This window comes from Ruditapes philippinarum, unplaced genomic scaffold (assembly GCF_026571515.1).
Source record: "Ruditapes philippinarum isolate M1 unplaced genomic scaffold, ASM2657151v2 ctg3921_1_1_1_1, whole genome shotgun sequence".
NCBI classification, from domain to species: domain Eukaryota; kingdom Metazoa; phylum Mollusca; class Bivalvia; order Venerida; family Veneridae; genus Ruditapes; species Ruditapes philippinarum.
This window is the reverse complement of record NW_026855843.1, coordinates 3,881-74,723: the sequence shown is the minus strand read 5'-3', so window position 1 is coordinate 74,723 and position 70,843 is coordinate 3,881. Positions and strand designations below refer to the sequence as shown.

The following is a 70,843-nucleotide window of genomic DNA, read 5'->3' as shown; positions in this document are numbered from 1 at the left end:
GGGCCAGTAGTCATCTATTCTTTAGTGAACTCTATCGATTACTTGAGTCGCTTCGTTTTACCTTAATGATAATATTAAAATGATTTTTCAACAATTATTCTCTGCAATAGAGTTATTCCATAAATATACAACATGTAGTAATTTAAGGATTTTGTCTATATCAATTAATCAGTGTCCTTTGGTTTAAATCAGGTACGTGCAAATTGATTTGATTGACGTTAAGTAATAGAAAGAGCATCGAAACACGAGGCTATCTGATTTGTACCAGGGGACGTAGTACCCGAGTATTAAATTAGATTGTCGAGCTATTTCAGCTTACCAGAACCGCAGGTTCAGGGTAAGCTGTAAGTATCAAAGGGGGATGGTCCGGCGCCGTCGTCCGTCGTCATGCGTCAACAATCGTCTTCTTCTCTGAAACTGCTTGAAAGATTTGCCTCAAGTTTGGTCTGTAACATTCTTGTGACAGTCACACTTAAATTTGCTAATGTCATATCAGTTGGCCCCTCTTAGAGGTCAACAGAGTTAAAAATAGAAAAACCTTTAAACATCTTCTACTACAAAATTAAATGATGGATGATCACCAAACTTTGTCTGTAGAATTCTTCGGTAGCCTTTTGTCAAATTTGCACAAATTAGTTTGATTGGATCCTTTTAGGGGCCGCTAAAGCTAAAAATAAAATAACTTAAATCGTCTTCTCCTACTGAACTAATTGGAAGATGATCACCAAACTTTGTCTGTAGCATTCTAAGTTAGCCTTTTATCAAGTTTGCTCATATTAACTTGATTGGCCTCTTCTAGGGGCCGCTATAACTAAAAATAGAAAAACTTTAGAACATTTTGATGATCACCAAACTTTGTCTGTAGCATTCTTAAACAGTCTTTTATTAAATTTGTTCATATGAATTGGCCACGTGATTGTAGCTGTTGTGTTTCTTATTGCAGGAATTTTCTTACACACCACACCTACGGCGATTATTTTGTTCCGGGTCCTTTCTGTAAATGAGGTAATTAGGTACGATTCGTGGCCGCCAGACTGTATTTATGTCAGGTAATATACTTAAATGTATGAAGTAAACCATTAAGTCTTTGAACATGCTGTATGAAGAATTGCAATTTTAAAAAAAACAAATACTTGTAGGTCCAAAATGCAGGAAACAAAAGTGGTCCAGGCTCGTACTTAACATTGTTTGTGTCATTTATATTTTAACTAAAAGAGAGAGAGAGAGAGAAATCCTAAAGAAAGCCTAACATGTCAAAATAGACGTTATTGCAAGCTCGGTTTGATAGATCCTATTCTTGGAAGGTCTTGAAAACTACGTCCACGCCCCCTGGCACCGGCTTAAGCAGAATTCAACAATGGACACGAACTGGTAAATTTCAAATTTGGAAACATCAGATCAGTAGACGGTGCATATGGCAGTTATCATGGAACATTCTAAAAAAAAAGCAAAGCAGTACAATTCTAACAAGACTTTTCGTTGACATTGAATAAAGAATAAAGACAATAACAAATATGCCTGTAAATTGCAACTTTTTTCTGATACTTCAAAAGAATCTGCGGTACCTGTCCAGATAGCTAAAATGTAGGCAAAGTACCCACTGACGTTTAAAACATATGTCAAACTTTTAATGTAAGCATGATTTCAACGACCATTTAAGCATTTTATTGTAAAAAACAAATAAAGTCCGCTGGCCATACTATTTGCCATGCAATCTGGTAGTTTTAGGTTAGGTTTAGACTGGAACATGAGTGAAAATCAGTTCCTCAAATAGCTCAATAGTTAGAGCGTTGGTAAGATACTTTATGCTAACAATCAAACCATTTTTATATTTTTATGAAAAAAGACCACTATGGTGTAGTGTAAATTTCACATTATTTCATTAAAATGTTCTAATTTGTAAGATGGTAAAATACTTGTCAAGAATTACAAACAAAGGAAAATTTAGGAAAGTAAAGACTAAACAAATAATCACCCGTTTAATAAAAGTTTTAAAAAGTTTCCAAAATGTTTAGGCTGAAACTACATATCATTCAATGGAAATATAACCTCATAAAACTTATAACAAAACATATGAAGAGTAGCTTCCCGTTATCAGGATAATTAATCCTTTTTACCGAGACAATAACCGATGCTTATTTTTATCAATATGTTATATTTTTAAGGTGACACCACATAAATTAAATTCCAAATGTTTTTTGTTGTTTTTTTCTGGGATATATTAATAACTTATCTCGGGTCAAATAGTCAAACTCATATTTACAAAAGGCGTAATATTGCAAAAGTAGTTTCCTTTATCATTATAACTTTTTAATTTAATTTACTTAAACTTAAAATGTAACCTTGTTTTTTATGAATGTAGTGTTTTAAAAGTGAAAAAAAAAGCATTATATACAGAAGAAAGCAAAATTAATCATTTCAGATAGCAAAGGCGCGTGCAGTCCCCTTGAATAACAAAAATGGCAAAATATTTTAAATAGCCTCGGTAACTCCTTTGTTAACGGGATAGAAATATTTGTAATTGAATGATATTTTCAGCCAAATATATTAGATAAAAAACATGTTATGTGATATGAGTAAATGGGAAAATTTAATTTATATAATCAAAAGACCTCGCACGTCTCTTCTCAAAAATGCGAAACACTCAATGTACAACATGTTACATTGTACACTCAATAGCCAAAATGTTTACACTCTCTAGTTAAAATATGTATAACCCTTTAGTTATAATACCTCACATGTTCTTGTCAAAGTATGTAATTCACTCTTGTAAAATATGTTACTCTTTCCAGCCAAAATATATTACACCCATTAGTCAAAATATTTTACACGTCCTTGTCCAAATATGTTATTCATTCTTGTCAAAGTATGCCATACATTTTAGTCAACATATTTTACATGTTATTGTCAAAATATGTTCTACTCTCATGACAATATATGTTACTCCCGCCAGAAAACGTATGTTACTCTCTCTAGTCAAAATATGTAACATCTGTTAGTCAAAATATCTTACACGCTCATTTCAAAATATCTTACACTCTGGCCAGAAAATGTTACAATATCTAAACAAAAATGTTACACTCTATAAACAAAAATTGTTTCACTCTCTAAACAAAAAAGTTACACTCTCTAAAACAATAGTGTTACACTCTTTAAACAAAAATGTTAATCACTGTAATAAAAAAAATGTCACACTCTCTTTTGTCAAAGGATGTACACTACCAATGGATTAATCATGTCTTAAACTTTGAAGAAGGTCATTCCACAAAGTACAACCTCTTTATAAACCAGTTATTCTTTACCATATCCTTTGGTCCTCCGAAAACTGTAGCGGACTCTGGCATGTTATACTCTTTATTCAAATTGTATTACATACTCTTTATCAATTTAAGGTAGAACGCGACACTTTGCGAACTTTCGAGTAGTGTCTTGAAAATTGACATGCAAAAAATTGACCATATTTCTGATTGGATTTCGTTGATTTTATTTCAATAGTTTCAGCCAATTTTTGTACACATGACGTCAAAGCCCGTTTTTGAACATGACGTCGTTGCGTATCCTTGGCAACTGTTACGGGTATTTCAACGCCATTGGCGGACAAAATATCTTAAATCCTAACGCATTCGACGGAAATTATATTTTCCTTTAAGCAGATATAAAATTTATTGTTTTACGACGAAAATTGTTTGAGTAATGGAAAGAAAATTGTCAATTTTGTGTAAAATTTGACGTTCAGTTTAGCCGCAATTTTCGGCTCTAAAGCGGCTTATTAAAAAATTCCTGAAATAAATTTTTGATTTTTTTCTTTAAACGTCCTTTAAAATGTATACTTAGTCAAAATAACTAAAAAAATTAGGGGGTCATCGACTCATTTTTTTCGGTACACGTGATTTTATGACGTCAATACTTTAGTGGCACTGTCTAAGCAAACGGATATGTCGGTGAAACAACTTGAAATTTGGTTCCGGCGAAGATCTCAACGGAATATTCCGACAGATATTCAGAGATTTGCCGACAGTTCATGGAACCTTCTGATACGTGGTTCTGCTCTCTTGATTGGTCTAATAGCTCTATGGAATAAGCCTTGGTTTTCCGACACGAAATACACGTGGATTGATTGGCCTAAACATTTTGTTTCCATGGAGGTTTACTGTTTCTATATGATTGAAATGGCAAAATACTTACAACTCTCTGTCAGCATGCTGCTAACCAATAGAAAAAATGATTTTTGGGTATCATTCGTGCACCATTTGTGCACCACCCTCGTATTAATGTACTTTTGTTGGATTCTTAATTTTGTTAGGGTTGGAACACTAATTATGCTTGTCCATGACTCATCTGATCCGTGGCTAGACCTCACCAAATTGATGGTTTATTGTAAAAAGAAACGTCTGTCGGAACTTTTCTTTGTAATATTTGTTCTTTTATGGATTTTGTCAAAGGACTTTATTTATTCAGTCGTTCTTTTGTATAGCACTACATTTGAAGCACCCAAATACATCCCGGTGACAAATTTTACGTTAATTTCTTTCAACATTTTCCTGTACATTTTATTAGTAGTGCAAATTATTTGGACTTTTACATTACTTAAGGTGACAGTAAAGAAGATGAGCGAAGGTGAGTTGAAAGACGCAAGGAGTGATTCTGAAAGTGAATAAGACATTAGTAAATAAGGCATTGTTGCAACGTAAATAAAATGATTTAAATAACCATTAACATTTGTAAACTATTGAGGGATAATTCAATTCTCAAGACGCTGTGATCTCACTTTTCGGATCTTGTTGGGGCTTTTTTTCGGAATAAGACTCAATAGAAAGGATGCAGTTAAACGTTAAGCGTACGCTTTGAAAATAAAACGTGAAAAAATGAGTGCTCGGAATTTTTGAAACGCTTTCTTTTCATACACATGTATAGTGTCAACATCGACTAAATGATACAAATTGAATGAAAAGGTAAATTAAAGAGAAATGTGCATCTATTTCTTTGTTATTGTTTCTAACAATGCAAAGGGTTAGTGCTACTTTGAAATTAATTCTGAAAGTTGTTGAACTTTTAAACATTGTTTTTGTATGATCAATTGATACGTTTTATATAATTTTGATCCGTATTTTGAATACATTTTGCTTTAAGTTAGGATTCGAATGGTAAACAGTCTTATTTTGTTAACATCAAAGTCAGGTTGTAGACCTACTCTTAATCCTAAATAGTTAGTTGAATGTTTGTAATTTCTGCAAGAAAACCAAGAATAAAACCAAGAATGCAGAACGAGGAAAAGGCTGCAACGAAAAGGCGGCATTATATATCTTGAATGGAAAATGGTAACTTTGTAATCAGTACATGTATACCCGAAATCGTACAGAGCGGCACCTGAGGTCGTCCTCCAGCAGTAAAGCTTGAAAGTCGCCATGACCTATAATGTATTGATGCGACGTAAAACCAAATAAAAGATAAAAAATAAACAAACAAAAACTTGAAAGCAACGCGCAAATAATATGTCACAGACCTTAACGTCTTTTTCTGACACTTAACCACGGAATGGGACCCTACACCGGATATAATCAAGTACCTATCTTTCCATTAAAATTGTTAGGTGTCCTACATTTGATTAAACTATTCCCAGTACTTTGACAGACAAAGTGTAAGACACCATTACACAGGAAATCGGTTAAGAAGTCTTATTAAAAAGGCTTATTGGAATGTCCGGGATCCGAAACTTATTAAAACATCTATGTTTGCAGTTAAACAGTGTATAATTCCACTACTTCGTCGGCTCTGTTAACTGTTTTCACTACATATCTGTTTGTTTATTCAAAAGTAAACAGTACATGTGAAACTGTTTTAAGAGTAGACGACCATAATAGAAGCTTCCACAACTGTATGAATAATATGTTTGACTTTGATTGATGGAACCAAAAAGTGCTTTCGACTGAACAGGAGTCTCAGTAAGTCAAAATTTGATCTAAGCGGAGTTAAAGTACAGAGATAAAGAAGGAAATTTGACGGGACTATAAAAATTGTTCGACTAACACGGAATTTTGAGTAAGGCGATTTCGACTTATTGAGAGACAACTGTTTATAAATAAAAATACCAGCGGATCTGGTAAATGTGTTAAAGTTAAATGGGCTTTAAATGATGTTTTTTTGTTGTTGTTGTTGTTGTTGTTGTTTTTTCATCTTAAAGTGTAAGCATGTTAATGATGCCACTTCATAGCATGTCTTTGACAGTAGAATATTAAAGAAGGGACTGCATCTGACTTTTCTTCGCTAGTGGTGTAAACATGAACGTGGCATTGTCACGTGATCGAACAAATACACCAGAACAGTACTTTAATTTATTCGTTGATTTTTCTTTACTTGTAATGAATTTGCTATCGATTTTCAAATTCTGTCCAATTTTATAATTGTTAAAATCTGCAATAAAATATGCAAATGTCATATAAAGTCATCTACCCGTTTTATCTCGATGATTTAAATCAGTTTATACTTTTTTAGATTACATTTTTGTTTTTAAGATAAAGAATAGTTATGTCTATTACAGCAGATAAGAAAATCGCCCTAGTAATGTGGTTGGTTGCGGCCATTTCAAACCCTAAAAAAAATATCGCTTTTTTATAAAATGTCGCAGACAACTTGCAAACCAGCGATAGTTTCTGCCGAAATAGTACAAAATGTCCCTTGGAATGTATAAGCTCAATAATTTATAACAGTTTTTGGAAACAGCAAGGAACATTTTGACTCCAGAGGCTGGTAGCGTCCATGGTTATTTTATTACTCGTTTGTCTTTAAAAATTCGATGAACAGAAATTAATCAGCGACATTTTTTGCAAGTGTTTTGCTCGATTATTTACGAGGTATGTATCAAAACAAAATATCGCGGATTATACTACTGAAAGAAGAGATATGTTTAGGTGGCTTAGTCTATTATGTAGACAGAAAATGTTGCGGTTTCCTTCGTTAAACCCGACTTTTTACGGCTGAAGTGTGACAGAAAAACTCGAGAGTTTCTATAAGTCGCGACATATTATACAATGTCTACATATCTCGTGGATTTGAAAGATGCCCGCGGGATTTTATAAACTAAAGGTAAAATTTTTCGCGGCTTTATAATGGACGCTACCGGCCACCTTACCCTGGCTAAGAAATTAAAAATTTCCTGATTAACTCATTTTTTATTACAAATCAAACACAAAAAGTTTTCTATTTATGCGAACGATGCATTTTTATTTAATATACACTATACTAAAACTTCCGAGGGTTCTTCTAACAATGTCAAAAAACTGCCAACGTTCTGTCGTGTTTTCGTATGTTTAAATGTCTGCTTAAGATCTCGAAATAGTTTAAAATGCGCATCTTTTATCTTTATGTTTAAATAGTGACAGCTGGAACAGTAAAACTTGACACGGAATAAATTAGAATGAAATAAAAAAAAAGTTATGAACAACTGCAATATACTGTTTTATTGTACAGAATGAATTTCCATACGGCGATCTTTTCAATGTTAAGTGTACGGAGAGGTTAAACTTTTATATTAATGATGATGTTAAAATGGCGTTATTGATAATTATGACAAATGGTTTTATTAGTTTAATGCTGATAAATGTTCAAACGCCTCAAATGAGTATAAATGTGACATAAAATGATTATCATTTTCATATTTTATAATTTACTCGTATAACTTTCGTTTCCCTCTATGTTAGAAAATGTCTTTCTGGAACAATATATTATTACCACTCTCTATGCAGCTTTTTTAAACAACACACATAAGAAATTATGCTATTTAATGCAATTTAAGGGTTTTAAAAAATGAAATAATCCACGGCATTTACAATATTAATTTAAAGACTGAAATTGCTTAAAATACACGGACGTGAAAAGATAATGTTCTAATTTAAGTAGAAATAAGGAGTAAAAATAGTTAGATGAGACCAACTTAAAATGCCTAAAATTCGCAAATTTCTCATCATTTGGCGAGAAAAATTAATCTACGATAGAGTTAAGACACTTTACTGAGGTCAACGATCTTACAAAATATACAATGTGTAAATCTTAGATATATCATTTGATCACTAAAAAGCGAATGATCTTATAACATTTAAACACAAGTTATTTGTATGAAACTTCACAAATAATACAAAGAAATATCAAAAAAAAAATCTTCCGGTCATGTCACATAACCTAAGTGGAGTCCCCTTTCGGTATTTTTCGGTCAAATTCGGAATAATAATTGACACGTTATCTATCATAATTATACGGAGCCCCTAAAGTAATAAAATGCACATGTTCGATATCACGTGTTTTTTAACGACATAAAAATTCTTTCTTATAAAATAGCAAGTTAGTTTAAACGAAAATAAAGTCTTCAATGAAATTGAATCTCTTTTAACAAGTAAACGAAATAGTTATTTCTTTTAAACGAATTGTTTTTTCGTTTTATGTTTAAACTATGTATTAAAAGAAAAGACTAAGTGTATTCCATGCCACTTAAATGATTTCGCAATGACGTAAAGCCGTTCGGGTAGCTCAATAGGTAGAACGTTGGACTCAGACTGTGAATCGGGCGACCCGAGTTCGATTCCCGGAGGGCGCAGGTCACTTTCGTTGTGATTGATCATGAAATCTTTTCTACGATCATTTGCACTGTACCATTGCTCTGGCATGTACAGAAGCTTCAGTTCCTTGCGAAAATGAAGGCAATTATACTGGTAAACTGTTTGACAGCCTGCACAGGAACGATGCGGTGGCTGAATTGTGAACTGGTAAATTCAATGTGGCTTTCTACCGTGCACCGGAGTGAAAACTACCAACAGTGAAAACTCCTCTTCGCAATGGGCGTGTAAAATGAAAGAAAATATATTGCCCAATTTGGTGTGTCTGGTTTCCATTAAAACACAGATGTCATTGTCACATACCTTTCCTCATTCGAGAACGCATTGTTTCTATTGTTTCACATTGGTAAACCATTCATTTGCTCTTATTGATATACCGCTATTAATGACCATAAAAATCTCATAAAAACATCCCTCGTACTCGACTATCCGACAACAGCTACGATTGACTAATACTACTGTTACGAAATATGATATGAAGATGTCACGTAAATAAATATTTTATGCTAGGTCCAATAGTCATAAATAACGGTCTTTCCTTGTATATCTAACGACTGCCCTTGTTAAAAATAGTATTGACCATATATTGTATTTCTTAAGCTTTTCTTTTCAAACCATATTTACCTGAATTAACATTAAATTGAACTTCTGAAATCTTGTTACACTTAAAGATATACTATGCTCAAATGATGTCAGAAAAATACTGATAATTGCTACACAGTCTCTTTGTAAATATAAAATTAACAAGTTTCGACATCACATAAAGTAAATACGTTATGTTTAAAATCTTACACACTATATAGATGGTCACAATATGAAAATAACGTGTCATTAAAAACAGAAAAAAGTTTTTTGTTTTTTTTAATATTTAAATACCCACTTTATTTGACCTGTAATAAGGAACACAGCTTCCTATACACATTTATTCATTTTTTGTTTTGTTTAATAAGACATATTACATATAACAAGAAAGCTTTCAAAGATTTCTAAAAAAAAAACTCTGTGATTAAAATATCTTACTAAAAGATGAGCATAAAATATCCTTAAAGTTCCACTCTCAACCACCGGTTCATAATTTATACTGTGCATTCATTTCTTATTGTAAAATTTGACTTAAATTTTATAGAAAATATTTTTTTATTTTAAATTAGGTAATATCTTTATAAATACTTTTTGGAGCCTACAATATTGATAAATCTTAATTTGAGCATAATATTTACGATTTAAAACCATAAAATATTGTGTTACAGGATCTTTAAACTTTTATAGTTTGTTTCTTTCTTTTCTTTCTTTCTTTCTTTCTTTCTTTCTTTCTTTCTTTCTTTCTTGTTGTATGTAAGGAATAATGGTATTTATAGACTGCGAATATTTCCGTATAAGTATTAGGTACATATATATACAAAACACATTTTTTATAACGTATCAAGATGTAAGAATGATTCAACGTTAAAGATCTCTTTGCAATGTTAGGAATAATATTTAGCCCGGTGTACAGGGAGAGATGATATGGTAATTAACGAGTCTGTCTTTTAGCCAAGAATTTGTTGACATGAGCCCTCCTCGCGGGTCACATCACATTTCCTTACATGACATTAGTTCTTGATTAATTCCGGTAAACGGACTCAAAAGAGCTTGCATGACACACTACCAAGAATAGATACCTACAAACTAGGCAACAACGTGTAACAATTAAAAAGCATGTGTGGGAAAAGACGTATACTTATTTTAAAGTCTAAATATAATTTTCAGACGTTTAATTTCATAAAAACGGACGAAGAACCTGCATAAAAAACAACACGAGAATATAACGACATAATGTTTGGCGTTGTCTCAAGAAGCGCACGCTCCGTACTTCCTAACACGTAAAATCAACGGAGCGTATTACAAATAGCCTAACGTTCACGACGTCAAAAAACAAAACAAAAAAATAAGGGAGAGAAACAATATATGCTTGATAATTGTGGCCGTCATTGTGAAAGGTGGATGCTATACATCGTTATTAGTGATATAGTGTATTAAATATATATATATGAGATTAAAGTGTGACTAGGATTCTTGCAAATTCAAACAGAATGAAAGGGATTTATATTCTTTTCGTGCTTGTTGTAGTTGCAGGTTGGACTTACTTTTAAAATATTTAATTCTTTGTGATTTAAGTGAGAGGAAAGAATTGCGTGTATCAAATATTATTTATATATCTGTCAAAAAGATTTTGATTTCGATGCTTGTGATGGAAAAGGTCTTTTTCGCTAATCTGTCTTATATTTTAATTCATTAGCGGATATGTGATTGAAAATTTATTGATTCAATGATATTAAATGTATATTAAAGTATTTATGATTTTTTTTCTCGCTTTTTAAGTCAAAAGTGAAACTTTTTTTAAAGATTTTAACAAAAACAATGTTTCTGTTAATCTGTAAAATGGTTGAAATATTCTATATCGTGCAGAGAATATAAAGATTACATAAGGAAACAAATTTACTTTTTTAAACTCTTTTTATGTCGGAAAAAATGAAATAACATAGAATGCATAAAAAATAATAACAATTTGTATAATTTATATAATTTGTCAGTATACGTATTAAAAAACACGGAAATTCAAATGGTTAAGAAAAATATTTTGATATTAAGCATTGAAATATCAAAACTGTTGAATTATGGTTTTAAGATATTTACAAAATAACAAAACTTTAATCAATCATTGTCGGTGTCAGAAAATTAGTTTTCATTTTATTTTTAAGTAATGTTACATAATACGCCTAAGGGGACATTGCATCAAGTAAGATGTGAAACAAAAAGGAAAAAACCAAGCCAATCTCTTGTACCTATTTTTATCATAATTATTTAATTTTTCTTCAGAAACGTTTAAGAACCTCCATTTAGTGCGGTATTATGAGGTTTAAGTCGACTGATCTTTGTTTGATTTGATAACATATTTTAATATCAATCGGTTCATTATATTTACAAAGACTAGGCCATTATTTTGTCTTTCTTAGTCTTTTTTCTCAAAAATGCTTGAAGGCGAAAAGTCAAAAAGACAAATGTTTTACAAAAGACGAAAATATACCCTTTCGACTAGACAGCATATCGAGAATAGATTCGGCGAAATAAACGTGTGTTTTTATTATTATTATTATTATTATTATTATTATTAGATCTTTGTTAATGAAATAAACTGCTTTGTATTAAATCGAATAATAATTAGTCGACTCACACATCTTGTTATCTTTTATTGGAGGCTCTTTAACGTTTCCGTATTTCCTAATCAATACACTATGATTAATGTGAATAAAAAAAAAGAAAACAAAGAGGGCAATATTTGATATTTATTCACGACACGGGTCCCGTTTGTAATGTGTTTGTAATGTAATTAATGGAAAAAAACGCATATTAAATGTATTTGACAAAGGTAAATAGTATATTAAGATAATTTATATATGATTACTGTAAAGTTCTTTTTATGCGGCGGACTGAATAAAAAAATGTAGAGCATGTCTTGGTTTCTCATGACAAGCGTTCAAATTTATTGAATTATATGTTCTGCAGTACAAAATCTGGGATGCTTATTTTTCTCAAAATTTAGATACGGCGTATTTAACGTTCATGGAGTAAGACTACAATGACGTCATACAACTCGTATATATGTGTAACAATGTTTGAGACATGCATTCCGTAACAGAATTCATAGAATTTGAACATTTGATATGACGTTACTTTTCTGTTGCAAGAATGTTATTAGTGATCATTAATCTGTTAAAGTTGAAATATGTTTACTTGTATAAGCTGAAATAAACGAGTCTTGATGCTTGTGATCTGTCTATTAAGTAAAACCGTCAAATCAGATCTGCATAATTATGTAGGCTATATATAATCTAAACGGTTAAAAAAACTGATATTACAATTGCAAAATCGAATCTGGGAGAAAAAAGTAAGGTTTAATGGGGAAAAAAATACATTATGTCGACAATGTAATATGAATGCTACTGAAAATGAATTCCATTTAAAACTCATTTGTTCAATACATTAAAAACTCGGCCTACCCTTCATGAAATAATATAAGAAAGAAAAAAGAACCTAACAATCTGACAATATGTATATGTTTGTCATCAAAGGTTAGAAATGCTGATTAAATTACATTTTGTTAACACAAGTTTTCTTCTCTGCAATACATGATATAGTTTTTTAATGAATAATTGACTGTAAACATGTCTAACATCTTACCTAAATTATGAATTATTTATGGTGGCTCTTTTTTCAAAATTGCACATTTATTTTCTTACTCGCGTTCCCACGGGATACTTACTCTAGTGAGGTAGTTAACACTGTCTGAGTCGTGGGAAACAAGTCATAACTTGAATCTCTTTCATTCCCACGACATAGCTTGAGGTAAACTTGTATTATGAACACTTAAATTGATTTGGAACGAGATAGTTTTGTCCTGGAACGAGATAGTTTTGTCGTGGAACGAGATATAAAATCGTTTTAACCACATAGCTTACTCGTTTTTGTGAGTAATGAATAGCGTTTATACGAAAGATAAATCATAGGCCCTATACTTTGCTTTTTTTAACACGATTCTTTTTAATTATGCTTCTATGTTTTTAAAATGCAATAATATTTTTTTTTAGATTTGCACTTTTCTTATCTCGTTTCAACGACTTTCTACATGTACAATGTATCTTGTTACGACGTACTATATCGTTACCTCTGGCAATAATCTTGTTTGGACAATACCGAAAAGGAAGAAGTGCAAATAAAAATACAAGTGCATGCCACTCTTGTGCCACCGTTTCTGTGACACAGTATCTGTGTCACCGTATCAGTGTAACCGTGTATTTTTTGCCACCGTGTCTGTGTCATCGTATCTGTGCCATCGTACCTGTGTTACCGTGTCTTTGTTACAGTATATGTGTCACCGTATATGTGCCATCGTATCTGTGTTGCCGTATCTTTGTCACCGTATCTGTGTTACAGTATCTGTGTTATCGTGTCTGTGTCATCGTATCTGTGTTACCGTATCTGTGTTACGGTATCTGTGTAACTGTATCTGCATAACAGTATCTGTGCCACCGTATCTGTGCCACCGTACTTGTCACCGTATCTGTGTTACGGTATCGGTATTACCGTACCTGTTTTATAGTATATGTGCCTCCGTATCTGTGCCATCGTATCTGTATTACCGTATCTGTGTCACGGTATTTGTATTATCGTATCTGTATTATAGTATATGTGCCACAGTATCTGTGTAACAGTATCTTTGTCACCGTATATATGTCACCGTATCTGTGCCATTGTATCTGTGCCACTGTATCTGTGACATCGTATATGTGCTATCGTATCTGTGCCACCGTATCTGTGCCATCGTATCTTTGTCACCGTATCTATGCCACCGTATCTGTGTCACCGTATCTGTTCCATCGTATCTGTACAATCGCATCTGAACCAACATATCTGTGCCATCGTATCTGTGTCACCGTATATTTGCCATCGTATCTGTGCCACTGTACCTGTGCCATCGTATCTGTACCATCGCATCTGAGCCACCGTATCTGTGTCACCGTATCTGAGCCATCGTATCTGTGCCACTGTACCTGTGCCATCGTATCTGTACCATCGCATCTGAGCCACCGTATCTGTGTCACCGTATCTGTGTAATCGTATCTGTGCCATCGTATCTGTGCCATCGTATCTGTGTCACCGTATCTGTGTCACCGTATCTGTGTCATCGTATCTGTGTCATCGTATCTGTGCCATCGTATCTGTGTCACAGTTTCTTTGTCACAGTATTTGTGTTACCATATCTGTGTCACCGTATTTATTAACTGAATTTTGTGCATACTTTCATTGTTCCGTGGAATTAAATTGAATCGGATATGTAAATGTTATTTCTCTAATAAATCTTAATTCGGAGTTAAAAATGGAAATAATTAAAGTGATTTTATATTTAAATGGCATGTTTCATATGCAAAAAACCTTATTGTTGTTGATTGGCTAGTGAAATACACTCAACAAGGCCCTGATATTCAAACATACCTACATATTCAATGATTAAATTTGTATCAGCCGCGTGATCATTTTTGAATCTAAAAAGCAAAGAAGTTGTTAAATACATTTATGTTAAATAATAGTAATAGTTGATGTTTTCATTAAAGCATTTGAATAAACTCATTTAAATTATCTCATATGAATTTAATTGAGCATTTTCATTTATTTTAGAACAAATGGTCACTTATATGTTGGTATATGGTTGTGCATTTTCATTTATTTAAGTACAAATTGGTCATTTATTTGTTGGTATCTGACTGTGCATTTTCATTTATTTTAGTATAAATGGTCACTTATATGTTGGTATCTGGCTGCGTATTTTCATTTATTCTAATGTGCACTTAATTTGGTATCTTGTTGCGTTTTTTCATTCATTCATACACGTGCTAATGCTCACTTATAAATGTTGGTATACCGATGCGTATTTTCATTCATTCACGTACTAATATTCACTTATGTTAGTATTCAACTGCATATTTTAAGCCATTACTTATGTTACCTTTCATATGATAGTATCTAATTACTTAATTCATTCATACATGCACTATAATATTTACTTAGCTGATTATAAGTCAAATTCATCGTGAAGTTTTAGGCCTTGACAATGCATAATTAAGGCATAACCAAAGGATGTAAGATGACATTTTTTTTAAGGAATCCATCTTGCCGACACGAGTAATTTATAGTCATTATACGCTAGTATGACTTTAAAATCTTCATTTAGATAAATAAGGTTTTAAATATTTAAATATGTCTGTACAATCATGAGATGTAAATAATGTAATAATTCATCTTGCAAGGCACCAGAGTTTGATACATACGGAACTTTGCATAACTACAGTAGAGTTGCATCAAAAATCATTTATGTTCATTTTTTATGACAGCCACACTTTATCCTTGCATATTATGACTACTTCCTTAACAAAGACACTTAAAAACGAATTTTTAAAAAAAGTTGCCTCGACTGAGATTTGAACTCCAGACCTCTCACACTAGACTAGCGCGTTACCCCTGCACCACGGAGAAGTTATATAAACCTTGCCTAAATAAAATCTAGTTATTCTAAGTTTAGAACTTCCATTGCATTCCGGGTTTGTAATCCTTACTCATTTCGAGGTATTTTGTTCAGGATAAACCTGTTGTTTAAAATTGAAGTAAATAATTTAGCAAAAATCTTCTCGACGAAACAGTCCGACATGTAGAATCTATATATTCCACTACTCAGCAGTCAGATTTATTTGTGTAGTATTCGGTAATCGACATCGCTAAAAATAGCATTTTCATTGATTAAAATCAAATTCATCCGCGTAATTTGTGATTGTGCATTTATTGACAATTCTATAAGACAACGCTACTTTTAAACTTTGAATGCGTTGTAATTTGTTGGATACTTGTAACAAAATAAAAATATTTCTTTCTTTTAAATCGCTAGTTTTAAGCTGTTTTGAGAACTACTTGTTGTTAGGTTTGTCGTGAAATTCTGTGTCAGAGATTGAATGCCAGCTTTGTATTTACTGACCTTCGGTCAGAAAATACAAAAACACGAAAGTAGGCTTATTCATGTGGTAGGGCACAGTTTATGCAAGATGTTGAGCTCAGTGGAAAAGGACGTAATCTTTGTCTGTCGTATTTTGGATGTTTTGAATTTTCGTCACATGCTCATATGGAAATTGAGTATAAAGAATTGTACAATTCAATTCAAATTGATATTCATTTTTTTCTCATTCATTTATAGCAGCAAACCAACAGTTATACCAAACTAAAACTACTCTACACTTGTCATAAATGTCTTATATAGAAACTCATTTAAAAGGGATAGCCACTTATCTTCACCAAAATGTACGACTTTAACGAGGATTTCCTTGATATGAACTGTAGACATTTGCTTCCGTATGAGATCATTGTATTTCTTTGTTTATTCTTATAAATAGTAAAATATAAGTAGTCAACTGCAAATTCTATAATTCCCTTTAATTTGTACAATTCAAATTGTTTATTCTTTCAATTATTGTGTCTCGTAATATTTTAATCTTATATAATTTGAGATGTAAAGACACATATGTGCATGAAGCCAATATTATGATATCTCGCTCATAAGACGGGTGCGTTTTATTTAAAGAACCGATAATTCACTTTAATTAATACCTATACGTGAGTCAATATCGGTCTTTGTAAATCTTTTGGCTTTTTTTTTCTTTCCTGCAGATCCACTTCTGAATCATACTGGCTTAACAATTAATCTAATGGTACTATTATACCAAACACACTGCTGTCAAAGTTTGATTTTAAACCTATTTATACTAATACTATTAATACTCTTTTATAAATAACCCATATCAATCATATTGTCATGTGACTTGAAACTATCTTAAAAAATACCGATACTGATATCATTATCACCTTTGCAAAAATATTTGTACTAATTAAAACTATTTTTGGTACAGGTAAAGTAAACAACTAAAGGTCTATATAAGATAAACATATGTGCAAAATGCTATAGAAAAATGAAACGCCAAAATATGACAAGTTTTGACAAACGTAGACTGTAATATTTTCCCGCATGATGTGATGTTATGCATATAATGTATGACTTTTAGGGCCTAATTAATCCATGTTACTGATAACAATATATAATGTCTAAATAAAATAAATTAGTGTCTTGTAACCATGGTCCGTAGTTTAAACTTCGGTTGGTGAAATTCATCGTCATGAATTTACTTTATAGAGGATATAGAATGGTTGTAGGTTCAATACTTAATTTGACAAAAGTTCATCATTCGAATCGTCTGGTCTATATTTAACTCATAAACACCAATATTATCAATATATCTACTACGATTTTTACACTAACGTGTATTTTAAGATGATATTACAAATAGCTGATTTCTGTTTATACCAATAAACTCCTTAACAAATATTCGGAATGGTTCAAGTAAATATACAAATAGCTTTCGGTCAGATTTATTCTACATATAGCAGAACTTTGCAATATTCACTATGATTCAACGCAATGGATATAAATTTCATTAGCAATGGATTTCATTTTCTTTTCGAATTCACAGTAAACAGTTTAAATAACTAGAAATAAAAGAGGAAAATATATATATACATGTAGATTGCTAAAATCATTAATTAAAAAATAATTTACCTATCCTTTACGTTGCCTATAAAATGTTTTTCCGGCTTTTTCTAAACAGACTTGCTTATATTTTTAAATGTATTATTTCAGTAAACATAAATCCTGCAAGATCACAAGGTGGTAGACCAGTAGGACTCCCACAAGCTTCTACAAAGAAAGGCTTTCGGCCACGTGGCGCTCCACCAGTAACAAGATTTTCATATTCAGCCACTGGAAGCACAAATACACGCACAAAAACTAAAAAAGGTTCTCGGCCAAGATGGAATACAAACTTTGCAAATAACGCTTTTCAGGACAATGCTAGGCCTCGGCAACCTATCCCTAAACCACCGCCGTCGCCATCTATGAACAATGAAAATGCTTATCAATGGGGTAAATCAGTTTCGAACAACCCAATGCCAGATATGTATTTCAATCCGTCAAAACACCCACCGGTCTTAACACGTGATGGTGGGGTACCTGAGGGTCCTAAAGGAGGAAGAAACGCCCCAAGAAGTCGACCATTGAAACCAAAACCACGAAAACAAGTTGCTACACAACCGCCACCTACAAACCCCCCTACAACGCCTCTTCCAACACCGGCTCCAACACAACCCCCGACACACCCACCAACACAACCCCCGACACAGCCTCCAACACAACCCCCGACACAACCCCCGACACGGCCACCAACACAACCCCCGACACGGCCACCAACACAACCTCCGACACAGCCTCCAACACAACCACAAGCTCCAGTTGCATATAAACAACCAGTAGTGGCTCAAACACAACAGTACATTTCAAATCAAGGTCAGTCGAATTTTCAAATCCAACAGAAATCATTTGGAAACATAGCATCTGGGCGCCAACCTGCTCCGCCAAAGAAGCCATCCATTCCACCACCTCCACCTCCTGTCGATTATAATGTAAATGTAGGATCAAAATCAACGCAGTCGTCTTCAAAGAAGATGACAGTCAATGTATTTTCATCATTGGTGAATGCGCCAGGAGTAAGTAATTCGGAAAATAATGGAAATAAAAACAATGCAGGCGTTGGGCTGGTACCTGCAGTTCCTGAAAATAACAGAAACCAGCCTGGTAAAATGACTTCACAACAATCGTTTAAGCAAACCAAAGCGCCTACTGTATCCAGTGTGCCAACTGCTGCGAGTGAATTAGCAGCGGCTGAAGGTCTCATAGTAAGTGCTAATAATAAGGAAAATAGCCAGACATCATCACGTGCACAGAGCAAGATAGGGAAAATTGATAACTCTAATGGTAACTGGCAGTCAAGAGCTCGAGTTTTTGTAGGCAGCAGCAATACATTCCAAGCACCAAAAACTTCAACTAATAATAACAATAGAAATTACAATAGAAATAATAATAGAAATAACAATAGAAATAACAATAGGGCAGTTAATGTAATCCGACAAACTGATATTGGTTTACCTTCAGTTGGAAGTACATCAAGATCACAAAGCACATCTTTTACAAGCAGTATGTCAAGCTCTAGCACTAATGACGGTTCTTCGACACTAGGTCAAACAAAGAGATATCCTGAACCATTTAACCCGCCAAAATCTTCAGTATCTACACAGGAACAATTGTTTTCAAATAATCAACAAGGTTCCGTATCTAGAGCTGCTCAGGAATCTGCAAACACAGGTTTATCAACAGACACAAACAACCAAAACCAACGTGCCAGTTCAGGACTTTCCGCAGCAAAGCAATATACGGCTGCACTTTTCAGACAGCTTATGGCTATGACAAACAAAGCCAGAAATAATAATCAGCAAAACGCCATGCCAGTTGCTATGCGCCAAAAAGCAGAGCCACAAGTAACAGATGCTATTGCTCTTAACGCTTTAAAGAAACCTTCAAATACAAATTCAAGAGATATAAACCAATATTCCAATATAAACGACAACAAACACGCACTGGGTTCAATAGCACAGTCAAATAATAATGACAGGAACACTATGAATACACGAAACACAATAAAAGAACCAGTAAATCGATTGGATGCTGTAAATACACCAAAGAACACTAGAAATTCAAACCAAGAAACAACAATAAGAGGCAGTCTTGAACATTTTGAAACTGGATTTACAAACACCAATAAACAGCAATTCATGTCTCAAAATAGCGCGCAAAGTTCAAGACAGATTGGTTTAACGAGTGTCCAAAATAATAATGGACAATTTGAAAATGCAGCCAGAAAAAGAAATTCCAACCAGGAAACAGCAATAACAGGCAGTCGTGAACATTTTGAAAAAACTGGATTAACAAACACCAATGCACAACAATTGATGTCTCAAAATAGCGCGCAAAGTTCAAGACAGATTGGTTTAACGAGTGTCCCAAATAATAATGAACAATTTGGAAATGCAGCCACAACAAGAAATGCAAACCAGGAAACAACAAGAAGAGGCAGTCGTGAACATTTTGAAAAACAACTGGATTAACAAACACCAATACACAACAATTGATGTCTCAAAATAGCGCGCAAAGTTCAAGACAGATTGGTTTAACGAGTGTCCCAAATAATAATGAACAATTTGGAAATGCAGCCACAACAAGAAATACAAACCAGGAAACATCAAGAAGAGGCAGTCGTGAACATTTTGAAAAAACTGGATTAACAAATACCAATACACAGCAATTCATGTCTCAAAATGGCGCGCAAAGTTCAAGACAGATTGGTTTAACGAGTGTCCCAAATAATAATGAACAATTTGGAAATGCAGCCACAACAAGAAATACAAACCAGGAAACATCAAGAAGAGGCAGTCGTGAACATTTTGCAAAAACAACTGGATTAACAAACACCAATAAACAACAATCCATGTCTATAAATAGCGCGCAAAGTTCAAGACAGATTGGTTTAACGAATATCCAAAATAATAATGGACAATTTGGAAATGCAGCAAACCAGGATACATCAAGAAGAGGAAGTCGTGAACATTTTGAAAAAACTGGATTAACAAACACCAATACACAGCAATTCATGTCTCAAAATGGCGCGCAAAGTTCAAGACAGACTGGCTTAAAGAGTACTTCAAATAATAATGGCGGTAAGGATGGAGCGGGAGTCAACCCAGTACAACAGACTGGTCCCAGACAAACATTTAGCCCCTGGAACGCTGTGATTGAACCATCACAGAGTATTTCTGAGAAATCAAACCAATTTATGACATCCGGGCAAAATTTACAAAGTGAAAATAATAATCAAGCATTCGCTCAACCAAAATCTCAACAGTCAACCTCAAAATCAAATGTTGAATCAAATAATAATCAAATGGAGCAAAATGGTAATAGTCAACAACAAATGAGCGCTAAAGCAGCAACGAGACCATGGAATTTCGTTTCCGAACCAAAGCAAAACAATGCAGGAAACACAAATGTCGATGGAAGAGATTTTAATAATGTTGGATCAAATAATAATAATAATAACAACGCTCGTACTAAAGCACAAGAGTATTCTCAAAACAAAGCAATTAGTACATCTTCTTCACAACAGAATATGATCATGGCTAGTTCAAATAATAATGATAACCAAGCGAATCAAGCGTTTAACAGAAATCAGCAATTTACAGAGAACAATAGTGGTAATGGTCAAAACAATAATTATAGGCAAATGAACCAACAAAGCGGAAGTAATAATAATATTGGCAGCCAGCCAAGAAACGCTCAAAATTCTTTTAAACCTTTAAATGCAAATGATATTAACAACAAAAATAATTATGGTCAAACTTTCGACACAAATCAACAAAACGGAAGAGGTTCCGACAATTATGCTAATCAGCCTGGGCCTGAGCAGACTTCATACAATAACAACAATAACAAGAATACCGGCAGGTCCATCAGTAACAATCAACCTATCAACAATGGCCCTGATTTAGGTGGAAACAACATGCAGCAACACTACAACAATATTGCATTCAACAGTGGCAAACCTTCAGTCGGAAGCGGAAGTAGCATAAATAACAACAACAACTATAATACAAATTTTAATAAAGACCAAGGGTCTAACCAAAACCAGCAGTTTACTAGTAACCAAGGCATGAATTCTTTTAACGCTCAAAATTCCATGCAACGCAATCAAGCAGGAAATGACGTTGATGTGTCTTCCGTTGCACAACAGCAGTCGTCGGGCAATCAAATTAACAACGTCATGGAATCTCGCCAGGCCTACCAAACTACTACTTCTAACAATAACAATAACAATTACAATGATAATAACAATAACAATGATAACTATCAGAAAAGTAATTCTCAGAACGCTAATTACGGACAAGAAAGTCACGGAAACAACAATGGCGCTGATCAGAGTTATCAAGGCGGACAGCAAGCGTTTGAGTCCCAGTCTAATAATGCTGGTTTCTCTTCGACTTCTAGTTCGCAGCAGTCTCACGATACGGGCACACAGGAACCATCCCAAAATAACAACAACAACAATAATAATTACAATAATAATTACCAAGGTCAAGGTCAGAACCAAGGTGGTGTTAAGCCTACTCCATCCTTAGAATTATCATCGGGACCGATAAAGACGCCATGCTCTGTGTCACCAGTTTGCGGTACTGACGGATTTACGTACATGTCCGAATGCTTCATATGGTCGTAAGTAACATTTTTATACCTTAATGAATAATTAAGAAATAATTATTAGATAGAGTTTCATTCTCCTAATACTGCCATGGGACAAGTTATGACAATACATATTTCAAACCAGGTTTTTTCTTTGCTTTAGTACAATGTCATGCTTCGAGGATATGCTCCTTGGCCTTGAAAAATTGCATTAAAATAAACAGATGTCTTCGGTAAACAAATATTTCTTTTTAAGTCATAATAAGTCTTTTGCACCTTGTATATCTAATTTATTCGCTACTTTAAGAAATAACCAACATATTTTATTCGAATAAAGAGAAATACTCGTATGAATCAGCAAAGGTTCAGAATGGAAGTTAAGCTAAAATAGGATTGAATTTGGTTTGATGACTGACAAGTATTTTGACAAAATAGTTTATATACATAATCGATCACGAGTCACAATGAAACTGCCCGTCACTCATGATAAAAATATAATTGTTTATGCCCTACAAAGGTCATAAAGTTATTACCAAGTGTTTCTGTGTGAGCGTTTTCGGTACATAGCTAGCGCGTGTAAAATGTCAATCCAGTACCACACAAAACAAATAGGCCTACTTAAATACACGCAAATGTTTAGTTTCTGTAAATAACTGATGCATGTGTCAATGTATTAATTTACATGTAACACATATGAATCATACTAATTCAGTGAGATCACAGGAAAATATCTCAATAAACCATGAATAAACAACATTATTTAGAAAAGCATATATGATATTTGTCTTAAATGGGCAAATACCAGACTAAGTTCAATTAACTTAGTTTCACAGCATTTTAGAGTATGTTACACTAGTGTTTAAGCTGCAAGCTTCCAGATTTGATATATTTTGGCTATAATTTAGGAAGTGTTTTGTCAAGTTATCTGCGTTAGTCGAAGATAATTTATGTAGGTTAATAGCTTATCAAATATTTCCCTTATTTTGTTAGTAACAGGTGAGAGATGTATAGGTAAGGGAAGATAATTCAGTCAATTTAGGCTTCCAAAAGATTTTTAATATTTATATTTCACGGAACTTCATTGTTTTAAGTTTAACTCGCTGTGTTTCCCCATTTGGCAGCGATTGCAACAAAAAAGAGTATATAAAATAGATAAATAAATTAAAAAAATGAATTAAAAAAATAAATGAATAAAAAATGAATAAATAAATAAATGATCATCTACAAAATGTCATGTTTTCGCGATGCTGAATCAATGTAATTACATATTTATAACCGTAACAACTTTTTCTAATATTACCGATATGAATATGATTTTTATATAATACAACTTTAATAGTTGCCTATGACATGTTTCTCGGATACTGTGTTTGTTTCTGTTGGCAATTCAAATATGCTCGAATTATGTACTTAAAATTAAAAGTTATAAGAGTGATTTATACATGATGATGATGAGGGACTAAATTTTCTTTAAAGACCCATTATGCCCAGAAATGCTTTTATTTTTATTAGTATTTTCAATACTACTTTGTTTACATTTTGCTTCTTTTATGACAAATAATTTCATATTCAGGGCTTTTTTTTTCATTTTTCATTTGACATCTAACATGCTCTTAAACAGTTCATATTAAGGGCTATTAAACTCATGTATGATTCTTCTCAAGAATGAAAATTTATTCATTTTTGAGGCATAATGGGCCTTTAACATCTGCCAAACAACTCTACCATAATTCTTTCCAAACTTCTATATAACACAACTAGGAAAACGATGTTAATCAATGCATATTTTTGACAAATCGTCACATCATTACAAGCTTAATTCACATATAGCTATTTTGATCATAATTCTGTAATTCACTCACATAAAATGTGTCAGTGACTATCAAAAACCAAGTAGTAAAGCACGTCGTCACGTTATGTTTCTATTTGCGGTCAGTTTGTATGTCAATGTCGGTGTTGGAACACACAGTTCGAACGGTTGAAGGACACTCTCTACTATTTAACCCTTTAATATCTATAATTTAAACATTTACATTGTGATTAAAACAAAAGTTATTGATAAGCAATAATCAATTGCACCAGTTTTAAACTTTTTATATCATTTTCGGGACAATTTACGTTTTACTTATTTTTCATCGTAACGTCGAAGACCCTGCAAAACCTACGTTCATGCATGTGTAAAATTAGGGACTGCACATTGTTGGTTTAGGGGAATCTGAATATCAAAATAATATCCTGTCCAGTAAGACATTGATAGGGGCGTGCAAACTTGTTAGTCTTTTTCCTCTAATATTAAGAAGACCCGAATTTGAATATTTCTTTCTGTCAATATGACACATTTTCCTCATCAGATACAGTTATCTACACTCCTATCTGTTAAAATCTTTCTTTTTTTTTCTATTTTCCATTTAGGTTCTTTGTCATAGTTATTGCCTATCTTAAAATTAAATTAAGTAACATGTAGCATTTCTCACAAATGTCATATTTCCTATTGTCCTTAAAAGATACACTCCTTCTGGCTGTTTAAATCGTTATTTTGTTTTCTAATTTTCTCTATGACATTGTAGTTATTTATCTTCATTATTAATTTAACTAACATGTAGCATTTCTCACAAATGTCATTTTAACTTGATGATATAGAAATATACGTATCAGATTACTATCGGATGCGAGGATCAATCATTTAACAACAAATATATCCTAAACATTTAAACATAAAGAGACCAGAGAAAGAAACACATTTCGTTTTTATATCTATATGCGTAATTGTTTTGTTAAAAACAATTAATCTTTACTTTTATTAATTAAATAAAGTAATTGTAGTCAGTATCCATTTCACTATTGGTTTTTATCCTTTCTTTCTTTCTTTTTTTCTTTCTTTCTTTCTTTTTTTCTTTCTTTCTTTTTTCTGTCAACCATTCATTCATTCATTCATTCATTCTTTCTTTTTTCTTTTTTTCTTCTTTTTTTCTTTCTTTCTTTCATTCTTTCTTCTTTCTTTTTTTCTTTCTTCTTTCTTCTTTCTTTAATTTTTTTGTTTTGTTTCTATGTTGAACTGAATAGCTAAAGACTACTTATAAGTAACATGTACGTTTAAAATATATCAATACAATAAAATATCACTTTAATATACAGTCAGTAACTTTGAGGAGCCATGTGCTGCACGATATTTTTTCACCTATGTCACCTCACGCCCGTCCTGTACTTATAATAAACCTGTAGTTCTTAACTTGACAGCGTATGTGTCATATCAAACTTTAACAACAGTTGCATTACATAAAATATCAACGAAACATGAAATTGTTTCATTTTTCATGAATAGTAGCACACATTATTCGTGTCCCTCTCCATCAAGGAAACTGCCTGTCATATAAATTAAAACATAAATGTTGTCACCTTTTTATTTATGCTGTAACTTTTTCAAAAGATTTCGTCTGAAACACAGCTTGCATGAGGTTTAAATGGTTTATTTTCAAAGTGGAAAATTAATTAATTTTGTTATTTAAACGGTTTATATTATTTCATTGATAAATGAAAGAGAAATTTTACTTAAGACGTATGAAATGATTTATTTATAAAGTTTTCATGACGAAGATATATGTATTTAAACATTTGCTGGTGAAAACAAACAAGCGGTGACGTAATACGGTTTCTTATATTTTCCTCGACGATTGGGTTTGTTAGGTGATTGGCGAAAAAAGGAAAATATATATGAAATGCTGCCATGCCATATTTTTCGAATTCTAGCAAACGAAAAAAAAACCAACAAACAAAATAAACAACAGCAAAACAACAACAACAACAAAGTAAACTGCAAATATAACGCAGTAGATAATAATTATATATATATATTATATATATATACTATATATATATATATATAATATATATATATATATATATATATATATAATATATATATATATATATATATAATTATATATATATATATATATATATATATATATATATATATATATATATTACAATGTTTTCATTTTGACCTGTACAAAATTAAAGGACACAAAACTAAGTCATCATTAAAATTTTATGTCAATAAGAAGTATTAAAAATTTATAGTTAAAAATAACTGCGTAAAAACTAGGCATTGATTTATTGAATTTGCGTAATAGCTGATTGAGTTGTGGCCCGTTTTTTGTCAGTCTGTCAATCTATATAGAGAACCATATATTACAATATGACACGATAATAATTCGATTGACCCGTTAATTGCTTTATAATATAAGCAAGTTGTCGGCAGCTAAATAACGCTGATACCAGAAATATTTTGTTTTGAACTGCTTTTAACTTTCATAGAAAGTCCTAAGTGTATCCTAAGTCCTAGGATGTACGACTAATTTTAGGACTAGCTTTAGACCGTTTCAATAAACATTTTTTATTTTTTTATCTCAAGTCAAAGAGTTTAGACTTTGATTAAATTCAACTAAAAGAAAAACAAAGATGACTCGCGCCTTTAATCTGCTATATATTAAAGTGAATTGTTAAATGGACAATTTAGAATATTTTTATTTGACGAACAAAATAAATTTCCAAACTTTCTGATATTTCTTTTATTAATATTTTTAAAAAGTTTGATAAATTTAAATAACTGGTATAAAACAATTGTTTTATTAAATAATAATATTTTGTTGGTTTTTTGTCAGTCTGCATTTATCCGTGAAAATTATATTTATAATATGACACGATAAAATTATTGAAAATATAAGCAACTTTTCCCAAAATAAGGGAACTAACTTTTTGTTGGGATCTTTTAACTTTCATAAAATACCTAAATTTCCTTTTTTACTGACAATTTCTGTCAATAAAATTGGCCTGATTATTTTTTATGCTTCAAGACCTTATTCTTTTTTAATGAGAAATTCGGGATTTAAAGAGGTTTTCTCATTTTCGTTTTTACTTGTGTTTTAAGAACTATTAAAAAGTAAAAAGCAAATTTTTGTATATTATTAAAGTAATTTTATTTCATTTCCATGAGACTTTAAAAACAAAAAAATGTCTCCTTTGGTATCACTCTGAGAAATATTTTTTAAAGCCATACATATGAAATAAATTTTCTTACAACAAAAAAAAATATCCTCTATATCTGTCTGCTATACGTGATATCGGATCACGTATCTCATCATTCATATATAAATATTTCGTTGTTTGTTTTTTATATTTCATTTTAAATACTATTAGTATAAAAGTAATATTTTTTTTAATTACAAACTCCCTTTAAAGACCGATTCACTTTAATGTTCATATACATTTCTATTTAGAAATTAAAGGGTCATAACTAGGAGAATTACAATTTTCTTGTTGCGTTCAGACCTTTAGACTAATCTTGTCTATAAACGCATGAATGTAAACGTTTCTATCCTATTTTGACAATTGCCCTTATTTCACTATTTTCTGCACACAAAAGCGCCAAATCTAAACAGGAGTTGACCGGTCGCGATGATTTTCAGTTTAACGACGGTCAAAACAAACCACATGTAAACTTGTAGCAAACATGTTTTTGTCTTAATTGACTGGAATGCATAAATAAAGAATGCATATATAAAGTAATGTAAACAAGCTAAAACAATGCAAAACTATATCACAAAACACAGGTTAACTACGTGTTAAAATTATCCTTTAGCTAGCCTTGCATTTTGCGATGTTTTTCTACCAAACAAAAAGGACAATTTTGCAACTTAGCAAACACAAAGTAATAAACTGCAAATTGTTTGCAAATAAAAACATTTTGAGAGACTTTTGAAATGTCATTCCATTCAAAATTTAACTGAACGCATGTTATAACGCGACGTAAGTTTGCAGCTTTCATTTGAACTGCTAAAAATAGCACATTCCAGTAATTTTCAAATGAATGAATTGGGTACTAAAATTGTTCAAGTCTCTAGTATGTTTATATTTAGGAGTGTAGGAATATTTATTAAAATTTTATATCCTCTTGTCTCAGATGATATATTTATTACAATATTTTATTTTTTGAATACTAAGATGAGTATTTGATGAATGTGTCACCATTACTTGTTGATTGTCAAATTGGGAAACCTGTCAACGGGTTGACACGTATAAATATTCTTTCTACATATAAATCGTTGTAATTAAGCACTAAATTATTAAAAATTCAAAATAGTCTATGATCTTATACCATGTTTAATAACCACAAAGGAAAGATAATTTGTGATTTGTTATTTCTCACATTAAAGCCGGAAATAATAAAAGTTGCGGGTCCGACAGGTTGAACTTTAGAATGCGAGTTACATGACAATTGTCCTTGTTAAAAAAACTGAATTAAATGTCCGTTTTCCGATTATAAAAGTTACAAAAACACGAGCATTATCAATCAAACAATTGTCAAAAATACATAGCAGTCTCGTTAAATGTTTAGATTTGTCGCAAATATCAAATTAACAGCGAATCCATTATGTTTAAAATGAATAATGTCCATCAGTGAGCAACGGAAAAAAAAGGAAAAAAACCGTTTTGTACATCTCCAAATGCTTCCGTCAAATTAAGCCATTTAACTATTTCATTAACTTGATATTTTTGAAACCTTAAGTGAAATAGTGATGTCGGACAAATGTTTTACGTGTCCAAATCAAACGTTTGACGTGTCGGTACTTGTTTTTGTGTCATTAATGACAAATGTCTCATGCTGATTTCTATATTCACACCGTTTACAGCTCGTGATTTTTATAAACCTCGTACTCGTTCCCCGTACGCTCAATATACACATGTATACATAGGTTTCGGTACATGTAAATAAAAATGCATGTAGATACATGTACGACACGTGACATTATTGTTCACGGAATTATTATTCTAAAACGATCCCTATTTTGCACGTCAGTTCATTTTCCTAATCGCCCTCATATTGTTAGTGGTAGTCTCATTTGTTGTTTTACCATGTCATATTTTTTTAAAGTATGTAACTGTTATATCTTAATTGACAGATGCCCGTATGTGCCTTTACTCTTTCAATAACGTTGTGGGGCGTCCTTGGCCGAAAGGTTAAGGTCGTTGACTTCAAAACACTTTCCCCTCATCGCTGTGGGTATTAAACCCGACAAGGACTTGAGATTCTCCAATCAAACAAACAAACAATAACGTTGACACTATTTAATATTAGTTTAATACATATGTTCTACATTCTAGTATAATTATACCTGTATCACTTATAAAAATTTAACAAATTGACCAAAATTTAAAACATGTTTTGACAAGTAAAATTAAAAAAGAACTTTTATTGTTCAGACAAAGTAAATGATAAATTCATTAGACTCAATACCAGCGTCAAGTAAGCTATATCAATAAAACATTCATTCTTGATATATGTAGTAGGTTCGTCTACACTGTCAGTACGAATCTCAAGAAAATCATGATATTATATCATACATTAGCCTCATTTTATAGAAATTCAATCTACTATATTGTAATTTCGGATGATAAATGTATGTTTTCATGATTAACATCATACAAAAAGATGTATTCATGGTTCTTCTGATATATGTGTTTTTACAAAGGTACTGAGAATATATTAAAAGTGCTTAGTCATTCGTTATCTACACATTTGTAAAAAGGTATTTTTGAAGTATTACAATATTTAAGAGAATATCTGTTTCTGATATAATCAATCTCATTTGTATATTTTGAATGATAATTAATATCAATGTATTGGTTCAATTCAGGGGTGCAAAGAAAGAATGTGATGGGTTCTGTCCTTGCACAAAACCAACAACAAAACCAGCAAAGAAACCAGAACCTCCTCAAAATAATAACAACAAACAAGCTCCTCCCCAAACAAACATGCAAGGACCACCTCAAAATAACAATTACGGACAAGGACCGCCTCCAAATAACTGGCAAGGACCGCCTCCTCCAAGTAATAATAATAGGCAAGGACCGCCTCCAAATAACATTAACAGACAAGGACCACCTCCTTCAAATATGCAAGGACCACCACAAGCAAGCCGACAAGGACCACCTCAATCACATTTTGGTCAAGGACCTCCTAGTTCAAACATTCAAGGACCGCCTTCATTTAGTAGACAAGGACCACCTCAAATGGAGTTCCAACAGGGACCACCGCCACCGGGTTTCAGAAACGGACCACCACCGCCAGGTTTTAGACGAGGACCCCCACCATCAAATAGGGCGGGACTACCAGCTCCGCCCCGTCCGGCTCCTACAGTAGATCCTTTACCGGAGCCACAGGTTGCAGACGTACCTCCAGCTTGTAATTGTCCGGAAATATACCGACCGGTTTGCAGTATAGCCGGAAATACGTATGACAACGATTGTCTCCGGAGATGCAAGTAAGTGAAATAACTTAAATTTAATGGTAGGATATTACGTCATCGCGCACCTGCAAAATGCTCCCAATCGGACTGGTTTCATTTTCTTGAGAACTGAAGAAAGACAAAAAATCATACTTATAATTCACATAAATTACCAAAATGAGGTCAAAATATGCAAAAACTGCCTTTTGCGTAAGTAACGCAATAGATATATTGTTTTAAATTTTGCAAATTACATGTTACTTTTTTTTAATTTTTCTAAAATCTTAGTACATTTTTTTCAAGTTTAATTTTAATGGATTTAAATATTATGGTTTATCTGATTTTACAACTTTAACTTTGACAACATTCAAATGTAGAAAAAGAAATCACTGGTAATTCCAAAACGTTGTGTATGTATTTAAATGACTTGTAGATGCAATGTAAACGTTTGATTTTTGGCGGGAAAATCAAGATATCTGCTATAAAGTACACATTCATGCATTTTTTATTTGTCATACGTTATACATGTCACAATCAATTGAGTCAGAGTATTTGATTGCGTCTTCACGTATTTGACCCTGGAACGTTAACCTTAACAACGCTAAATATCTTAAATGGACATGTCTTTCTTCCACTTTGGACATAACCATTTACAATTTTTTAGGAAAAATTAAAAAAATCTAAAAATCTTGTACTGTCTAAATGCCTAAATAACAAACAGTGCAGACCATGATCAGACGGCACGGATGTACTGATTGATCTTGATCGGTACTGGTCGGTACTGGTCGAATATGTTAATGTCCACCGTAAAGTTATACAGAAAAGAACAACATCAACATAAACAACAAATAGACAAATAAAAAGCCAAACATTTTTTTTCTTAAAGCAACAATTTATTTAAGTATTTTGAGAGGTAAGTAATGCTTTGACCGTTCACTATCAAGTGTCTTTTGATGAAACGCAAGTCCATGATAAATTGAGCCGTGTCACGACAAAACCAACATAATGGGTTTGCGACCAGCATGGATCCAGACCAGCCTGCGCATCCGCGCAGTCTGATCAGGATCCATGCTGTTCGCTTACAGACCCTGTAACAAGTAAAGAAACTGATAGCGAACAGCATGGATCCTGATCAGACTGCGCGAATGCGCAGGCTGGTCTGGATCCGTGCTGGTCGCAAACCCATTATGTTGGTTTTGTCGTGACGCGGCTCAATTATCGTTTTCAAACTACAAAGAAATACTAGGAAATTAAAGATGCGTTTCAATATGTTTTCTATAAATGTAATACAAGACCACAAAGTTATAAAACAGTCGTATATAACCAGTCAAAACAATGTCGCGCACATCAAGAGTGTCATATATTAGCTACAGAGACTGCACGCGTTCCTAAAACCAACACTTGTCGTCAATAAAACATTTTATCTGGTATTCTTCTTGACCAGTAATGACCATGAATTTGACAGGATTCGACATTCTCCCCACATCAACTTCTGTGTCGGAGGTATAAAATACTTCAACATTGCTCCAGTGGTTGATGAATTATTTGTTTGTTTTATCAAAATATAACTTGCTGTATTTAATGAATTAATCTATTTCTGCATTAACGTCATTTTCAAAAATGTCCTTCAATTTGTATTTTGTAAAGTGCGTAAAGTGCACGTGCTCATTGTGTGCAGGTGAAAGCATAGGAGCATCAACTTCCGGTCACTGATAGTTTAATAAAAAATAGTCAAACAGTTGATGATCGATTAATTTGGGTTATGCCCCTTCTATTATTAGCTAATCTCCGCGTGTTCTCCGATTTCTATTAAGGGCCACAAACCCGTTATGGCAGCAAATAAAGCAAGCACATTAACGAAAAGAAGCTTCATATATTTTCAAATACTGATACATTGAATCAATGGAAAAATTTAAAAATTTTTAGTAAATACACATTCGGGCTTTACATAAAGAAAAGGTTGTATGTATGTTTACTTATCAAAACTGTTCTATTTGTTAAAAATGTTATTCTTGTATAAAAATTGCGCAAGCATATATGTATCATAGATTTACGTGACCACGCGCCATTGTTACAATTTTTAATATGCCTAACTGAGGGAGTCAAAGAGAACAGAGATAGCCATTTTAACTGATAGATTGTTACATGAACACGCTGGAACAGATACTGTTTGCAGTGCACTGTCTTGTATGAAATAGATAGAAAAAACGCGGAATAACCGATTAAGATATATATTTTTATGCAAGAATAGCTCTAAATATGTACCTTTCTTCGTGCATCAACATCTGCAGAAGCTCCCAGGCTTTTTAAATATCTCACCCTGTGGACTCGGGTTTTAAACAGATCTTTGTGCTTCTACAGACTGATGTAAAAACACGAAAAAATGTACATTTTCTCCTCTATTTATCCTCATTTATTAACAGAAATATTAAATGGCTTTATGTATTGGCATATATATTCTGAAAAATTATTTACGGAATAACCTTTAACCCGGAACTTATCCATACTAATTATCAATTAGCATATATTAACTGAAAACTTCATCATAATGCCACCATTTTAAATGTTTTCTTCCTTGACCTTTCTCTTTAATAAAAACTGATAAATTATACATGTTATATGCATATAAAACTGGTGTTTTCAGTTATGAAGGGTTTAAATGCCAAGGTCCATGCCCTTGTGGTAAGAACAGTATCAAATATCAGGCCAGCGACTTTGCTAGGCCTGATCTCGATCCTTACGCACCGATGCCAACCACTACAACAATGCTGCAACAAACAACAACAGCTCAGCAACAAGCAAACAACATTCAGCAGCAACAACGACAACAGCAGCAGCAACAGCAGCAGCATCAAGCCGAACAACAACAACAACAATTGCAGCAGCAAAATCAAAAACAAAGACAACATACTACAATAACGCTTCCGGGTAAAGCTCAAAGAAGCATGCAGACGACAACAAGGGGACTCGGAGCTAACGGTGCACCTGCTCAACCAAAGCCAACCGGCCTCCCGGCAGCACAAACCACCACCTTCGGAGGACCTAGAGTAACATCAACTTTAGCTCAGATTATGAAAAGCATTCTTATGCAATCAACTCAAATGGCAAAAAGTGCGGCTGCACAAAGTGGAGGACCAAACATGAATTCAAATACAGGGGGAAATAATGGCGCGTCTAACCCTGGACAATCTGCTACGCAGACGACAAGTGGTAGCCGACAAAATGTACAGAAATCAAAAACAGGTTCTTCCCAAACACAGGCTATGACAGATATCAGACAATCGGCGAAAAGTTCAAATAATAAAGCTAAAGCCAAGAAAACTCAAGCAAAGAAACCTAAACCGACACCTAAACCAAAACCTCAAATTGAACGGGAACCTGTAGAGAGGGAACCCGGTGAAGGACAAGGTCAAGGTTACGGACAAGGGTATGTTTCAAATGGAGCACCAGCTGCCGGAGGAGGAGCATCTGCATGCCACTGTAACAACATTTATGCCCCCGTTTGTGGGACAGATGGCATAACCTATACCAACCCATGTGATTTAACATGTTCGTAAGTTATCCCTGCTTTTTTCAGGGTTTTTTTTTTACCTAAATTCGAGTCATTCTACTTATGGCAGATCAAAGTTGAATATTAATATTTTAATATTTTTTTAAACATTTATGAGGACAATAAACTCATTAACAGCGTTCCATACCATTATTATGCACGCATTTAAGTATTTAACCTTTAAGAGCATAAAAACAATTTATTAGAGTCAGCAATTTGATAAGACATATTTTTTGCACTTGAGTGGCAGAAGGAAGAATGTTTCCTTAAAACTTTACATAATTTTAACGAAATTCCGACAAGCAGCGTGATCCAGATTTACTTTAAATAACTAACCATTAGGTTTTTGATTTATATCATAATAACAGCCATAAGCTTTTCACAATAAACTGTATATTTATTCACAACATTTATTTCATTAAGGTATCCCATCATTCAATAGCTCGTGTAAATTCGGCAAACTTCGCCACATACCGTATTCAATACATTTTAAAAAGCGCTTAGTTGACAAAAACCTGCATTATCCTTGTCATATAAATGCATTTTCATTTTTATCAGGAGATAGTAGTGTCGAAATATGCCGAATTTCCACCAGTCTATTGTGGATAACTCTAATTCACCATCTTTAACTATATAATATAGCCTTGCTGACATAAATATAACCTTCGACTAGCGTCTCAAGTCATTTTTATCTCATTCAGGCTATATTCTGCCATATAACAGCAAACTTGTACAGCTAATAATATAACGCTATATCATTATACGCTGATTGTATTCAGTATTAACACATATTATATTATAACCAATATTTAACCAACAGAGGTGGTGCGGGGACGGCATGTAACGGAGAATGCCCATGTGGCCTATTTACATTTATTGAGCCAGTGTACTTTTGCGAAGATTACTGTAGCCGGACCTACCAGCCGGTATGCTCCATGTGGGGACGTACCTATGATAACGATTGTTTGAGAAAATGCAGGTATAATACTCATTCTTTCATCATTATTATTATTATTATTATTATTATTATTATTATTATTATTATTATTATTATTATTCATTAAAACGGTTGTTTATGAAATTGAAGGAATAATCCTCATTATTCTAGTTTGATCATCAATCATCGTTATACGTAAAGTATAAAAAATATAAATTGTAGATATTATTTATAATAATATTATCCATGATATTTTTGTAAGGAAAAAAGAAGGCAGTTTATAAACTACATTTATTATTTAAAAAAAAACTTTAAAGCGGAAAAGTCATTTTTCGTCATGAAACGCAACAATTTTGACTGAAGAAAATGCTGTAAATTTGTACTCATTATTTATAATGTATTATTATTCCTCGTGTTTAATTATTCATAATGTATAATTATTCATCAAGTATTGTCATTTTTCATCACGAATCATTATTCATCAAGCATCATTATTCATAAACTATTAACATATTTTATCAGGAATCAGTTTTCATTATGAACCATTATTCATCATGAATCATTACTCATAAAGTATGATCATTTTTCATCATGAATCATTATTCATCATGTATCATTATTCGTCATGTTTCATTATTTATAATGTATAATTATTCATAAATTATTGTCATGTTTCATCATGAATCATTATTCACCACGTATCATTATTCATAAACTATTAACATATTTTATCATGAATCATTTTTCATCATGAACCATTATTCATCACGTATCATTATTCATAAACTATTATAATTTTTCATCATGAATTATTATTCATCATTTATCATCATTTATCATTTATTAATTATTATCATTTTTATCATGTAACATTATTCACCATGTGTGAAGAATTGAGTAAAACTTGCCACCATATTTATCTCCGTAACTTCATCTTTCGTAAATCACAAATAAGGGTTAATATTTAAATATCCATGTGTTTGCTTACTCCCTTGTGCATAGTAATCAGAGGCATGAATATATATTTTTACTTATATATCATTTAAAGGATACTAATTTCTTACCCAATACTATATATGACATCATTTTATACATCTGGTAAAAATATTATGCAGAATTGTATCTGCTTCAAGTAACCAATGTGAGAGTGCTACTAACGTGTGCCACTTCTATATACTGACATTAAAGTAATATTAAGTAAATTTTTATCAATTTTTTCCCAATCTGAATTATTAAAATATCTGCATTTATGGATTTTGCAATATTCCGGTATTATAACGTCAAGCAGCCAACAGCATAAAACCTGTTTGAAATTCACGGTTATATAAACCAGCCCGACATATACTGGATCTGTGCACACATGTGAAAACTTGCTTGCCGTACACACACGCGCGCACATGTAGGCTGATTTGACCTATATGAACTGTTTGTATAGCCACAGACGTACAGGCTGCCGTCATTTCTACCGGTTTAATAGACATAGAGGTACATGCTGCCAGGACCTAAACTAATTGCATGGACAAAGACGTGCACTGTGGCATAATCTGTACTGTTTGTATGGACATTAACGTACAGGTTGCCCGGGCATGAACTAATTGTATAGACACAGGCGTACAATACTGGCTGAATGGATCTGAACGCGCAAGCAGCCCTGATATACTTTTTATATGGATACGGATGTCAACGTTGTTCTGGCTTATTCTTACTAGGACACGGGCGTGTATACTAGCCTGGATGTATAAATAGGGACTTGCAGGCTGCCCTGCCATATACCAATTGATTTGATACATACAAGCAACTGTTCCGGTCCTTTGTACCGGTAGTTGATCGAAACCGCATAAAGGCTATTTGACAATAATAAGGACAATCAAATTTTGGGAAAGAAAATTTAATAATTACGCTACCTTTTCGAACAGTTTAGAGGCGCATGCTTAACATTCAAATAAATTTAAAATAATTTAAGGTAATGTATTGAACATAAATTAATGCATGTGAATAAAATACGTCAAGATGTGACAAGTTTAAAGGAATACCGCACACATACATTGCATCGCATTGACACATGAACATTAGGAACAATTAACAATTAATTATTCATTTATGGCGCAATAATTAATTTTCAATGATTAAGAATGCATCGTAGTAACTATTCACGGGGAAGAAATGTTAATAATTTCCCAATTACCGTCATGCATTAATTTAATCCTTTGCTGGTAGTATTGAATCTTAAGGTGGTAGACATGTATAAGGAAATATTATCTAGCTTTATGGGATTTGTTTTTCAGTAACGAAGACAAAGATTGTAATGGTGAGTGTCCGTGTCCTGCTGCAGGTCAAGCTGCGTATGATCCCCAGCCCAACCAGTATGCCCAGGAACCAGCCCCCTATGATCCACAGCCGCCGGCGTATAATAATCAAGCTGCGTCCTACGACCCAGCTCCATACGAACCACAACCGGCCCAACACGGTAATCAACATGCTGCATACGATCCACATCAAACACAGTACGCCTACGATCCCGCACCGGCACACTACGATCCTGCCCCGGCACACTACGATCCCGCCCCGGGACACTACGATCCGGCACCGGCACACTACGATCCGGCACCGTCACACTACGATCCAGCACCGGCGCAATACGGTACCCAAGCGGGCCATTATGATCCGGCACCTGCGCAATACGGTACCCAACCGGGACCTTACGATCCAGCACCGGCGCAATACGGTACCCAGCCAGGACCTTACGATCCAGCACCGGCCGCAAATAATAATCAACCACCCCCATATAACCCCCACCAATATGACCATCAGCCTGGGGTCAAACGTCGTTACAGAACTAATCCGAATAATTTTAATGCTGAACCTAGTAACCAGCCACCAAGCACGTGCGAATGTGTACGTACTGACGTAGATCCGGTATGTTCAGTACATGGCGAAACTCTTTGGTATGGCTGCGATGCAATTTGCAGGTATGTTTGTTTCACATTAAAGCAGAGGCGTTGTAGTACCAGTAATAACTTCGTGGTCGATATGTGATCTATTTTGATCGGAAGTGTCTGCCTTTCTGATTTTTATTGTATAATATTGCGCATATGACCTTCCATTGATTTAGCTTAACTATAAATTTTAAAAATTTCGCGTTCCTATTACACAAAGTTACTTCACATAGTGTCAAGACTATTTATTGAAACGTTTCAAGAGCGCGCTGTAACATTACAAAACATTCGTTCCGCAAATCGTACTTGTGTAGACGCTTTGCGTTGCATTTCGTACATGGGTAAGATTTGCGGCGAGTGTAACGTTTAGCTGCATATCTGTTTTCTTATTCTGTATAATTTTTATTCAAAGATTTCACGATACTGACATATATTTTTTTCTGGTCTTGATTATGAGTTTAAAAAAAAGAAATATGCTTGAATTTAAATTGTTAATAGACCTTAAACGGTAACAATTTCATCCAACACGCTTGTAAAAATTGTAAATTAACAGCAAAAAGTAGCATGTGTCAACGAAGTTGATGAAAAAATTTGTTCTGACTGACAGACGAACAGATGGACTAACGTACAGGTGGACTGGCACGATGTTGTGTAAAAGGAAGGACAAGTTTTATATACGGACGGATAGTATGTCTGAGTTGAAATTCGTTATCAATATCCCGACGTTTTGTAGTACGAAAGTTTTGAAGTGTTACAGTGCCTGATAAAATATAAAAATTTACATCCTTAATGGATGAAAAGTCATTCGACGTAGCAACTCTGTGTTACATGTGAAAACCATAATTTCAGTACCGAGAAAAAAAAATGAGTAGTTTGAATAGATGCCAAAATAACTTTGAAATGCTATAAACTATTTTATATGTTTAAACTCCCTTTGAATGAACCATTTAATTTTAATTCAAATTCAAATCTATTATTGGACTATATATAGCGCTGTGATTCCAAGACATTACATATTAAGAAGTGTTTATCTATTTGCAAAAAAAAAAAACAACACAACAACGAAAAAACGATCAGTATCTACTAACTGCCAGATTTAAATATTGACAAATCGGAAATGATGCACGTCAAATTGACGTGTAGACCTTCCGACAGTTTCATCAACATAAACGTCATGGATGATAATGACGTAAGAGTCCGTCTTCTGACCTAACCCGATATGTGACATATTCATCAACATTTTATATGTAATACATCCGTTATGAAATAGAGAATGATGAGCATTTTATGTTAAAATTATTTATGAACCGGTGATGAATTACGTTTCAAATCCTATTTTGGTCACTGGTCTTTAGTTAAACAGAGACTGCAAATAATAAATGAGTCTGCATTTTTGCTATGGAGCAAGACCCTAGGTGCCTCCCTTCCGTTTAAAAATATCTTTCCTAAGCTAGTTTCTTTAACAGCTTCTTTACGTAAACAATTATACGTTCTAAGCAAAATTTGTGTTATAAATATTCCTAGCTTGCACAAGGATCCAACTAGGTGTCGCTCTAGGCCATTCCTGACGCAATATATTCATTTTCGTAAGGACTATATAGTATGTATTACATGTAGTGGCTTTAGAAGCCCATTCTTTTTTTCATGTCATTATCAGAGATTTTTTCGACAAAATGTAGCTTGTTAGACTTATAAATACTCATGTGTTTCATTTTTTTTGTATTTTCTTTTACATTACAGAGGGGTCACCATTGCCTGTTCGTCCGAGTGTCCGTGCTAGACAAAGTGACGTGTATATCTACTGTACGGGAGATGGTTACCTGTTACATATCAGTGCTCAATATCTGGAATGGGATTAGTCACGAAAAAAGGGGGACTTTTCGAGTGGCAATAACATTTTTGATGTTTCATGTATCACTAATCACGTTGATTATTCTGCTGTCTGTTTTTATTGGATGTGCGATCGGATAGGCAACATTCGGATATTATTTATTTTACAAACAATATATTTTTATTGTATTTATCTGCTGTCGTCAAGGTTCAATGAAAGACAGATAAACAAAATCTAATAAATATAATTCTGAAATTTAATTTTTATTAATAAAAAGGAGTTTTTCATACTATTTGTATAAAATTTCTGACGACTTGTGTATATCCTTTGCACAATTTACATAAAACCTATATTGGACGAGACGATAGTCGAACTTATATAGGTTTTTCAACTGTGTACGAGTCCAATAGACTCAGTATTGTGCTCATTAATGTATAATGTCCTGTTTATATCAAATCATCAATTTCAAAGGGGCAAACTCGTGAGATTAAAGAAAACACAAAAATTAAGCAGTTTTTTTGTATTATGTAAAAACTATGTTTTTAAATTACACTGTACAATATGGATTTGATATGGAATGCTTGAACTTGAAAATGGAAAATATATATGGGGTTCAATATGGATAAGATATGGATTTTGTAGAGCCTGAAATAAAAAAGAAAGCTAAATCGATAAGATCAGATTCAATTTATATTTAAGATCACATTAAGCAAAAGTCGGAAGCTCAATGGTTATATTTGTGAGACTAAAAACTGTTGGAGCACCACACTAAATACCGTATTCCGTATATACCGAACAAGGCGCTTGAATGCTAAAAAAATGCTAAAATATCGACTTTTCAACCAACGGAATGAACTTTAAAACGTCTAATTCATCTTTTCACACCGATTTATATTCGCCAATGAATGGAAAGAAAATGTTTATACTGGTTGGGGGAAAAAGTGATATTTTTCTAGTTTGTGATCATGATTTCTGCAAACGTCTGCAGGTACAATGTACTCATCCAACACTGTAGCCAGTTAAATCCTACTTATATTAGGTTGAGAAATAATTGTAAATAGAACACACAGGTTATGACAATTATGCTGACTGCTCAAATCTTGTTAAAGATGCTTCTCGACTTTATTGTCATATTACTCGTCAATATCAAACAGTAATAATTACAATATAACATGGAAAATATCATTTACTTACTTATCTATTACTAGGAATAGATTACTCCGAGTAAAACATTCTTAAAAAGAGATCGCGTTAACTTCTTAATATTTGTTTTTAACATGCTTTAAATCTATTGAATTAATTGCCAAAAACTCTTATCATTATAAGACATGGAAAGAAAATTACGACAATGCCTGTTGTTATTCTATTCTTTACAATATAGTTATGCATGTTATAGGTGAATTGTTATATGCATATTTAGTAAATTATGTTCGATTGATACAATATTAAAACTGTCTACATTATAAAGACTGCCTCACTTTTTTAAAAAAAAATAGGCGTTTTCGTTACATTCTGAACGATATTTATAGACATTTCTGTTTGCCACGGAAGTTATTGATTATTTTCCAATAGTGAAATCAACTTTGAACACAATTGTGGCAAAATGTCAAATTATTTCTATTTTTACCTGTTCACTGAGCATTTACAATTTGATGGGCATGCTGTCACTTGAAGAGAGGTTATAGTTAAATCATATACTATATAATTTAAATATCAATGATCAATTATCGTCTGCGCTCTTATGTTATACTATTTCAGGAAAAAATACATGTATATGCATTCATTCAATATGGCTTTATGGCGATCTCCGTCAATAGATGGTACGAACAAGCGACAAAAAATTCGGGAATAAATACCTGCACGCATTCTTAAATTTGCAGTCGAACTGAAAATTAACAACAGCGATTTCAAGTTTTTGTTAAAAAAATCTACAATGTATTAAAAAATGAACGTAAAAAGACCCCTACACACAAAATAGAACCCAATACAGACTAAGTCTAAGCAAACAAGTGGACAACATATGTATTAGTGAAGTTGATATAGATTTTAACAAGCAATTGCATATCATTTTGACGCCATGTTTGGTTCCCGGATTACTATTCTTACAACTGCGAATCCCAGGAGGAAAAGTGAAAACAGTTGTGACACTTGAGTGACAAGTTAGAGTTTAACAAAACGGGAAGTCTATTTTTGTATCTGACTCATCAACATGCATTTAGCCCACTTATTGTTGTATGATTCATTCGTTATGTCACTTTATGCAACTTCAATTAACCTGGCACTTTTTGAATGGCATGTTGTTTAAAACAGATAACAACTCAAACACCACGACAATGCTTCTACTCTTTTACTAGTAAGTTTGATTTACAAAATGTGTAAAAGCGCAATGTACTTTTCGTTGGTAAGTTTGATTTACAAAATGTGTAAAAGCGCAATGTACTTTTCCTTGGTAAGTTTGCTTTACAAAATGTGTAAAAGCGCAATGTACTTTTCTTAATAAGTTTGATTTACAAAATGCTTAGTTTAAGCGCCATGTGCGCAATTACAGTTTGGTCAAATTTTATATAAGCTTTAATCGTTTTAAAATCTTGCAGTATGGGTCGATGTGTCTAACGCCGGTTTGGGTTTCTTCTAAAAATTATACTCTACGCCTGCTTTTGCCAGATCTTTCGTCCGAGAATTCCTACGAAACCTACAACTATTGCTCTGGTTATCCCAATTCCATCCCTAGAAAGTAAATAATGGAATGAAATTACATTTGTCAAGCATATAAAAGTATAATCATCATACGACATTTTGTAAACTAACTACACGGATTTTCTAGAAACAGCCGATTTTCCTGTGAGATTTGAAATCATTCTAAACTGGTGTACAGAGTTTATCATGAGTGAGACCAAAAAAAAGGTGTTGGAGCACCACACTAAATACCGTGTGGCATATACCGGCCAATACGCTTGAACTATTAAATGCCAAAATCACGCCTTTTCACCCGCGGAAATGCACTATAAGATGTCTAATTCATTTTCTACATCGATTTATATGTGGTATTGAATGAAAAATGAAAGAATCGTTGAAAAAAAAACAACAACAAGTTAACAACATAAAGACATATTTTTCGATTTTGTGATCACCATTTCTACAAGCGTCTAGAGCTACTGTTGCAACACTAATGAATTAAATCCGTTTATACATAACGAAGTAACGATTAAAACAAACTATTATTCCAAACCCGATCAAGCAAAATATGGACATGAGAATCGTAATGGTATTTTTTAACAAACAACCGGCTAACTTTTCGTACATGTAGTATCTTTTACCAAACAACCGGCCTACTTTTCGTACATGTAGTATCTTTTACCAAACAACCGGCCTACTTTTCGTACATTTAGTATCTTTTACCAAACAACCGGCCTACTTTTCGTACATGTAGTATTTTTTACCAAACAACCGGCCTACTTTTCGTGCATAATTATAAAAGTAAATATCAGGCATTTTATCATAAAAAAAAACATTGTTAAAATTGCATATTATAGAATGACAAAAATAACAAATAATTGTTGATATCATCAATCGGTACAACAGAAGAAATATAGATTGATATACATAGCAACCTCTCTAAAGCGACCCTCTGTTCAGCAATCACCTCTTTACAACAACAGTATCAATTTAACCACTCTAGAGCTATACCTCTCAGCAACGACCAAAGTCTGAGTCTCCAGCAGGGTATTGCTCTACAGAAGTTGTTTTACTGTACTTACATGTTCCATCCGTGTTCAAATGATGAGTCTTGTTTGTAACCCATTCCTCTCACAGCATTAATCTAGCAAAATTAGCAGAAAAAGAGCATATTTTATCAGTGAATTTTTTTAGAGATATAACGTAAAACATTGCGCATCGCTTGATTTTAAAGATGAGCAATCATTTTATTTTCTTCGTTTAAAATTCCGTAACGCTTAAAGTTTATCAATCAAAACGTAGAAATTACACTTCGTTCGTTTGGACACTTTGATTCAAAGAAACTGTCATAGCATTAAAATCTACTTCGTTAAAGGAAAACAACATTTGCATGAAAATTTCACTTCGTCGTCCGAAAAACTGATGTTTTATTGAAAGGGAAACAACCATTACTTGAAAATTTACTTCGCCATTGCTAAAGCCTAGATGTTATTGTAAAGTTGAAGACGTATAACGCTTAAATTTACTTCGTTGTTGCCGATGCTTGGTACTCTTTACCGACAATATACTTTTTCTTGGCATTTCTAAAATTAATATTTATAGATGAACTGTCATTATTAGCAAACATTCTTTAACTCCACCAAAAAATGATGTCTGAGCTGATATGTACCACTTTATTCACAGTGAGCACATTTATATTAAATTCTTGACATCACTCTTTTGGAATATGTACACATGAAATCTCTTTCATCTATCTTTTTATGCAAACTCTTTAAATCAGAAAGATTTTACTCACGTAAATCATTCTTATATTACAAACATAATGCATAATTCATGTAATTAAAGACGTAATTATGTGTCTCTAAATGCAATGAAGCCGGTACTAAATGGTAGACACTTGCACCCATATATATTGCGTAAATATTACACGTTTGAAACCCACTCCCTGCAAGGAAAGTTTAATATAATACCTTGCATTAAACATGTAATTTAAGCGTTATTGCATTTATGCCCGACATCACCATTTGTCAAATTTTGCAGGTTATATTAAAGCACTTACTTTAAAATACTCAAGTTTTAGATGAAGAGTCGGTTATTCTGTGCATTATAATCAAGATGGCGTTAAAATATAACATAAAAACAAAATGTAATAGACAAACATATTTAAAAACAAAATATAATATAAAATAATATCTTACTTTGCTCACCTCTCGATTGTTGTATGTGCGTATTTGTCTGTTGTTGTCCCTCATATAATTTTCACCGTCATACCGACGCACATCTCGCCTATCTCTTTTGTTGCTGATCAAGCGCCGAACATCGTCTAGTCTTGCAATCTGGGACATTTCACGACTGACAGCAGACTGTGCCTTAACTTTAGATCTCGCTGATATTTCTCTTTTTCTAACATATCTCATATTATCGACACTTCTGTCGCTTGGTTTGGTTCCCGCGTTTACAATTCTTCTGGATTCCCGCCGAACGACATCAATTTCACGATTTTCTCTTTCATTAGATAGTTCATGCCGCTCTCTGATAACTATTCTATCATCGTGACTTGATCGAAATTGATTACCTTGTTTAAGTTCTCGAGTGTGACGGATTCTTATGTCTGAAGATTCACGATTGTCTCTTCGATCACGTCTGTTATCAATATTTCTAAATGAACGCCTACTCTTGTCGTCTTGGCGAATTTCTCTGCTCTCTTGTCTCGAATTTCGTATGACGTTATTTGACTGTAAATCGTTTCGGTAAGTTTGGCCATTTCTTCTTTCAACATCGCGAACTTTCCTGGAAGTTGTAAGCGCGTCGCGGTTTTCCCGCCTTTCAAATAACTGGCTATTTCTCTGGTTAACACGTCTTGTATTCGACTGCATATTGTCAATGTTGTTTCGTCTTAGTTCTTCACTATTCCGGCTTTCACGATTTCCACATGTCAAGGTGCGACGCTCTCGCCGATTGCGGGCTTGAAGGTTCAAACGTCTTAGGGCCGTCTGTCTATCTATAGAACCAAGTCGTCTGCGACCTTCATTTCTGATATGTTCTCCACGCACTTCTCTTCTAGTTCTTATTTCTCTGTCGAGGTTGAAAGAATGTCTCCTGTTTAATGTATCGCGTCTGTTATCAGTTCTACGTATGTCTTGGAATTTGGCATACCGTCTGCTTGCATCTTGCACAATTCTTCTCTCGGAATGTCTACTAGAGGCAATGACAGTGTGTCTAGATGACGACGAAGGTGTTGTGTCTTTGTAGTATGACGCTTCTTCAACAATGTCATCCAAATCACTGCTTCGGACTTCTTTACCGTCACTGGCCTTTACAGGTAATGAATCTACAATGCATTCTACATTGTATTTCTCTAAATCTAATTTTAGATCATTGATATTTAATGTGCTGAGAGAAGAGTTATAATTTTCTTGTTTGACGCATTTGTCACCTTTGTCGCCTGCCTGATCTGAGCGTGTACCTTTCAGAAGAAGCATGCACAATGACGTCACCATGACGTAAAAATGGGTTGTGCGTCTCATTTTAAAGAGTTCTGAAAAGAGAAATAAATATAGAAACATAATTATATAAGAAGGAAAAAAAAGAAACGAAAGAAAAATAGATAAAAAGAAATTATCTAGAACGGAAATTTTTTAGGCACAAGAAAAAAACTGATTGATCAAGCTCGAAAAGCTATGTTTTCTGTGTTAACAAAGTCTCGGAAACTTTCTTTACCATTTGATATACAATTGAGTTTATTTGATGCAATGGTGGCTCCTATTATTTTATATGGATCCGAGGTCTGGGGAGTAGAAAATGTATAAATAATTGATCGTTTCCAATTGAAATATATTAAATTAGTTTTCGGACTGAAGCAATCTACCCCATCATGTATGGTTTAAGGCGAGCTAGGAATATTGCCTTTGTCTTTGCAAATTAAGTCAAGAGTTCTGAACTATTGGGGCAAATTGATTAATGATAAAAAGATAAAATTTGTTCTATGCTGTATTGCATGTCAAAGAAACTTTACTCTGATTTTGATGTGGATTTTCCTTGGTTGAAATTTGTGCATACTTCTTTAGATTCTCTCGGTCTGTCAAGTTATTGGATTTTTAAAACAGTTAGTTCTGTCCCACATTTTAAGAAAATTATTTCTGCTAGAATTAAGGATCAGTTTATTCAAGATTGGCAATCTTCTATTCATGAATCCAGTAAATGTTTGAATTATAGAATTTTTAAAACTCAATTTGGTTTTGAAAAATACTTTAACATTTTACCATCAGATTTAGCAATAGCGTTTTTCAAATTTAGATGTATGAACCACAAAATGCCTTCGAAACAGGTAGATTTTTTAATTTGGATAGAAGTCTAAGAGTGTGCTGTTTATGTTCTGATAATTTGTTAGGTGATGAATTTCATTATTTATTTCACTGTTCCTATTTTCAACACCTGAGAAAGACATATTTAGACAATTCATTTTTTCATAGACCTAACATTATTAATTTTTTTAAATTTAATGAATAGTGAAAGCAAAAATGTTTTATTCAATCTAGCTATATTCTGTAAGAAAATAATCTTTGTGCTTAATAATACATATTGATATAATTTTTTTTTTCATTTTGATCTCATTCTCCGATTCTAAATTGTTAAGTATAAATATGTTATATTTTTATTCTATTTTTTTTTTCTCTTTTTTATGTACATAATTATGTTCATAACATTGCCATTCCAATTATGTATCACTTTACTTTGTTTTGTAAACATTTGTTATATTGTTGTTTTCTCACATGCCCAGTTGGGCCTTGAGATATCAATAAAAACTTAAAACTTGAGAAAAAAAAGAACATTTCCAGAAAGGTTACATGTTCTTAGAACGACATCTTTATCTTATTTTTTTTTTAAACTGTATTAGCTTTTCATACAATAGACCGTCTTGTGAATTTTTGTTTGTTTGTTTTGTGAATTTTTGTTTGTTTGTTTTATTCCTTTAATTTGGAAAAGTTGTAGATTTTATCTATTCTTAACACTTTTTATCTATCTTGTAGAAAAAAGTAATACAATTATTTGGATTTTCTACAAAATATGATCACGATCAATTGGCTTATTTTTTAAATTTGTGACAAAGGAAATAGTTCTACCTTCAGAATAAGCTATATATATTAATTTCCGATCTGTTAATTGAAGTCAGTATTATAAATTATGCTAGCTATTTCATTATAACAAATTTATTTCATAATATAATAAAACATAGGTTGTAATTACTTATCAAGAACAAAAAATAACACAAAAAAATACAAAAAAATATGTAAAATAAAACTACATTCAGGCTATAATCAAAGAGCGAATGATTAAATGAATTATAAATATATCAAAACTTAAATTTATTAAAAAATATATCACCTTTTGTCTCAGTTATATAATAAATGTCACATATGTGCAAAATAACTTCTAGATTTAATAATAATCAAGATTACTGAACTTCTTACCTGTCGAAGGAACCAATTTAAGAGATATCCAGACACAACTGATTCTGTCGAAAAGAAACAAGGACCAGCTTTATATCCCGCAATTACAAATATCATTTTCACACTTGAGAAACAACAGGAATTGGATATTTTATTCGATTATTCTATCTCATTCGTTGTAATTGAATTCTTTCTTTTTGATGAATGAGACTTGAAGATAAAACCTTATTTTTCTATTATATTCTGATATAGTCCCCTATATCTGTTCTTATTTTCCATATACCATATTACGGGTAATTATTTGGATATTAACCAATCACCGCCGGGTATATATGCTATAACTTAAATATTCCATCAGTGTGACATATAAATGATTGCCATGTGAAATTAAGGAGCTGCAAAAAAAATAATTGAATTTATGCAACATTTTTCATCCGACGTTCATTTATTTCTTACGACGATTTTATCTTGACCAGAACGAATCGTTTTGAGTGCTGAATACACTACAACACAAACTCGCTATGTTAACTTTGGCAGCGAAACTTTTGTATTTTGCTTTTACATACACAATTGACTATTTAAATTGCACTGAAGTGTCCATAGATATATTAAATTTAATTTTAGTTCGTAAAAATGCTGTTAAAGGTTTTATCTTTTATGTTCATAATATGTTACATATATAAATATACACATCAAATTTTTATCAATAAATGATTTTCCATAACCACACATTGATTATAAATTCATTTGGGATTATATTCGTCCTCAATCTTGACTTTATTACAAAATCAACAAAAAAGAATCAAATAACTATTCTCCAACCATAAACCGTCTAATTTTCTTCCCTCTTTCAGTTTTAGGGACTTCCCCAGATATCCATGCGTATTTTGAAGCTGGTGGTTTCTTTCCATAGACCTCGGCCACCTCACGTATCAAACTAGGATAATTTCCACAGCATAGACCAATATATTGACTTCACACAAAGCATATAATTATGTTGATATGTTTTAAACTCTACACACTACAGGTTGTCACAATATGGATATATAGTGTCATTAAAAAAAAACTGGCATTTTTTTTTAAAGAAACGAACAAGACCATCCGTTGTATAGTCCGGAATATGTGCCGCCATTGTGATCACCGCCAGACAACCTGATCTCAAAAGGTAAATAAGAAGTAAATGTACTACAGTGTATGTCTTTTTTGCATATGTTTTTAATTAAAAGATCTTACTTTTGATCAGGAAAGTGATTTGCTGACTGTATTGTCGTCGTATTGAACTTGTCTAACGCTTCTTTTTGCATAGATTGATATCTAATGTGTTTTTTTCCAGGTGTTTTTATTGATGAATCATAAAGCATTAGGTAAATGTAATCCAGAATATTTTATTGCACCCAAAAAATTGATGATTGTGGTGTCCGGAACATGGCAGTAAGTTATACAGTTGATCAAGTTACATTTGATTAACCAGATCACACTTCAGCTACCGCCTCTTTCCTAGGCAGGTTGTTAACTTGTTTGTCAGTACTTGTTGCCTTCACATTCGCAAGGAACTGGTAACTTCTGTTCATGCCAGAGAAGAGGTATAGTGTGAATGACCGTAAAAGGATTCCATGATCAATGACAACGAAAGTGACATGCATTGTCTGGGAATCGAGTCTAGGTCGCCCGATTCACACTACAACGCTCTACCTGTAACATTACCATTTACAAATTCTCTTATAGCCCTCAGTTGGACAAATACAAGTTATACAAACACTTCTTAAAGGACTCTTGAGTTGATCTTACCTTTCCCGTATTCCTTTATAGCCCTCAAGGCGAGCTGTGCCTCACCGTAGGAATCAAATGACTCTCCAATTATATAATCTACCCCTCCTTCACTTGCTCCTGACATTTATAAAAGTGCATTTCCATAACTAAAATATCATTAAGCAAATATTTTCTTTTACGCAGAATATTTAGTCCGGGAAATGACGAAGTGGCTTGTCAGCATTCAGAGATGAGTTAGTCAAGTGGTTAAAATGTGTGTCTTCGTTTGAGATGCCATGATTGAATTTTCCTATTTGGAAGTGTTCCTTAATTTATTCCTGGAAACAAACGCGAGATTGGTACAATCTTCAAGCTTTCATTAAATTATACTTAAATAAATTTGTTTACTTATACTAACACAATTTTAGCACATCAAATGATGTTTTAAAGATCTATTTTCTTATCCAATCGTATTATATTCAAATTGCAAGTTTTTGTTAAAACGTCAATATATTTATATCACGTGATGAAAATGACGTCACCTTGAATATTTCATATATCGTTTGATGACTTTCCTTGTCGTCCTTAGAATACAAAGGTGTGTCAGACAGACCTCCTGCAATCAGTTTACCGTACTTGTCAGCAACTCGCCGTGCAATAGTAAGTGCATCCCTGTTAAGTTTTTCTGATTCGTCTTCACGTCCTTGCAGCTTCATAAATGCTCGGTGTCCAATATACTGTCAATTTATAGATAGTAATATAATTAATTAATATAATTATGTAAGGAAACGCATGGACGTACTGCCATAGGGACAGCATATGACGTCCCTATTATTTTCGGCGTATTTGCCATATGGACGGCTTTTGCCGTTTCTATAATAATAATAATAATAATAATAATAACAATCAATTATCATAGTATTGCAAGCAATCCATAAGTCCCCTACCGGTTAGAACCCCAGCAACATTCTGATGGGCCATTGGCCATTCAACCAGTGAATGAATGACATGAATGAACTTAAATCTTTTGAGTTCTAAGTTTGTCTATATCACAGTAATGTGTTAAGTTTCCATACCTAGTAAGGAAATTATGTTTATACAACCCAGTCATATTATTATGATGTGGGAATTTGAAGTAAATCCTATAAGGAATGAAGAAGTTGGAGTGAAAAATACCAATTTCTCGAAAAAAATCTAAGTTCAAGGGGGACATAATTCTGGAAATAGTCTTGCTAGAGTATTTAACCTTCTCAAAAATGTTGAGTGATAATAAGATACATATATATGAAGTTTGAAGTAGATACAGAAGTTGGAGTGAAAAATACCAATTTCTCGAAAAAAATCTAAGTTTAAGGGGGACATAATTCTGAAAATAGTCTTGCTAGAGTATTTAACCTTCTCAAAAATGTTGAGTGATAATAAGATACATATATATGAAGTTTGAAGTAGATACATTAGGAAATAAAGAAGTTATTTAAAAAAGACAACATTTTTTTTTCATAAAAATTCTAAGTTCAAGGGAGGTAATACTGATAATTTTTGTGCTAGAGTTGTAAACCTTGTCACATATGATGTGGGTGATGACCAGAAACTTATATTTAAAGTTTGAAGTAAACACCTTTAGAAATAAAGAACTTATAGTGAAAAAGCTGAAAAATTTAAATCAGAAATCTTGAAATTCAGGCTATTTGTTGCCATAGCAACCAGAATTTTCAACATAGGAAGAAAAGAAAAAGATGTGCATAATCTCCAGACTCCCATCTACCCATATTTCAAGTTTCATAAAAATATTTTCAGTACTTTTTGAGTTATCACTGGATCCAGTTTATGTGTTAAATTTGCCATATTTTTAGACTATTTGTTGCCATAGCAACCAGAATTTTCAACATAGGAAGAAGAAAAAAAAGACGTGCATAATCTCCATACTGCCATCTATCCATATATCAAGTTTCATAAAAATATTTTCAGTACTTTTCAAGTTATCGCGGGATCCAATTTTGTGGACGGACGGACTGACGGACTGACAGACATACGGACGGACGGACGGACGGACAGACGGACGGAGGGTAAACCTAAAGTCCCCTCCGAATAAACCGGTAGAGGACTAATTATAATAATTATAATAATGATAATAATAATAATAAATATATAGATAATTATACCATCGACAATAATTATCATATACTATCAGATTTGGAAACATATATAATTATTATAATACTAATAACAAATAATAATAATTATATTAATTGATAATATAGTAATTTCTTAGAAAACCTTCTGGCAAATAGGTGATCAATAAATAAATAACCCTCTGGCAGCAAAAGGGTTAAAATAGAAAAAACGGAATCCTAAAAGAACGGTCGATACGACAAAATTGAAAATGTTACAGGATCGGTTTGAGCCTGTTCATGGACGGTACCAGGAAGTGAAGGTTAAGGTTACCGTGCACGGCCTCGAGCAACAGCTTAATCAGAATTCAACACTTAGAAATGAAAATGGTGAAAGTTTCAAGTCATCCGGCGAATATTATTAATTATCTTTATAAGGGTATGATTTTTTTTATATATTACTGCTTAATAAAACAGTAGAAAATATGTATGCCGACACATGATTTAATCGTGTTAACTAAGCAAAATCTTCAGACTCCGTGTTATATGTGCTCCGTTTTGCATAAACATTACAAGTGTAATTTTGGGGTATCTCTTCAGGGGTATCAATATATACAAAATCTTCTCTTCAGGTTCGATCATATGCAGTTTATTGACAAACCAAATGTTTACATTATTTACAACAGCTCATCTGACATATTCACAAAGTATACCGGTACATCTTGTAAACCAAGTTACCAACCATCAGTCTACGTAATCATATAAGCATGTCAACAAGGTAGGCACTGAAATAGTAAATAGTAGCAATCCTTACCAAATGATTGGAGATTCTTATAAGTCATATAAAGAGTTATCCCTCTTTTATATCGTTCATAATAAATAAACATTTTACCTGGAGTAGGTAAATACCCAAACTAACTCATGGTTCAAATCCACAGATATTTATACATCTCCAATTATATCAATAACATAGTTCATAGCTAAGTTCATAGTTCTTAATCATAGCAGTCCATTACTCAATGAAACAGTGGTCCCTGTACTTACATTTAGTTGTAACAATGCAAAAGTTATTAGAATTCAATAATTCATCAAAGTACCTAATATATTTAAAACATTACTCTCATAGAAATAAAATATCAACTTACAGATCTGTAGGATCTTTAACCTTTTACACAAATAAGATATACGCCATCATCCACACAAATCCACACAAATGAATCTCACCGAGTGCTGCTGTGAAGAACAATGCATTAATTATTATATACATGCAAATTAGTTGAGATAAGTAAAGATAGAATAATTAGAATAAAAATATTTTTGCTTGTTGAGAGTAAGTACAGTTACTGTAATTTAGTGTTGTGTATAAAGTTAAAATATCACTTGTAGCTTTTATATAATTACCTTCATATCATTTATTTATATTACCATTAGAGTAACTCTACCAAGTTATTTGAAACTTGAATAATGCACCTTAAGACTATTTCAACATAATTAAGTGATTCAATTTCCATGTGATATGTCTGTGCTTGATAAACATTTAAGGGAAGATAATTGATTTATAAATTAATACTTCTGTATATACTGCAATTGTGTACCTTTTGTCACTGACAAAAACATTGAACAAAACAAAGTAGATATTAAGAACTATGAAAAAGGTAACATTTTTTAACAGAATGTTAAGATGGCGTGACCACCAGGTCATATTTATTGTCAACAATCATGCTTTGTAGCGAACTCTGTTAAAGCGGACTTCTGGTTATTGGGAACAACTTGTTTTGGTCCAAATCTTGCTGCTCTTCTTTATTTGATAAATAAAACATTATCATAGCGAACAATTTATAATGAATAAATGCTTATAAGGACCTCATATCTTAGCGAAAATTGAAGAAAATTACATATTTACAACTTCAAACAAAAGACAAGCTTTTCATAGATCTGATATTTTCTACTGACTGTATTTCATTGGCATGCATTAAAAGTGGTTGAATAAACTTAAAAGAACTTCTATACACACCGTTTAAATGAATATAAAAAAGCATTTAATCAATAAGTCAATGATATTTGCAGATTGTAGTCACCCCGTTCACAAAGACACCAATCAATGCATGAAAAAGATGTTTGTAGCTGTAAAAAACAAAACTAAACACCCACAACAAAAACCAATCAAAAAAGGTATAGAAAACATGGCATGAAGAATGACAGTTAAACATATCTGTTACTGACGACAGAAATCTGTATATGCAAATCATGCATGTTCAAGCATTACATACACGAGTAGTTACACGTAAAAGATTTTCCTCTTCATTTTATGTGGCTTTATTTTGAAAATAGATTTTGTTTGGTTGTCTAGAAACGCTTCTTATATAAAGAACAAGTTTCTGATTCGCATGCAAGGAATTCCTGATCATTATAAGGATACAGTTGGAAGATCCAAGCGAGTTTGTTATTAGCAGACATTGATTTTTATTCAAAATTTGTTTCTATAAAAAAGTAAAATACGAACAAATTCGTTTAGAGTACATGTTTATGTTAAGAAATGTACACAATTCAAGATATGCATAGCCCTGAAAATTTTCAGATTATTTCTAACAAGTTAAATATGCAGCTAAGTCGAGTAAAAAATATTGATATGTATGCTTTCAAAACTATTTCGTTTTTAAAACCAACTATTGTCCCTATTTAGATTCATTAAAATATCTTTAGACTTTACACTCATCAAAGTCAATTTTAAAACGATGTCTTCTATACATTATATTGACAAATACGTTGTTGTATTTCATAGGGATTTTAGGAGGAAAATAAGAAGAACAAGATGTATAATCCTTACGTATATGAGGAGAGAGTTTTGGATTCATAACAAACACTTTATCTTAAACTGTATCGCCTGACTATCATAGTTTTTCTATTGAAAATGTGTCAGAGTTACAACGTATACCCTTGGATGTGCAAGTGTCATACAAAATATGTAACATGTGATGAAAATATTTAGCAACAATTTGACGCCTTTAGTCAAGCGATCTTGAACAGTGACAATAATTAACGATTTATTTTTACTAAGAAATACATTTAACAGTTCTCTGTATCTCAGACATTCTAGTCAGTTTTATATTGTGTGATCTAAGAATTCACAATGACAATATGCGTATATCTCGTATAAGAAAATGGCTGGAAATTAAAAGTGTATCCTTACAAAGGTGATACTTTTAAAAGGTAAAGCAATACGTTGGAGCGTGGGCCGCATTGTGTTACCTATAAGTCGTATAATTTGTTATCTATAATCAAATTACATGATACCATGCTGGTTATTTAACATGTTTGTTCAGCAATGGCGTATTAATTACCAGGAAAATATTTCGGAGTCCATGAAGTATTCTATATTTAAACACTGTTGTCCATGACTTACTGGGACAACCCTCGATATTACGAAAAAGAAGAAATAGAGGATATTTGTTTGTTTGTGTGTAAGATGAAATTTTATTTCATCGAGTGGGCTTTAAAAACAGTATTCTCACGAGTGGCGTAGCCACGAGTGAGAATACTGTTTTTAAAGTTCACGAGATGAAATAAAATTACATCTTACACAACAAACAGACAAATTTTCTTTTTATTTTATGCTTAAAAACAAGTTAAAACGAAATTTCCATAACTTTAACGTTAATATTAAAACTATATCCCCCATTGAGAGCCCCATTTAGTCTGAATTTCTCTTTAAAAACAAGAAGTCTTGAGCTGAAAAATAAGTCCGCCAATCAACATTAAATGACGGTGATTTTTATTCATTTTATTAAAAAAATATGAATGATCACTTGTTTTAAATAATAAAGACAAACAATTCTTGTAGGGGAAAAAGTCCAACCATCCATCCATATTTCTGTTACTTACTGCGAATTTATATTAGACCCGGCTTTGTAAATTTTAAGCGGCAGCCATTTTTTAAAGTTGTGTATTTCATGGGATGAAAATAATTGTGTAAGATTCAGAGGGATATAATTTGGATTTGTTAGTCGTACACCTTTTTAAAAGAAAGAAAACTTATTTGAGGATTGTAACAGACAAAAAATAAGTGTTGACAGATGTGAAAACATTCAGAAAAGGAGCTAGGAAAATGGAAAACTTGGAAGCTTGCTCAAGAACGCTGGGTTGTTTTACTTATTTTTCGAGTGATGGCTGTCAATGCTTTTCAATTTTTCATAAAGCATACGGCAGTTATTGCTCGTAGGATACTTTAATATGCCCAAATGTCATCAAGAGCAGTTTTGCATGGGGAAGGAATGTATTTTTCAGACTAAAAATGAAACAAAAAAATTTAGAGACGAAATTTTGTGATTGGAATTTGAATGAATAGATCTAGAAGTAAGTTTTCTTCTTTTTATTACTTTTGACATTAAGTTATTTATCAATTTCAGCTTTGCTTTTTCTTTAAACAGCCTGACATTGTCAGAATTGTCAGCAAAAATAAAATTGAGGTACCACATGGGAAAAGTCTTAAAAAAGTAGTTTCGTCATTAAAAAGAGTGAAATTATATTTTGATAATTTTCACTGTGAAATTACCAAATATAATTTTCACGGATAAATCAGTAATCCACTGAAAAGCATAAAATAAATGGCATTTATTAATTGATTTTATCAATAAAAAATTTGAAACTGATCAATTGTAGTTTGTGCAACCTATGCCAAATCTAGAGGAAATGTCGGTGCAGCTATATTAAATTGATTTTAGTTTCTCTCGTCATTTTTATGTTAATATTATATATTTTCAGACTGGAATTGAAATAATAATTTCGACATCTTAGGATTTGTTTTTAAATATTTAATTCTTATAATTTCTTGTTTTAGGTCTGGTAGAATCGTTAACGTCTACTCATTCCTGTAATTATAGAGCACCAGAGCACCTCAAACAAAGCAGGACAGTCATCTTCAGCTGATATTGCGGTACATCTTTACAAAACATCAAAGCGCTAAGATTTAATGTTTCCTTTAAGAACACTACAAAGTAAACAATAGAAAGTTACACATTTTGTTTTGGCTCGTAACCAACTAACATAAATTTAAACGATACGGCTCCAGTACTGTTTTTTGTACAATAACATGTCGCTGATAAACTTTTCTTCAAATTTAATCATTCGTAGATTATATTTCGGTAAGTAATCTAAATGATTTATGATATCAATAAAAAATATATATTGGACGATGTTTAAAAATATTTAATTATCACTTACAATATCTTTTTTGTTTTGATTTTTTTTTCTTTTTTTTTTATTTTCTTATTTTTGTTGTGTTTCTTTCATAGAATATCGGCATCCCTGGAAGCAGTTTATCTAAAAGGGATAAGAATGGAAATATAATATATACTTTGATCCCGAAGCTGAAAAAAAACACTGATAAAATGTGTACATTATCAGATTCTGAGTTGGTGGACAAACAGCCAAACCTGGTTGATGCAGACGAACATATAATTAATATAGGCCATATAAGCAAAATCTGTATTCATGGCAATTAAAACATTTCGCATTTTTACCACATTGTTATAGTATTCGAAACGGAATATTGGTGGTTGAAAAGAATTCCAAAGGCATCACCATTCAACAAAATAAACATCACTGGGCTGTTCGTAGTAATTATAGACGCAAAGCCAGGTATGAATGTACTCTAACTTATAAAAGAGGACAAAGGAAAAAAGACAACGAAAGAACTAAAAGAATAGCTTTACTAAGACAATTAACTAATAACAAAAAGTATGATTTTATCTCCAACAACTGAAAACATTTTGCGAAAGCTGTCTTTGACCATGTGGCCGTAACAGAATATTTGTAATATGCCCTTTGTTAATGTGTGCATCTTTATGTCTATATTGCTATGTAAACATAGTAATCATATTTCAATATTTACTGTCATATGAGGAAACAAACATCGCATTAAATCAATAAATTGGAAACATCATTTGTATAAAAAAATCAAAATCAGAAGACCATGGATTGACTTTGCAAAGTTATATGGGGAAAGGTTAATCCGCTCCATTTTTACCAATTTTGTTTTAATTATAAACTTTTCGAAGCAAATGACGTTTTAGAAAATGGCAATTACAATTCTATTGATGGTCATTTTAATTCTTTCTAGTGTCAGTGAAACTTGATTGTCCATTTGAATTCCGATGCAAAATATACTTAAAAATATTGTCCTAACTCCAATGAATTCGACGACTGCCATTTACAATGTAATGATTGGTGCAAAAATCGAGGAAAACTGTTTCAATCACTTTAGAATAAATTATACATGTAGTAAGAGAAATAGTGAAGGAGCTAAATATATTACGGTTGATTTGTATAAGAGTATCATCGCTCATTTCTGAGCACTGGCAGTATTGTGCAGTATTTGACATTCAACCTTTCATTGTTTAAATAAATCTTTCCAAGATCAAATACGAATATTTCAAAACAGATTATTTAAAAAACAAAGCGTGACATTAGAAGATATATAAAAAACTAGCTTTATTTGCAGTGAAGAAACTCATTTCATTACATCATTAAACTCTGACAGTCAGAATCATATCTGTCGAAAATGCTTTAAAATTATTAGCAGTACTTATTATGCATTTAAACTGATTTTGTATTTCTGACAGGCTGTGTGTTCCGAATTTCGAAGTAATGTGACAACAGTAAAGTGTGTTTAATGCTTGCATAGATTGGAGCCAATGGCAGCAGTAACAAAATATCAGGATACCAGTCGAATAGATATGTTGTGCTTGTGAAGTTTTTTTCAGTTATAAATTGTTTTATAAACATAATCTGCCACTATGTATAAAAGGATTCATTTGAGGTATGTGTATCTACGGGCATATTTCGACTAACTTAACAGTTGACATATGAGCTCAAATTGCTAGCATAACTTTATAACGATTACTCATGGACGGAACAGAAACAATGAAACGTTCATCAGTAGGTTTTTTCTTATCCCTGTTTTGAAAGTAATAAATTAAAATGCCATCAAGTAGATGAAAATAATCTGTTTCGTTCTACGTTTTGGATCATGTATTTTGTTTTCAGCTAAACATTCATAAATGTAGTTTAAGTCCAAGCACTGCTTTTAAAGTTTAATTAGATCAAACAAAGGCTCCCCAGCTGTATTGTCTGATTGTTGCTGTGAAGAATCGACTTCAGCCAACAGACATTTGCTCCTCCGTCATATTCAATATTTGCTTCAAGTCATTCGCTATGTTCAGTCTAAACAAAGTACGATGATGGAGTTTCTTCCACCAAACTTACCCCTCTCAAACTTTTTAATTAGCCTGGACAATGCTAGCATGAGAACTTGTATGTTTCGGTTTAGGAAGATAACGTTTCACGTTTCAAAGTGTTTTAAAAGGTGTTCATTTTTCTGAAGAACTGTTGTCTTACAAAGCCATAAAAGAGTGTTTACTGTTTACCAGTCCTTCATAGCCAGTGTCTGTCTCTCCTGATCTTTTAGAGGTTTCGGTTTCATGGGTGTAACGAGATAATGCATCTGCATTATAGTTCTCCCCTTTGCGATAAACGAATTCATATCTGTTACAGCCAAAGCAAAATATATCATCTCGAAATCCTACCATTCATAAAGTTATTCAAAGAATTAAGCGTTTTTAATGCTATATGGTAAGTTACAAAAGTGAATTACATAACAGTTGTTGACAAATATGCTTTATACGCCTTAATTCCCTCAACAATAGCCAAATATTCCTATTATTTGTATGATTTTTTTTCAGCTGCCTGTAAAGCTCTACTATTCTATACAATTATCCTTTAATCAAAAACCTTAACCGGACCTAGAAGCATCGCATGTCACTGTAAAAGGTTTCTCCATGTCAGGCAAAGCAAGTAATGGTGCTGTTGTAAGTGCAATCTTAGTGCTTGTAAGGCTTCGTACAGTCTTCATCTTCAGACGAAGTAAAGGGTTTTTAATAATTAAAAAACAAACAAATTTATTTACCTAAAATGAATTTTTATACTGCATTTAATTTGTCAGACCATGTTAGCTTACAACACCTTTTTGAGTAATATGGGTGCAATTAAATTTTGTTGTTTTTTTTTTCAAATTTTCTAGAGCCTGCTTCTATGCCAGCGTAACTGATAACAAGACCTAAATAATGCAATTTCTCTTGAGTTAATAAGCATTTATTTGGTGAAAGTTTCAGACCAGCTTTTGTAAGGCATTTAAGCATTTCTGCAATATGGTCTAAGTTCTCTTGAATAAATACTGAGGATTGTCACCAGGGAGTAAATGAATGATTAACTAATACAAGACACTTAATCACCCGTGTCAGATGATGTGATTGACAGAAACAACAACATTATTTCTTAGTATCACCACAGAAAAATTGGCTTTAACTTAAGCTTCTTTAGCTTTATTTGGCTTTAACTTCAGTGTTATCGGTATTGTTTATAGCGAAATATTTCCTTCTGTTATTCTTTGAAGCACGATTACATCAAAGTCAATTTATAACATTGCGCCCATCTACTAGTTTGATAGACTCACACCTGCAGATAGGCGCAAAACCGTAACAGAAATTTACCTGATTATTATTGCGACCAGTCTTACATTAATATTTGAAGTGATTTTTAGACCACCTAAATTACAAGTTTTATAAATGCTACATATTGCTCTTAAATATAAATAAGAAGTGCAAATACCTCCAAAACGTGAACATGCTTCCCTTTCCTAAATGAACTGAGGTTGTTGTACTGTTGGTGATGTGCATGATGAGAACTGTAATTCCTACAAAGGATGTTGCTGTTGTTGTTTTGTCATAACAGTTGTTAATTGTGCAACTGATTTTGTTGAAATGTACACTGAATTTGTAAAGGAATTACTTGAAGAAGCTACTGGTGCTGTGTGTCTTACATTTGTTAATTGATTCGCAAGATTGTTAACTTCTGACAAAAACTTTGGTCTATGAGTTAAAATCGCAGAACTTACACTATGATGTAGACCATTAAATGCCATCTGGACTTGTAGGTCTTCAGTTATTTCAGTTTTGAAAGTTTCTGCCTCTAATCGCGATAGAAATTTTCAAAATTTCCAGCTTCATACTGAAAATGTTTAGATACACAGGGTTTCTTTTGAATAGTTTCAATTCATAAAGTGTTGTTGAAGACGGTGACTGGTTTTCAATATAGAGTCTAGCAATTTTTTTCAAAATATAAAGCAGGTTCAGAAAAAGCTTGTCACTCCCCTAAAATTCGTACACGCACAGTACTGGTCGAAACGTCTAAGAAAATCTGTATCTTTACCACATTCTCCCTTGAATGGTACTAAACGAAGGGTTCCAGCCATGTTGGTGAAGTGAGTGATATTTTCAGTATCAGCACTGATTAATGTAGAAGCGTTTACCGTAATTAGACTTGATGGAATGTTGGCTTCAATCTGGATGTCTTGCAAACAAGAAAATGAACTTTGTGTCTGGTTCTTTTTGTAAGATTGAGTTTGTTCACTGAAGATAGTTTTGTCGTTAGCACTTTTCCATCTCGTTTGTAATTATTTGTAAGGTTAGGAAAGATCCATATCCACCAGTACCATCTTTTGTGAGAGCATCAACAACCCAAAGTCCAGAAAGTTATTTTCTGGAAATTTGGCATGAGGCTAGAACATTTCATACTGACATTTACCATTCCTTCCATGATTTTAGTTACTTTTTCAATAATCGAAAAATGTACAATGAAAAAGCAGATGTACACAAATTATAACCAATTACTACCAATGGAAAAACATGCACTCATTTTCCTTTTATTTACATAACTCATCATTGTGTACAAACTACTAAAAGAGAAGTGCTCAACAGAAAAAATTATGTATTCAAGTTAGAGGATTATGTAACCCATGTATTACGTTCTCTTGTGCTGATTTTAAGATAAAGAATATCCTGAATGAGCAGGTTTTTCACCTTTCCCACAACATAAAAGTGAATTGTCCGAAATACAAAAATTAGAGAACTATTCTGAAAACTACAGATTCAGTGCATCTTTTTGTTAAAGATCAAAATCTGTTGATACCACAGTTTTAATTATATTATTGAAAACCTATTGCTTTGCAATTTTACAGCATTGCAACTTTGAGTAGAGTACACAATGTACTATATTATTAATAATTGTGCGTTAATATGATATACATGTATACTTTTATACTGTGTTTAACATTCTTCAATATGTGACTTCTTTTCATAAAATTTCAAATTTGTAAACATTTTATGAAAGATCAGTAATATGTATATTATGAGAAACTCATCGCTGCGTTAAATGTTATCTGTAAATATGATTGTTTTTTTTTTTTGTTTTTATTGTGTGTGTTAACATTTATATAAGCAAATGTATAACGTATATGCTTATGCGATTTACAGGATTATTTCCATTGAATATGTATTGCTTACCACATTATAAATATTTCAATTAATTCTTTATAGGGATAATTTACAGGAGGGGAAATTGTTATGCGATATAATACCCAACATTTTTGTCTGTGAAATAACCTTTGTAAAATTTGTATGCGATGTAAATTCGCAAATCTTTGTCGACGAAGTAATCTTTGTAATTTTCATACTTTATACTTGTGTAAAATGTTTGTATAATACAAACCATTCAGTAACCATTCAGTAACATATTTTGTTAATAATCTAAAAAATCGTTTGGCTGCCACAGACTTAAGCTGTCATACATTTCACAATTCAATTTTCAGCAGTGTTGCATCTCTTGATTAGCAATCTGTTTTACAAATATTGGTTTTAATTAATATATGACAAACAAAAGGTTTTAGCACCGTTTTCGGCACACGTCGTCTGATATGGTCGAGGATGTATTAGTATATTATTTGTGATTGTTTTTTTTTTCTTTACATCACTGTTTATTGGTTCGAAGCCTTTTTGGTCTGTCCTAAAAATGTGTTTTTCCTTATTAAAGTCACCTTATATTGGACTTTACATGTCGTTAGATCTTAAAAAAATTGTTTAAGCTTAACTTTCTCAGACTGTTGTTAATGAGATTTTCTTAAGATTTGAAAATATGACTATGTCTATATAATAGTTAAACCTTTTTATTATATTTTTTGTTTGGTAAAGGACCATGTGTAATTTGAGATTCAATTTCGTAATAATTATGCTGATTTATATATCCTTTTCCTTGATTAACATCTCATCTCTTTTGGCTAGACCTATATTGTAATGGCGAAAGCAAAAAAGTTTTCTCTTTTTTTTTACTTTTAAAATATGATAAACAAGATCAACAAGGGAAAGCGGCGTTCAATGAACGTAGCACCCACACGACATCAAGAACCAGTGGCAAGGAGCCCAGACGGACCCCAAACAAAAACGGACAGGGCATTGCTCAACACCTGAGCAATAATGCATAAGGTAAATATGCTCTGAATTGTTAAACTGTATGTATATAATTTCCGTCAAGTGAAACACATTGACAACGTTAAAATTCATGCTTTTGATTATCACTCACTCACTATCCGCGTGAAAAACGTTTAATTTAGCATTTATTTATTGGGATTAACTTGTGTAACTTTTCTTTTTTTGAACACTTTATAATTAAAGAAATCTAGGGTTTATGGCACAAGTAGATTACACAGCAAATCACAAAACCTGCAGTCAGACCGTTCTCACGAAAAAATATTCATGTATGTTTTAGTAAAGAAAAAGAAGGAAGGTTTTCTTCTCTCATAAAGAGACATTTCACTTGCACTCCGATGTTGAATTGCTTCCTTAGATTTAAACCGAATGTCATATACTATTAGATTGACAAAATGATTAAAAAAAACAATTACGTTTTGTAAAAAAAAATATAATATAAAATATAATAAACACCAACATGATGCACCGGTGCAAAAAAATCTAATGTACACAAATAAATTAACTACAAGCCTAGGATAACGTTTTTTTGGAAAAGAGTTTAATTGCATTAATGATTTCAGAAAATGATATAGAAAGTATAAACTTATCAAAGTATTTGTCAATACCGGTATTTTTGTTATTGTTTCAGGTAAGTATACCCTTATTGATAGGATGGTATCTGTTTTTAGTATTAATTTACAGATAATATTATGATATTTCGAGATATTTTTTATTTATTGTGTCCTTAAGTGTTAGTATTCATAATTAATCAAGGGATGTACCAGAACAGGTTATATGCAGGTTAGATTGTGACCTAAGCTTTTGCCTGGACCCAAATAAAATTGACTCGGTTTTTCCCAAGTGCAATGACAACTTATTGTCCACTAACCATTGGCTGACCAATTCCATATCATCTGTCAATGCCTTTTCATCAACAGATAAACTTTTTACCAGATACAAGAGATACCAATCATCAGCAAATACAAAAGCAATTTATTTTTGACCACAGTGACATGTCATTTACATAAATTAAAAGAGAAGGGGTCCAAGGATTGAGCCCTGAGAACCACACATCAGTTATTTTGGAATTGGAAGAAAACGTACCAGAGACATCTACAAGCTGCTGTCTATCTGATAAATATGATTTGAACCAATTTAGTTTGTCAATACTAAGACCTGATGCTTGCAGTTTCATTAAAAGAATGGAATGGTCGACTGTGTCAAACGCTTTCTGCAAATCCAGCAGCACCATACCAACAACATTACCTTTATCGTTTTCATACCTGATAAAGTCTGTAAGGTGAAGAAGCGAAACCACTCCTGAAACCTGATTGATATTTATACAGCATATCTTTATCCTTAAAATAAGCTTCAACCTGGTCATAAAACACCTTTTCAAGGATTTTAGATACAACATTAAAATGGACACTGGCCGGTAATTACCAACAGACAATTTGTCGTTCTTTTAAAGAGGGGAACAACTCTTGCAGATTTAAGATCATCAGGGACTTGACCTTGGATAAGGGATAAACTCATGATATGAGCTAATGGACTAGCAATAACTGGGGATCCATCTCTGATAAAACGTGAACACGGTGCATATCCATATTCGGGTACCCTCTCTTGCGAAAATCTGCTGAAACCTGGTACCCCCTATTTGCACAATGCACAGGTCATTCTCTGCTAAAAAACAAACCAGCGATGTGATTAAACAATCCAGTAAAAATTCCATTTAATAAGGAAAGGAGGTCTATGACACTTAGAAAACATGTATACCACGGACACTAGAATGTTTTTAATTTATGTGGCCCTCTGATTTGTATTTGCCCGTTTTTTCATGTACTTGCAACTTTCACAATAAGCTACACAAATATCAACATGTCTTGCCTCGTCCATCACCCACGAACATACTTTTCAGGCTTGCCAATGAACCTGTGGCTTTATTATAGATGCATCATACATGATTTAATTATGTTTATTTACATATCATCTTCGGACAAATGGCCAGTATATTGTCAAACAATAAAATAAAAATTCATAAATAAACACCCTACTTTCATCATGTTTTGTAGCGGCACGGGCTACCCTCTCTTCATTTGAATTTTTATATCACAGGTACCCTCTCATTTTTTAACACATAGGTACCCTCAAGGCACGACATATGCTTTTATTTGCGTTAATCGTTAAATATGTAATATTTCTTACTTTTATGTAAATATCACATACTTAACCATTAAAATCTCCTAAAATTATAGATTCACATTGTAAAAAGTCACTACTTGACGAGCATAAAGAGTCTAAAATTGTATAAAAGTTTAGTTGCACAGGAGGTCTATAAATAACACCACATAAGATAGGTTTTGATTTTGGTAAAAGTATAATCAATCCTTGTAGCTTCTAATTCTTCATGCCTTGAGATCCTCGTCGTGTGTTGTAATAAATCCTTCCTGATATAAATACCAAAAGCGCCACCCCCTTGTTTGTTTCGATCCCTTGCTGAATACAATAGTTGTCGAGGTTAACTTCAGAATCCTGGAACTGATCATCTAACCAGGTTTCGGAAAAACACAAATGGCATGCGGCTCTAGATCTACGGGGACCTACAGAATTAATTTCATGTAAGTTTTCGGTTAATAGACTTCTAGTGTTGACATGAATAAAATGAAGACCACGTTATTGAAAACTTATTAAAATCACTTGTGGTGGAACTAGAAGTGTCAGCCCTGAGGGTCTGGCGGCACGGATGGGATATCTCCACAACAACAACAAGCATATAGGAAGTAAATCGTTTCTGCTCTCTATAGTACGAGAAATTTCTAGGGGACACTTGAATAATTAATTAAAGGTGTTAAATACAACTAGTTGTCCAAATTGATCTGGTAAAATGTTAATTACTTGTCCGAAATATAATTGTCCGGATACTGTTTCTACTTGGAAATCATGAGAATCCTTCTCCTCCATAAAACGACATAAAGATAAGTGTTAAAATGAAAGTTATCTGCACTGGGTTCATTATTGGACAGTATAGATGTGTGAGGGTACATGGAATCCAAAATGAATAATAATTATCGCGTATGGTTTTGGAACTTTTTTTCCTTTGTTCTTACTAGCCCATTATTCTCAGTACACTTCAATGAGCATTCTTGAAAAACTGTATTGATAATATAACAGTACAGTTTTTTCATTGATTTTCATACAGGGAAAAATTCGACTGTTGTTTTTATCGGTTGAGTTTTTTTTCCGCACCTTGTATATATCAATTAAATTGTATTTTTCATAGAGAGGCTCCAATGCGGCAGTGGTAACGACCACTTCCCCCAGTAGCAAAAAAAAAATGGAATCAGTAAAAATAAAATAAAATAAATTATAGTAAATTAACAATGAAAAAAATTATTAACAAAGATAATTAATGAAATGAAATTTACTCTCATTTAATCAAAACGAGGTACATCCGCTGAATTATTTCCACTGAAAAAAACAGGCCCTTTTACTTTTTAATCAATATTGGTAACAGTTTACAAATCCGCCCTCTAACATTGGATGTATTTTGTATATTTTTTTTGCGGCAGCGAAAGACAACTTCAAAAAAACTGCCTTATCATAAAATCTGCTAATGTCAGCTAACGATTGTATCTATTTATTTTATTCTATTTGTTTCTAAGTACAAAAAAAGAAAAACATTATGTCATGTGCGATAAAACAGTTATAGTATATGAAAACTCCGTTCATTTAAAGGGGGGGTTATAACACTGCTGGGGCGACATCTCAGGCATGTTTTCTGCAAAAGAAATAATTTAGCAGAAAACACACCCCTTGATGTCGCCGCCAGCCAGTGTTATATCCTTCGTAAACTAAAACTCGTTGATGTTACTATAACCTATAACAATAACTCAGTCTCGTCCATTTTTCGACATACCCTGGAAAACCTGTTTTATCATGTATTTGCACGTATGGCTGTGTGTTTCTTAACCTTGGAAAAACTAGCAAAGCCCCAACTTGCCTGAGTAACAACCAAAATTTTGAGTCCCCTTTTTTTAAAAAAGTCATTTTTCACTTTTGTGAAAACTTTTTAAAATCGAAAAAAATTAAAAAAAGTAAACAAAAGGGCCCCTCTAGGTCATATACCACCCAAAACAATTATGATGCATTCGAAAATAAACTCTCGATATCACGTGATGAAAAGAAAAAGCCCAAATTTTTCGTTTAGTAACACCCCTATATTTCATCTTTTTTTTTAAAAATTTTGCCTTTTTAGACCCGCATTTTTGGGAAACAATAAAAGCTGAAAAAAACAATTTTTTCCCCCTTACCCGGGCCCGAGCATTTTGTTGAAAAATGGCCGTTTTTTATCGAAAAGTTTTCCCGTTTTCAAAAATTCAATGCTATTTAAAAAATTAAAAATGTTCAATTAAAACAAAACCCAAACTTTGGGACAAATAAATTTCCTCCACAATTGCTTTTTTGACAAAAAAGCCCCAGTCGTACATTTCCTATTATGCTGGCAACGAGGGGGAATTTTGAAAATTTTCCAAAAATTTTATTATTTTGCTGTTTTTTTTTTAATTTTAAAAAATGAATTTTTAAAGGGGCTGCCCAAATTATAAATTGATTGAGATATTTGTCAGGATACTACCCGTGTTTTTTATTACACCCCTACCCTAAAAAAAAACCTTTTGATCTTTTTTAGCCCCTCAAAAAATTTTAATTAAAAATGAGGGGGACTCTGGCAATCTTCAAACCCCCCCAAAAAAAAGGGGGGACATCCCACTTTTTGCCCCCAAAAATTTTTTGGGTCAATTTTCTAAATAACATTTTTTTTCAAAAAAGAAACAAGTTTTTCAGGGGGTTAAAATTAAATTAGGACATTTTTTTTTTCCAATTCCCCAGGCCTTTTAAAAAATTTTGGGTTTTTTTAAAAGGCGGGGAAATTAAATAGGGGTTTTATGAGGGAATTTTTTAATTTAAATTGTTTTCAAAGAATAAAAATTTTGTTCCCCCACTCAATGATTTACTCAAAAAAACGAAATCCTTCCAAAGCATAAGTCAAAATTTCCTTTTTTTTCCCGTTGTGCTTTTGGGGCTAAATTGCCATCAAAAAAAATACCCCTCAGAAACGAGATGAGTACGTTTTTCAAACCCAACTTCTTACAAAAAAGCAAATGAATCTGAACATTTTGTTTGGATTTAAAAAAATTAAAAAAAAGAAAATTTTTTAAGGGGGGCGTAGCCCATTTGAAACTTTCACTTTGCTTTTAAAAAAACAACCTTTATGCCGAAAGAAACCAAGTTTTTTCGTTTCCTTATAAAAAAAATTTTAAAATTTTAAAAAATTAAAATACGTAAAAAAAATTTTAAAAGAAACCATTTTTTTTATTTATTCAAACCCAAAAAACGGAAAATGGTTAAGGGAAATCCAAATTTTTAAAACCGAAAGGAAAAAATTTGACAAAAGGGTTTTGGTTCGTTTTTATCAAAATTCCTAATTTTTTAAAACCCATTTTTTTCTTTCCAACAATTTTTTTTTTGCGAAATTTAAAATTTGTAAATTGGGGTTTCCCTTTTAGTTCCGCTAGATGTAAATTCTTTTAATTTCAAAACCAAAAACCTCTTTTGATCAAAAGGCCCCTAAAATATACTTTTGGTTTAAAATTCTTGTCTAAAGGTAAATTTTGATTTATGGATTTTTTATATTTTTCTTTTTTTAAAGGAATTTTTTAATTTAAAATTCCTTTCAACATTTTTTTTGGTGTAGATTTTTCTATTTAAAAAATAGTTTTTGCAAATTGGTTTAAAAGGGGTTTATTTTTCTATTTGTTTGTTTTTTAAAATAAAAACACTATAAAAAATTCAATTTTTTTTTTAAATTTGAAAATTAAAAATTTCTATAATTAATTTACAAAGGGGTTAAATTTTTGGAACATTTGTCTTTACATTTTTGTTTTAAAGTTTTTGGAAAATTTTTAGTTTTTTGAAAATTTTAAAATTTTTTTTTATGAAATTTTCCTATCAATAAAATTAAAACAAAATTTTATGAAAGGGTTTTTTAAAAAATTTAAAATTTTTTTTACTAATTTTTTCATTAAAATAAAATAAAATTTTCCCAAATTTTTTTTCAAAAAACCCCCAAAAAAACAGGGAAGATGAAGGAAATTTTTAAAATCAAATTGCGTTTGCAGAATCAAAAAGGCTTCCTTCAAAAAAATGCCTTTTAAATCTTTTTTAAAAATTTGATTTTCTCACTTTTTTATTTTTTCTTTTTTTTTTTTTTGTTTTGGGTTTTTTCTTCCCCCAAAAAATTTAAAAATTAAACCCAAATGAAAAATTTTTAAGGGGGTCTTTTTTAAAACACCCCCGGGAAAGAAAAAGTATTGGGCCTTTTCCCGGGGGGACAAAAAATTTTCAAAAAATCCCCCTTAAACACGCGCGAAATAAATAGAAAATTTAATGTTTGTTTTTAAATTTAAAAATTCAAATTTTATAAAATTACCCCTTTCAAAACGGGCTTTTTATACCTTTTTATATTTAGCCTTTTCCTTTTAAAAACATTGCGTCTTATTGGACACTCTTTGAAATATTTTTGATTTTAAACATGCAAAAACAAATATAACTAGGGGAAACCTTGGGGTTTAAAATAGGGTTGAAATTTTTCAAAAAAAAATTCTTCTATAGTTTTTTAAAGGTTACATTAAATTTTGAAATCACAACAAAAAAATTTTCGCCAATTTTTTTTTATTTTTTTTTGAAAGTATTTTTTCCCTTTTTGGGCTTTTAGTCCCAAATTATAATTTTGTACAAAACCTACAATGAAAAATTAAAAATTCAAAAACACCTTTAAAAAAAAACTAACGTTACTATAAAAACCCAAATAAAAATTATAAATGAAAAAACAATAAATTTGTTTCTTTTTTTTAAAAAAGTCAAAATCTAACCCCCGATAAAAATTCTTTTTTCGAAATTTTAAATTTTCCAATTTTAAAAATTTTAAAAAGGGGTTTATTTTTTACGGGTGGAATAATAAAACATATTTTGTTTTTTCAATAAAATTTAAAAGGGAAATTTTTCGTTTTTTATAAATTTAAAAAGGAAAGTAAATATTTACGGTGAGTTATTTTTTTTACTTTTTTTTAATTAAAAATTTTAATTTTAGTTTTTTATCCCCCACCGAAAGGGGGCGGGGGATATAAAAATAGTCTTCTCTGTCCGCCCTTTCCGACCTTCCATCCTTCTGCCCGTCCGTCCTTCCCCCCCGACTTTTTTTGTCCGGAGCATACTAAAAAAAGTATTTAGTATAATTTTTAAAAAACTTCATAGGTGGATAGATCTATTGAGGAGGATGAGTGACAAGAATGATAGCTCCTAACCTGATTAATTTTTAGTTATTGCCCTTTTTTTATTTTTCAAATTTAATTTTTGTCCAGGCATAAATAAAAAAACCCTTTTGAGATATCAACATGAAATTTCATAGGTGGATGATCTCACTCGGGAGGTTTTTCAGTCCCACAAGAATGATAACTCTACCCTTCAAAATTTTTTGAGTTTTTGGGCCCTTTTTTTTTTTTTCAGACTTAATTTTTTTACCTGAGTGGAGATAACTCA

At 32.4% G+C, this 70,843-nt stretch overlaps 4 protein-coding genes across 6 annotated transcripts; 2 read left to right on the top strand and 2 right to left on the bottom strand.

Annotated features, from left to right (window-relative positions):
* The first annotated feature begins 10,463 nt into the window (after window positions 1-10,463).
* On the top strand, window positions 10,464-20,237 carry LOC132744580 (putative uncharacterized protein DDB_G0293878). The gene is made up of 2 exons (XM_060733336.1): window positions 10,464-10,721; window positions 17,881-20,237. Exons 1-2 carry the CDS (start codon window positions 10,679-10,681, stop codon window positions 20,235-20,237), a joined length of 2,400 nt encoding a protein of 799 aa, XP_060589319.1. The 5' UTR covers window positions 10,464-10,678.
* Window positions 20,238-20,260: 23 nt separating this feature from the next.
* On the top strand, window positions 20,261-40,159 carry LOC132744578 (GATA zinc finger domain-containing protein 7-like). Of its 2 annotated transcripts, XM_060733334.1 has the most exons (6): window positions 20,261-22,395; window positions 30,060-30,686; window positions 33,295-34,203; window positions 35,021-35,179; window positions 37,423-38,106; window positions 39,814-40,159. In XM_060733334.1, the coding sequence occupies exons 1-6, from the start codon at window positions 20,261-20,263 to the stop codon at window positions 39,851-39,853; spliced, it is 4,554 nt and encodes a 1,517-aa protein (XP_060589317.1). In that variant the 3' UTR covers window positions 39,854-40,159. The 2 variants fall into 2 exon arrangements, with proteins under 2 accessions (XP_060589317.1, XP_060589318.1); XM_060733335.1 differs by lacking the exon at window positions 35,021-35,179.
* On the bottom strand, window positions 40,037-48,906 carry LOC132744581 (zinc finger CCCH domain-containing protein 13-like). Of its 2 annotated transcripts, none has more exons than XM_060733337.1 (4): window positions 48,052-48,906; window positions 44,779-46,118; window positions 43,663-43,724; window positions 40,037-42,631 (listed from the first exon to the last, which is right to left on the bottom strand). In XM_060733337.1, exons 2-4 carry the CDS (start codon window positions 46,105-46,107, stop codon window positions 42,550-42,552), a joined length of 1,473 nt encoding a protein of 490 aa, XP_060589320.1. In that variant the 5' UTR covers window positions 46,108-46,118; window positions 48,052-48,906; the 3' UTR covers window positions 40,037-42,549. The 2 variants fall into 2 exon arrangements, with proteins under 2 accessions (XP_060589320.1, XP_060589321.1); XM_060733338.1 differs by having other exon boundaries at window positions 44,788-46,118.
* LOC132744582 (uncharacterized) lies at window positions 48,841-61,197 on the bottom strand. Its single transcript, XM_060733340.1, has 7 exons — window positions 61,121-61,197; window positions 59,315-59,432; window positions 50,284-50,516; window positions 50,130-50,152; window positions 49,819-49,917; window positions 49,098-49,182; window positions 48,841-49,003 (listed from the first exon to the last, which is right to left on the bottom strand). Exons 1-7 carry the CDS (start codon window positions 61,195-61,197, stop codon window positions 48,841-48,843), a joined length of 798 nt encoding a protein of 265 aa, XP_060589323.1.
* Between the last annotated feature and the right edge of the window lie 9,646 nt (window positions 61,198-70,843).

Coding starts and splice junctions, on each gene's coding strand:
- LOC132744580 (XM_060733336.1), top strand. CDS start 10,679: ATGAAAGGGATTTATATTCTTTTCGTGCTTGTTGTAGTTGCAG. Junction 10,722..17,880: donor CGTGCTTGTTGTAGTTGCAG/GTTGGACTTACT, acceptor GTATTATTTCAG/TAAACATAAATCCTGCAAGA.
- LOC132744578 (XM_060733334.1), top strand. CDS start 20,261: ATGTCTCAAAATAGCGCGCAAAGTTCAAGACAGATTGGTTTAACGAGT. Junction 22,396..30,059: donor TCCGAATGCTTCATATGGTC/GTAAGTAACATT, acceptor GGTTCAATTCAG/GGGTGCAAAGAAAGAATGTG. Junction 38,107..39,813: donor GGCTGCGATGCAATTTGCAG/GTATGTTTGTTT, acceptor TTTACATTACAG/AGGGGTCACCATTGCCTGTT.
- LOC132744581 (XM_060733337.1), bottom strand. CDS start 46,107: ATGAGACGCACAACCCATTTTTACGTCATGGTGACGTCATTGTGCATG. Junction 43,725..44,778: donor ACAATCGAGAGGTGAGCAAA/GTAAGATATTAT, acceptor TAATTTTGCTAG/ATTAATGCTGTGAGAGGAAT. Junction 42,632..43,662: donor TTTGAACACGGATGGAACAT/GTAAGTACAGTA, acceptor TTTACTTTCTAG/GGATGGAATTGGGATAACCA.
- LOC132744582 (XM_060733340.1), bottom strand. CDS start 61,197: ATGGCTGGAACCCTTCGTTTAGTACCATTCAAGGGAGAATGTGGTAAA. Junction 49,918..50,129: donor GAAGATTGTACCAATCTCGC/GTTTGTTTCCAG, acceptor TATAAATGTCAG/GAGCAAGTGAAGGAGGGGTA. Junction 49,183..49,818: donor TATAAAGGAATACGGGAAAG/GTAAGATCAACT, acceptor TTTTGAGATCAG/GTTGTCTGGCGGTGATCACA.